The sequence below is a fragment of the Malus domestica genome, chromosome 02 (genome assembly GCF_042453785.1).
Source record: "Malus domestica chromosome 02, GDT2T_hap1".
Lineage (NCBI taxonomy): Eukaryota > Viridiplantae > Streptophyta > Magnoliopsida > Rosales > Rosaceae > Malus > Malus domestica.
This window is the reverse complement of record NC_091662.1, coordinates 16461393-16532387: the sequence shown is the minus strand read 5'-3', so window position 1 is coordinate 16532387 and position 70995 is coordinate 16461393. Positions and strand designations below refer to the sequence as shown.

General features: G+C 39.0%; 5 protein-coding genes, 2 long non-coding RNA genes and 1 other non-coding gene across 8 annotated transcripts; 2 read left to right on the top strand and 6 right to left on the bottom strand.

Annotated features, from left to right (window-relative positions):
- The first annotated feature begins 16776 nt into the window (after positions 1–16776).
- On the top strand, positions 16777–17470 carry LOC103418368 (large ribosomal subunit protein uL24z). The gene has a single exon (XM_008356495.4). The coding sequence runs from the start codon at positions 16859–16861 to the stop codon at positions 17297–17299; it is 441 nt and encodes a 146-aa protein (XP_008354717.2). The 5' UTR covers positions 16777–16858; the 3' UTR covers positions 17300–17470.
- Positions 17471–18799: 1329 nt separating this feature from the next.
- Positions 18800–22638, bottom strand: LOC103418369 (mitochondrial outer membrane protein porin 2-like). The gene is made up of 6 exons (XM_008356496.4): positions 22347–22638; positions 22157–22224; positions 20186–20296; positions 20014–20100; positions 19653–19861; positions 18800–19495 (listed from the first exon to the last, which is right to left on the bottom strand). Exons 1-6 carry the CDS (start codon positions 22393–22395, stop codon positions 19189–19191), a joined length of 831 nt encoding a protein of 276 aa, XP_008354718.1. The 5' UTR covers positions 22396–22638; the 3' UTR covers positions 18800–19188.
- Positions 22639–28341: 5703 nt separating this feature from the next.
- On the bottom strand, positions 28342–29234 carry LOC139190429 (uncharacterized). Its single transcript, XR_011574670.1, has 2 exons — positions 28884–29234; positions 28342–28797 (listed from the first exon to the last, which is right to left on the bottom strand). It is a non-coding gene; the product is annotated as an uncharacterized lncRNA (long non-coding RNA).
- Positions 29235–30029: 795 nt separating this feature from the next.
- LOC103418370 (calcium-transporting ATPase 2, plasma membrane-type-like) lies at positions 30030–36132 on the top strand. The gene is made up of 7 exons (XM_008356497.4): positions 30030–30707; positions 32357–32411; positions 32507–34455; positions 34565–34723; positions 34863–35034; positions 35157–35455; positions 35545–36132. Exons 1-7 carry the CDS (start codon positions 30534–30536, stop codon positions 35782–35784), a joined length of 3048 nt encoding a protein of 1015 aa, XP_008354719.2. The 5' UTR covers positions 30030–30533; the 3' UTR covers positions 35785–36132.
- A 547-nt stretch (positions 36133–36679) lies between these two features.
- LOC103407177 (uncharacterized) lies at positions 36680–44034 on the bottom strand. Its single transcript, XM_029092314.2, has 2 exons — positions 43213–44034; positions 36680–37532 (listed from the first exon to the last, which is right to left on the bottom strand). The coding sequence occupies exons 1-2, from the start codon at positions 43959–43961 to the stop codon at positions 36890–36892; spliced, it is 1392 nt and encodes a 463-aa protein (XP_028948147.1). The 5' UTR covers positions 43962–44034; the 3' UTR covers positions 36680–36889.
- Positions 42524–42603, bottom strand: LOC114823821 (small nucleolar RNA snoR109). The gene has a single exon (XR_003771768.1). It is a non-coding gene; the product is annotated as a small nucleolar RNA snoR109 (small nucleolar RNA).
- Positions 44035–61678: 17644 nt separating the features above from the next.
- On the bottom strand, positions 61679–62630 carry LOC139190428 (uncharacterized). The gene is made up of 3 exons (XR_011574669.1): positions 62373–62630; positions 62203–62277; positions 61679–61907 (listed from the first exon to the last, which is right to left on the bottom strand). It is a non-coding gene; the product is annotated as an uncharacterized lncRNA (long non-coding RNA).
- A 7232-nt stretch (positions 62631–69862) lies between these two features.
- LOC114823034 (putative F-box/LRR-repeat protein At5g02930) lies at positions 69863–70871 on the bottom strand. The gene is made up of 2 exons (XM_029098334.1): positions 70599–70871; positions 69863–70540 (listed from the first exon to the last, which is right to left on the bottom strand). The coding sequence occupies exons 1-2, from the start codon at positions 70869–70871 to the stop codon at positions 69863–69865; spliced, it is 951 nt and encodes a 316-aa protein (XP_028954167.1).
- Positions 70872–70995: the final 124 nt, after the last annotated feature.

Genomic DNA, 70995 nt, shown 5'->3' with positions numbered 1-70995 from the left:
CATAAATGCATGCCCAGGAAGAGCAAGCAATTCACTTCTTTGCCTTCAATGCTGTTTTTACTTTTTATTCAATGGTAACAAAACTTACGGTGCTTTGGATTATAAAATATTTTGATTTTTTTTTTTGTATTTTTGAACAAGATCTAAATTCTAACAATTGTCATTTGTCATTTAGTACTACAATCTAATTTCCTATTCACTTGTACGTGAGAAGGTCTTAAATTCGATTATCGTCAAAAACGAATTTAGACCATATTATTGCTAGCCCGTTGTGAGGCTAAGTCCACCCCTCTCTTAGTGTAGATAATATCGTTTATTCAAAAAAAAAAAACAATTGCCATTTAGTACAAATGTCTAGTGATATTGCTCTTCACTTGTAAGTGAAAGTAAGTTTGACTTTCGCCAAATGAGAATTTGAATCATATTATTGCCAGTTCATTATAAAGCTTAGCTTACTCTACCATTCGATTATTATAAATAATATCGTTTGTTCAAAAAAAAAATCGAAATGTCCCATATTCCGAAATACAATAGAAAGGACACTAGTTGGCTCCTACTTTCATCAATTATAGATAAACAGTGTCTAAATAATTGAAATTATACCCACAAAAGGACACGTATATATATGATTTTCGGACAGAAGTTCTGTTTTATCGTTGGCTTTAAGAAATTTCTGATTTGGAAACCCTATTAAATTCTGTTTTGGTATTTCCTATCTCTGAAAACAGGCATATTGGGCCATGCCAAGTGGTGAAAGCTTCAATTATGTCAGCCTGAAAATTGAGGTGGTCTTGTTTGCCTCGTGATTTTGAAAGTATTCAAAATTTCAAACTAATTTGTTAAAAATATATATATATATATATATATATATTTCAAACTAATAATTTCACCAAATTGGTTAATGCAATAGATTTTTTTAAGGGAAAATGATTTTCACGTTTTTCTTCTATCATTCTGTAAAATTATTTACTTTTTTTTGTCTTCTAATTTATTGTTGATTTTTCTATCACGTATTTAGAAATAAGAAATAATACAAAGAAATGGGAAGTTAAAGATTAGATTTCTTCCAAAGAAAATGAGCAAATGCATAGTGATTTTTCGTGCGAATCAATTATACTGTACTATACAAAATACTAAATAAGAAGATATTTTATTTGGTCACGTATTTAGAAACAATGACAATACAAAGAAATAGTCTTGAAGATTGGATTAGAAAAATGAGCAAATGCAGAATGATGTTTCGTGCGATCAACTGAGCTAAATAAAATACTAAATAAGAAGATGTTTTACTTTTTATCTACGTATTCGAAATTTAACTTGGAAAAATATAGGCACCATAGCAACAAAAGAATGTTAGCCCTTGGGTATTTTGGTATAAGGAAAAAAAAATTAATAGTGAAACCAATGGTGAAGTAAAATTTCATGTGAGGAAGTGTCTTTCACAAATGTGAACAAATGGTGGATAATAATTACAAAGCTACTAACCAAAACATCAGAATAACATAACCATTGATAATATTATCTCTTCACAACAACCATAATTATCTTTGACGAGTTTTCATATTTTCAAACCTTTGCATGATAACCTTGTCATCATACTACTAAATTTAATAGGGAGAAATCAATAAAAAATTCCAAGCACAAACACTTAAGTCATAGGTAAGATAGAGGATAAAGAATACAAGTTGTAGAGAATTAAGATAAAGGTTATAAATCCTATTGTTGTTGAAATGATTTGAATTTTGGTGAAATTTCTAAAAATAGGAAGAAGAATAGCTTTGTAGATATGGAGTCTATGATGCCATTAAAATCTCCACTACCGAAATTACCATGGATTGAGAGCTTTTGTTAGTGGCCCTGAACTTTTGGTGCTCAACCACCAACATGATGATTCTCTCGCTCAGCCCCATGAACCCCATCGTCCTCGACATTTCAACATTTCTGCATTACTCAACACGTCCCTAGTCAGCCTCCCATGGATGTTTCTCTCTCGACCTATACCAATATGTCTAGACCTAAAAGCCGTCTTTGACAAGAGGGCTTTGAAGGGCTTAAAGCACATGGATGAAAATAAGGATTGGTCGAAGGACGCAATCACCAAATAGGCCAAGAGATTCCTCAACAACAATACTTTGATTACCAACTTCGACGACAAAGAAGACGAGCCTATAAAAAAAAGGTGAACACGAGGCTTTTCTCAGTTACTGGTATAACAAATTCATTTTTTGCTTTAAGTTCAACATTCCTGAAAGAACATGCTCGTGGTTAAAGCGTTGGCAAGCAGTCAAAACTTGGCCTTCAGTTCATCAATCCTCGCCCATCTCTATCGTTGATATAACCGCCAAATAGATGGAGCCACACCAGCATGGACTGCTCTTGATTTTTCAGATGTGGCTCCGAATTTACTCTACTCCACTTCTATCAAGCTGTCCTAATTTTCAAGACAATGAAGCCATGGGCTTCCAGTTGGCGGCGCTCTCCCCCACCCCCGCCCCCTACAAAGACATTCGACATACGTAATATTTTACCATTTCTTTAGCCTCGAAATGAAATCATAATCTGCCATAAAAGACCTTACAAATCTACAATGATCTTTTGTGCCCGTAATGAGACCAAAAGGAAGACGCCAAACTTCGGCCCGTTTCTCCTCATGCATGACATTTCTTTCGGCTGTGAGCTTAGGCGGTCAATGAGGTCTATATGTTGAATTTCCTCGCACGTCAACATGGATATCGCCAAGCCCGTCCAGTTTCATTAATCTCACAACCCACAATCGCCTTGGACGAACGCGATACAACCCAAAGGCGAGGCAGCCACCAAATTTGACGCCGTCAGTGAAAATTTCAACTAGAGATGCACTTGGTTCAAACTTTAGCCACGTTTCTCCAACGCAGATTCCGTTTACAATTTCACAGAATGGTAGTAGAAATACACTGATGAATTGTTCGGCGCAGATGCTGAGGAAATTTCAGTCAACATTTTTAAAGATTGGCTGATCAGAGACATATTCGCCCCGAAACCCAAAGAAAGTACGTCCAAATATCAATATATATATATATATACACACACACACAAAAATATATCTTCTTTTATAAGCCCTACATACAGTGTATGTTGGATTGTCCATCCAGCCCAGCTGTTTTTCTTCTTATTACCCTCGCTGCTACCACCACCACCAACTTTAGCCGAATCTTACCAATTGCCCTTTTGGAGTCCGCATTGTATCCTTGGATGGTTATCTTTGTGTGACTTTCAATCCTCTTTTTTTTCTCTGTCTGTGCGCTTAGCATCACTTTAGCCGCATTGCTATTACTATATGGAAATCGCGAATCATTCCTTAGTGCAAGCACTAAGTGTTTGGGTTAAAAGTTAAACTTTGGGCTCAAAAAGGAGTTGGCCCAAAAGGAGGAGAGAAGCCTGAAGTTTAGCCCAAGCCCAGAAGGCAGAAAAGGGCTTTCCCGACTAGGTGCAGATCATTTGCACCACTTGCTCACCTGCCTAGGGACCAAGTGGTACAGACCAGCCAGCTAATCAGCCCAAAAGTACTTTACAGTGGCAGTACAAGTAAATAGCTGATGAGTCACTATCCTTCAAGCTGCATTCGGGCAAAATTATTGCTACAGGAAGCCAAACCGAAGTGTCTATAAAAGAAGAAAGAGAAATCGGAAATGAGGACACTCAATCAAACAAACAAATACAAGCAAAAACTCTACTTAAAGCCAGATTTGCCTTCAAACGAAGCTGTAGTCAACCCAAGCCTTCATCCCTTTCGGGATATACCCTCACCAAAACCTTTGTAATAGCTCTGCTACCTTGTCCTAAGCTTGTTGTAATATCAATTTCTTTCTGTAAACTTATCTCCTTACCCCTCGTTGTAAAAACTCTCAAACCCATTGATAAACCACAAAGATAGGAAGTTGCAAGATGATCAGCCTTGCCCGACAAGGTTAAACCTTGCCCGACCCTCTTTGTTTTTGTCTTTTCATTCATTAACCTAGCAATATATTGTATACTTCAAGTTGTATTCAAGTTATTTCTAGTAAGACTATTAAAAGACTCTCTCAGCTCTTGAATCCGATTTGAATATGTCCTCATAGTTCAAACCATATCTAAGTTCTAAGCTCTCGGGCATGTAAGATTGATCATTTAAAAGTCATTGGCCTCAAGGCATAAAAAAGAACCTTATGTGGATTTAACCCATCCACGACAAGCTTTGATAACAAGAAGTCCGAAGTTACTTGGGGGGCAAGTAATCGATCTATTTCTTAGTTTTATTTCTATTATATTATGATTATAGTATAACGTTTGAGTATAGAAGGAATTCTGATAGGAAGCCTCAAGGCCTATATCTAAGGCCTTACAAAGGCACCTATTTGGGTTCATTCTGCTTTGCGGGCTCAGATAATCAGAAGTATAATGGTTATAACACTTCTGCAGACAATAAAACAGACATCGTATATTCGAGTACTTGGTTAGTTTGTGATCGGAAGCCTCAAAGCCTACACCTAAGGCCCCACAAAGGCACCTGTCATAACTAACATGGTCTCTCGGGTATATGTGCAACTAAAATTCAACATCCATTTTACATCTGCCATGCTAAAGATGGCAGTGGCACGCTTGAGCGCTTAAAAGTTAATTTTGATTGTGAGCCTCAAGGCCTACACCTAAGGCCCCACAAAGGCACCTTTCAAAGTTAACTCTGTCATTCTCTTTCAGCTTTGCCCGACAAGCCTTGCCCGACAAGCTTTGCCTGACAAGCCCGCCAGTAAAGTAGAAGCCCGACAGAAAGCATTAACCGGCGCCAATCTCTCGGGGAGCTGTGCTCGTCGGCTAAGAGACATCCCCGACGGAAATTCTAGCCACGAACATAGTTTTGGCACGCCCGGTGGGATCTCATTTATGTTGATCTTGCATGTCCAAGAAGAAAAGCCATAAACTTTGCAGAAACAAAATACGAAGGACGGTTCTTCTCAACCTTTGCTACAAATGGCAGATTAACCAGGAAATCCTCCTTCCCCATCAGGACAGGTGGTCCTGGAAAGCCCATCTTCATCCGGAAAGTCAGAAGGGAGAGGAACTAATGAGGAATTACAGGCTACTATGATACAAGTATTAAGAAGTATGGAAAAAATCTCTTTGGAAACCAAGGGGGAAGTCAGTAGACTATGTACCTTAACAGGGAATCTACAAAGAAGGTTAGATCTGGAGTTTTCCACTCCAAAAGGTGCTCAGGGAAGTGGAATGAGCCAGGTTACCAGCAGAAGTGAACCAATTATTCCCCTTTTCCACTGTTAGAAGAAGAAAATGATAGGGGAAAGAAGAAAGTAGTTCTTGAATGAAGTCAACCCGTGATAGAACCAGTCCTGGAGAAAGAATTTCCTAGCTTCCCATTATTATCATTTAATAATAGGAAGCAAAGCGAGCAAGAAAGGACAAAGTATGGGAGAGTCCAGCCAAAAAGAAAGCTCCGCAGCTTCGGATAAACCTCTTCCTTATAGGCCATCCCCGTTGGCTCATAAGGGAGGAGGGGCCAACTGGAGAAAGCCTGAATCAAAGAAAGAAGCATTCACAGGCATTGACCGAAGCCCGAAGAACGAGTCTGCCCTTCTCTTCCAGAATAATAATACAGCTACTCAATAACTGAGGGATGAGTTGGCTGAATTAAGGAGGGCAGTGGCTCAAAATGCTCAACCACAGGCGCGCCCAGTGTTCAGGGTTATCTATCAAAAGCCTTATCATGAATACATTGATGAGCAAAATCCATTTCCTCTCAACTTCAAGATGCCCGCATTCCCAACGTTCACAGATGAAGATAGCAGTGTGTCCTCCAGAGACCACATTTTCAAATTCTCCAATCATTGTGTGGCATATGAAGACAACCCAAACTACAAGTTAAGGTTGTTTAGGAATTCATTGGCGGGGCTAGCATCTCAATGGTATTCTCTACTACCCCCTAACTCTTTTGCCAATTGGGGGCAGATGGAGATAGTCTTCCATGAACAATTTTACAGAATACAACCAGAAATGACTATTAATGATCTGGTTGAAGTCAAGCAATATGAACAAGAGTCCACATAGGACTTCATGATGAGGTTCAGGAAGACAAGGATGAGATGCCAATTCCCTGTTAATCAAGCTCAACTCATATCAATTGCTCAAAGGGCTCTGAGATTACCTTTGAGGAAAAGATTTTATGATACACAATTTAACGAGCTACAGGAATTGGTGATTGCTGCCACAAAGTATGAGAGGCTGTTGCTAGAAGAACAGCAGGTGAAGCATACTTCCAAAACTCATCCCTTCTACAAAAACAAAGCTGCAATTCATCGTGTGGAGGTAGGAGAAATCGGGCCAGAGCATGAAGATGGCCATGACATAATGAAGTTAAGGTGTGTGCTGCTGAGATGACTACGCCTTTCAAACCATTGATGGTGAAAGGATTAGTTCAACCCATCAAGGACCGGAAAATTGTGATGAATGATGGAGGCTTCGCTCCTATGAAACCTCCCAAGTACCAGAGATATTCGTTCGATCTGGCCAAAGCACCTAAGATTTATGAAGAGCTGGTGCGGGCAAGAGTAATTGTGCCCGATAGTACTAAAAAGATGCCCAAGCCAGAAGAGCTAAGGGGAAAGAAGTATTGTAAGTTACACTATACCTTCAACCATTCTATAACCAATTATGTCCAGTTCAGAGACTGGATACAAGACCTTATAGTGAAGGGAAAACTGTTACTTGACAAGCCCCAAGCTAGTATGATGGTTGATACTAATCCCTTCCCGGAAGCCCCTATCAACGCGATCAATCTAATTTGGGTGGAGAAGCCAGTGTCATCAGTTATTACGACAGAGGAGAAAGATGGATCCCAGGTTGTCATTACACCCTCGCTCAAATAAAAGGGCCATAAGGGGGACCAAGGGATCATGGTCATGTCCCAAAATTGGTATTGATGAGGAAAGCAGAAGAAAGAAGAAAATAAACAAGGCGGCAAAGAGTTGCCTGAAATAAGTTTAGACAAGAGCCAGAAGCAAAGCAAACAAAAGACAAAATACATGTTCATTCAAGAGGGGTTACAAGTAATCCTAGTCTAATAATTTTACATCTTCACTCAGGTGATTATTCGAGAGTGATATGTCTGCATGATTGCAAAAATCCTACTAGGTTCGACCAAAACAGTGTGGCTATTTGCAAGTTGAGACCTAGAATGCTCTAAATCCAAGTTTGACTTATTCACATCTTTGATTTGATTTTCAAGGGTGTCAAGAAGAGTTGCTTGCTCAGCTTTGAGAACAACCAGTTGTTCATCTAGCCTTTGGATTTCAGAAATCACCAATCCGATCCTTGGTTTTATCAGTGAACCGTCATTTATCAACCTTTCTACCTGAATAGAAGTACTTGATTCCTTCTCCTGGAAACATTTTACACGATTGGCTTGTCTTTCAACTCTCTTATGTTGATCCCGGAGAGCCCTCAAATTCTCAAAGAAAGAAAGAAATGAATCATGTTGGGTGTTTTATAGTTGACCGGCTTTGAAAAGCTCACTCGTAACCTTTTCCAGGTCACAAAGAGCCTTAAGGCTAAATGAAGCTGAGAAGTCTTTCCTTGCCCATTCTTGGAAAACTCGTTGCTGCTCTGGAAAGCTGGAAGATGAAGAATGTTTCGACGATTTCAGACCTGTCTCAAGCTGCCCGAATTCTTCAAAAAGTTTGGGCAACTTAGCAGTTTTGTGAAAATGAAGAAGCATGAGGAGGGTTTTGCATTCTAGTTTCCTCTAATGAAGTAGTACCTACTGATGAGGCAATTTCTGTCCCCTCGGCCTTCTCAATTTCAGGGTGGGAAATCCCGGCACTTCCAATAGTTAAATAAGGTAGGGGGAGCTTTGACTTACGAACCAAGCGAGGAGGAGAAGCTTCTTCCAGAACTTGCTGCAAATACCAAAGAATACCAGATTAAGAAAAAAATACAGTTCGAAGTAAAGGGAAGTTTTGGGAAGAAGAAATGTACCTGATTAAGCCCTGGGGCTTCACAAGGAAGAGTACCAATTCCTGGTTAAGGAGAAAAAGCTGCGCTTGAACCTTCGCTAATGCCCTAAAAGTATCCAGGGATAGCAGCAATTGTTAGTAAATAGATGGTAAGAGGAAAACAGAAAGAAAAAACCTCTATACCTGAGTTCGACCCTGAGAAGATGAAGGAGGATCATCGAGGGTAACGCTCAGGCAGGCAAACACCTGCAAGTAGTTGCCTCTGACGTTACAAGAATCTCACGGACTATGGGTTCGTCACATGTTGCAGCTGACGAATGTTGTATTTTATGTGGTGAAAAAGGCTGAAAAAGAGGTAAACAGAAGTTGAAATCGATCGAAACAATGCACAAGACATCAATGTAAGGATAGTTACTCACCAAATTACTGTCCTCATCCACAAAGTGCAACATGACTCCTGTGGATGGATCAAATTGAGAAGATGGAGCTGCCTCCAGGACAGAAGGAGAAATCAAATGAGAACCTTGACTAGGCAAGGGGGTAGATACCCCGACCTGGATAAAGTTAGAAGAAAAGAAAGGTTCAGGCATTAGCGCTGGAGATTATAAAGTTACCCAAGGTTCAAAAAGGAAGGGAATGTACCTCTGAAGGATTAACCCGGGGAGGAGAGATTCTTGTTTCTCGGGCAAGTGGTGAAGAGACCTCGGGCGGACGGAGCTTTTCCTCTCTTACAGCCTGACTCAAGTAATCATGCTCAGGGTTTTGGGAAAGTAGGAAAGATTATGCAGACATAAACATAAACTATACCTCAAGTTCTTTGAGGGTGATATTTCGCAATTCTTCAGCCTTTTTGTGCATTTCAGCTCCTAATGGTTCCTCCTTAGAAGTAATGGTTGGTTTCTTAGATGCTTGAGGTCCTGTTTTCAAGGGGAACAAGGGCAATTAGATAAAGAAGAAGGGTGGCAATCTGATAAAGAAGAACAAGACTACTTGAAGATTTTTGCTTCTTTCTGCCTGCTTCAGAAACTGGAGCAAATGAGGCTGAAGACTGGTGAGGTTGGACGGTTCTTGTTCTCTTACTCTTTCTAGTAGGAATTGGTCGTTTAGTCTTAGGTGGGGATGCTGGATCAGAATCTGAGGTCTCAATCACAACTGTTTTCCTTCGCTTAGACATTTGGGTGATGACTTTAGGCGCTTCTTCTTCAGCCCCTGAATTTTCAGAAACATCCCCACCTTCTCCAGCTTCTCGTCTCTCAGCCTCTGCCGCAACTCCATGAAGAACTGCTGCGTCAGCTGAGTCATCCTCGGACTCAATAGGTACCGATTCAACATCCACTTAGGCTGCATGATTAAGCAAGGTAAAAGTTAAAGAGCTCAGAAAAAGGGATACATAATCAAGATAAGAAGAAGAAATACTTATCAGAAGTAACCGATTCCTCTCCTGGATCATCTCCTTCCAATTTTCAAGTTCGCCCGAACTAGGGTATGATTTGAGAGAAAGTTGACTGAAAAGGCGATCATGAGTTTCTCTCAAGTCTCCTCCATATTTCTTGGTCCATTTTTCTTCCCACCAAGAAGAGAAGAGTGAAGTGCATTCAAAATTGAGAATGATGGACTTTCGGGCAGCCTGACTCATGACTTCAAGACTGCGTCGGGCAGCTCTAAAGATCGCCTCAGAAGGAGATGATAAACGAAAAGAAGTGCCACAATGAATAGAGTCAAAGAACGGGATGGGAATGGCCTGCCTAAAGCCTAACTGCCTGCTGCAAAAGTTAGGGTGATACACCTCCAACCCTCAATCATATCGATTACCCCGAACTCCCCAGGCCATGTCTCTCGATTGAATGCAACTAATAAATTTTTCCCTGCAAAAGGGGGTGGCATCTTCCCCAGGAGCATCTTGAAAGGCCTGATCAGAGAACCAATGATATCTCCTCAAGACTGACGCACCCCTTTCCAGGTCTGATCGAGTCCTACAAACCTTGAAGAAGTAAAAGCAGGCAAAGGTGGAGTGATCGGTAGAAGCGGCTTCAGCTAGGATTCAGGCAGGGGCCACACCTTCTGGAAACTCTAAGTTCGCAGCCCGAAACTCTGGAAAGTACCATTGAAGCCATGTTTGTATCATCCATATGGGTCGATTCAGGTTAGTCTCAAATGGTTCGCTTTGAGTCATTTCAAAAAGAAGATGGTAAAGATGAGAAAGAATGAATGAACCTGTTGCTACATCATCAAAGTTATGAAGAGCTTCCACCAAGGGGATCCATTCAACCTTCACTCTTTTAAACTTATTGGGGAAGACATGTTTATTGAGCCAGTATAGGAGGAAATACATGTGCTCTTGATCTTTATCATCATGAGAAGACCCTGCTCCAAAATTTTCCTTTACAAAAGGGATAAATGATCGGATCATATTTATATATATTTTTACTTCAAATTCACTCGTCTTTTCTTAGTTAGTTCCTTATATTTTTGAGCTATTTACGTTATTTTTGTGTTTATAGGATTTGTTATGCAAAGAAAATAAAAATAGAACAAGTGAAATTTTATGTAATAAATTTGTCAAAACTGTCTGTGTAGATCAGCTTTTAAATTAAATTAAAAAAAATATAATAATGATAAATCATGATGATGTTTGAAACATCATCATGATGGTTTTGTTTTGTAGAAGATGAGAGGAACGGCAAAGAAGAAATGAAAAAAAGAAGAAAGAAGGAATAAAGAAAAGAAAAGAATAAAAAATTAAGAAAAATGATGGGAATAAGAAGAGAAACAAAAGAATCCAAGGGAGGGAAGAGACGTGAGGAGAGGGGGGAGAAGCAGCTTAGCTGCCCTTGCAGCCTTGAAAAACAAAAAGGAGGAAATCAGAAGGCAGCATATAGAGGGGAAGGGAGAGAACCGAGAGGAAGGAAGAAAACAAGCAGGAAAGCTACCTTTGGCAGCGTGGAAGTCAGCGTGACAGGGAAAGGCAGTGAGCCTCGGGGAGGAAGACAGACAGAAGCAGCAAGCACCCTCCTCTCTCGGTTAAATCTTTCCAACTTATGTTTTAATTTTTGGTTTAATTTGAGAATAATGTGTAGCTAAATTTATTTTGGCTAGAGGTTAATTCAAAGCCATGACTATGTTTGTAATATGAATTGATTACCTTCAGTTGTGATTTCTGAGTTGTGATTTAATTTGCTTAACTGCTTGATTGATAACTTATTTTTGTATGTCGATTAAGGATGCATACTTAATTTACATGCATGAATTTGATGCTAGAATATAAGTGAATTTCACCTAATCGTTATGAACTTATATTCACAAGTAGTGAAGGTTGTTATCCACAATCGTGTTAAGTGAATTCTTGGCAAGAGTATCATGCTTTTCATAGTTACGAATGCCTCGTCAATGCTTATAGTTTTCACAAAGTTTAATGATCTTTGATTGTATCTCTATTGTGCTTTTCACGTAGGGGACTTTTGAAGAATGTTTTGAATTGTTGTATGCGTTTTCCCGTCCAATTCAATAACTTAAGGAAAACTTGAAGATTAAAAAAGTGCTGTTCACGGTTAATCTGAAGTGTTGAGATTCACAACTTATTGAAAGAACAACTGAAAATCAATTTAGGTTGCATATGTGTCATGTGTAGAGAAGAACCCTCTAGCTAATCCATCACCTATCCTTTCACCTTAATTTCATGTTTTTGTCAATTCTGTAATTTATTTAAGTTTAATATACTTCTCGTCAAAACCAAAACCCTCCATTATTAAATTATTTTATTTAGTTAGTTTTCTTTGTTGTTAGTCTTTTAATTCAATTTCCGTCCATTGCAGTTCCTAGTGTCTAATTTGATTGTTTTCATTATTTTGAGTTATCCTAAGTGTGTTTCGAGTTATTAGAGTTTTTAGCCTAGTTTTGTGTCCTTGAGTCTTATTTAATATTTTTAAATTAATTTAGAATAGATTAGCAATCCCTCTTAATCCCCGGCCTAGAACGATACCCTACTTACATCCATACTACAATTGTCAAAAAGAGGGTTTAATTTGTGTGCTTAGTTATTTTACGCATCAATAAAGCCCTTGAAGGAGGTCCCGTAACTCTTGAAGGTTGTAGAATTATATTCCAGGGAAAGGAAAGAGGTGGATGACCCTGAACTTTCAACAATTGAGGGAAGAGCCCAGTCTTGAGTAACATCCATTATCCTGCCCGATGGCCTTAACCCGAAGACCTGGGCCATATCAAGAATAGTCGGAGACATGGGACCCATACGGAAGTCAAAAGTGTTTGTGCCCGAATTCCAGAAAAGAAGAGAAAAAGCAAGTAGTTCGGGCTTGGGAATAATGGTAGTTTTTTAGAGCATTATCAATTCATAAATACCATTATTCATCCATTTCTTCTTAAAAGTTAGCTCTAGTTCATCGATCCACTAAGCCCAAGCCGGATCGTTCATCAAAGGAAAGCCTCGACGATATGACAACCACTTGGATGAAGAAATGCCCGACTTAGCCAAGAAGGGATTTGGGGAAAACCAGTTACCCCTGGGCATATTATTCTCTATCACGGAATGAACCTTAGAAATCCATGCGGGACCCAACGATTGTACCCCATGCACTTCAAAGAAAAGCTCAGAATGCAAACCTGCCCGAGGGCGATGTAGTCCATTGAGTAAACGGCGCAAAGTGGCGATTCCTTTACCGGATTCATAGGATAGTTGTGTTTGGCTGGATCCTGAAGCCATTTGATGAAGTTTGGAAGGAGAATGGCAAAGAAGACGACAAGGGTAAAAAATATCGGGCAAAGAGCAATAGAGAATCTGAAAGATTTAGAGGAGCAAAATGTTTGAGAGGTTAAGAAATTTTCAATTGCAGAGGGATTCCGTGCTGAAAAATACAGAAGATTCGTGGGTTAGTGAAGTGATCGCAGGAAAGTGATGATTATCTTTAGAAGGCGTGCAAATCCCGAGAGAGAAACGTCGGTTTTAATGGAAAGCTATTCAATCAATATTGGCGCCTGGAATTCCAGTCTGAATATCAATTGAAGGGGGCACTGTTTGGGTTAAAACTTAAACTTTGGGCTCAAAAGGGAGTTAGCCCAAAATGAGGAGAAAAGCCTGAAGTCTAGCCCAAGCCCAGAAGGCAGAAAAGGGTTTTCCCGACTAGGTGCATATCATTTGCATCACTTGTTCACCTGCCTAGGGACCAAGTGGTATAGACCAGCCAGCTAATCAGCCCAAAAGTACTTTATAGTGGCAGTACAAGTAAATAGCTGATGAGTCATTATCCTTCAAACTGCATTCGGGCAAAATTATTGCTACAGGAAGCCAAACCGAAGTGTCTATAAAAGAAGAAAGAGAAATCGGAAATGAGGACACTCAATCAAACAAACAAATACAAGCACAAACTCTGCTCAAAGCCAAATTTGCCTTCAAACGAAGCTATAGTCAGCCCAAGCCTTCATCCCTTTCGGGATAAACCCTCACCAAAACCTTTGTAATAGCTCTACTACATTGTCCTAAGCTTGTTGTAGTATCGATTTCTTTTTGTAAACTCATCTCCTTACCCCCATTTCTAAAAAATCTCAAACCCCTTGATAAACCACAAAGATAGGAAGTTGCAAGACGATCAGCCTTGCCCAACAAGGTTAAACCTTGTTCGACCCTCTTTGTTTTTGTCTTTTCATTCATTAGCCTAGCAATATGTTGTATACTTCAAGTTGTATTCAAGTTATTTCTAGTAAGACTATTAAAAGACTCTCTCAGCTCTTGAATCCGATTTAAATAGGTCCTCATAATTCAAACTAGATCTAAGTTCTAAGCTCTCGGGCATGTAAGATTGATCATTTAAAAGTCCTTGGCCTCAAGGCATAAAAAAGAACCTTATGTGGACTTAACCCATCCACGACAAGCTTTGATAACAAGAAGTCCAAAGTTACTAAGGGCGTAAGTAATCGATCTATTTCTTAATTTTATTTCTATTATATTATGATTATAGTAGAACGTTTGAGTATAGAAGGAATTCTGATGAGAAGCCTCAAGGCATATATCTAAGGCCCTACAAAATCACCTATTTGGGTTCGTTCTGCTTTGCGGGCTCGGATAATCAGAAGTATAATGGTTATAACACTTCTGCAGACAATAAAACAGACATCGTATATTCGAGTACTGGGTTAGTTTGTGATCAGAAGCCTCAAGGCCTACACCTAAGGCCTCACAAAGGCACCTGTCATAACTAACATGGTTTATTGGGTATATGTGCAACTAAAATTCAACATCCATTTTGCATCTGCCATGCTAAAGATGGCAGTGGCATGCTTGAGCACTTAAAAGTTAATTTTGATTGTGAGTCTCAAGGCCTACACCTAAGGCCCCACAAAGGCACCTTTCAAAGTTAACTTTGTCCTTCTCTTTCAGCTTTGCCCGACAAGCCCGCCAGTAAAGTAGAAGCCCGACAAAAAGCATCAACCGGCGCCAATCTCTCCGGGAGTTGTGTGCTCGTCGGCTAGGAGACATCCCCGATGGAAATTCTAGCCACGAACACTAAGTAAGCAATTTTACTACGTCTCCTTATGGTTAATCTAATTCTTCAACTCATGGCAAGTCTGTCATCAAAAAAAGAACACCAAGGTAAAAGCTTCGGTAGCTAAGAAGACCAATTGCAAAGAGAAAGAGGCCCATTACTCTTTCAGCAACTGGCAATACCTCAGTCAAACCTTTACCAACCACGGCTGCAAAGACGAGAAAATAAATCAATGAGGCTTAAGCAATAGTGGTAGTCTCCAAGCCTATTACCACAAAAAAAAATGCCTCGCGACACATCGCTAAAGCGACCAAAAACCCTAGCATCGAATTAACCAAACAAATGCCAAAATGGCTAAAGATGCTGGCAAACATGGGTTGTAACGTGGTTACTAACATTTCAAAAAGTCAGGATACTCAATCGACCTCGCCTGCAAAAGAAGTTGGCCATGACCTTCGAGAAAACAAATCATCCATTGCCGAGAAAAAGGAATGCTGCTAAAAACCCGATCACCAAAGGAACCCCTGTCGAGCGAGTTGTTGCCGAACGGAACATCGCTGAGTGGGAAGATGTAGCTGAAACTAATCTGATCCTTGAACAATCCTACTTCATCTAGGACTCGATCATGCCACCAACAATACATTATTGGGCCCAGACTCAACCTCCTTTCTAGACTGTTAACCAACTCGGCCCAAACCCAGGATTTCAGGCCCAAACACCAATATAGATTTATTGAGGTTATTAACATAACTTAAGACTAACTTTCACTAAAAAGTATTTGGGGCCAAAACCACTTTCGGCCTAAACATGTCTCTATGATTGGCCAAATGGGTTGTGGTGTGAATAGGTATGTTATTCAAGAAATTTTCACATGGCAATTATTTATTGGACGGGTAGTACATTTTTTAAACACGTGACAAATATTTATTAGACAATGATGATTGATGACACTAAAACTAAATCTTAGTTGCATGGGAAAATCTTCTCCAAAACCCATCTCTTAGAGCTCAGTTGCATGGGCAAGCAGAGAAGTTAAAGTCCCTTTAAAACCAACTAAACTAATATAACCAAGTACCAAGTCAAACCATTTAGCCATCCATAACCAAGGTCAATTGAAATCCATATAAATTTAATTTAAGCATAGATGGAATCTAACCCTTCTGAGCTCATGGAGGAAAAAGAAGCGGAAAGGAAGCTCTTTACGAAAAAGCTAGGGCGCCCATGCGAATGAGAGATTTTTTTAGTATGACTGAAACACGGGATGGTGCACCACGTGTCATTATATCAGTGGTGGAATATGTGTGCTAAAAAGTTAATAACTTCAAAAATACAATTTCCTACTATTTATATAAAAACTCGTGAGGTACCACTCATGTTCCTGTCATAGTAAAAAATCTCTCTATGCAAAAAAAGAAGACTGGTATTGAAATGTCTTTTGGCAAGCGCTTGAGAGCCAACTCATATCACCAAGAAGGGCTTCATATGGGAAGAAGAGAGGTGAAAAGCAAAGAAAACACTTTTCTACGTCGAAAGAATCCAAGGTGAATGAGAATTGGATGTCCACCGGTCGCAGAACCAACCGGGGAGAAGTCATACAACAAAAAAAGAAGGTATGTCATGATGAAACCCCAAAACCTTAGCGAATGTGACTATGGTTGAGTTTGCAACTAGATTTTGAGTTTTCATGGTTGAATAAGGGATGGTGAGTTTTTTGTTTTGGTCATCAAAGGTAAACTTTATTACCAACATGACACTTTACACAACAAGACCCAAGAGGACCTAGCATACAAAACACATATAGCCAAACAAAAGTTAAGGCCCAAAACTAGAAACAAACAAATAGAAAAACCGAGAAAACTGCAGCCAACGCCACCGCAATAATACCCTACCCCAAGATCAACACGAACCACCACCACCAGCAAGCAATGGAAACCCAACAAAACAGCGCCAGAAACATGCAAAGAAAGAAGACCCCCAGCAGAGAATATCTCGCCGATCGCAACCATCAAGCTGCACTGCCAATAAAGGTAGATAGAGAAAAGATGGTGGTGTGACTACCCGAGCCATATTCAACTAAACAATACGGGACAGTGAGTTTTACCAAACTTTTAATTACAGGGTTTTTCTTGCTCATTTACCTACTCAAACCCAAAAGGTCGACTCATTTTATCCTTCACGAGGACGCGCTCTCATTCCAACAACGTGGGCTTTTGGTATTCTTTGAGCCCAAATAAAGAAGCCGCCGCAGCCCAAGTAAATCGTGTGACCATTTACCGATGGATAAAACGCTAGCACGACGCCGTTTACAGGCGCAGCTTCTCCTTATAAAAGTTGAGGCAGCCAGAAAACCCTAGCCGAAACCCTAGGAGAGCGAGAGCAAAGATGAAGTACAATCCCCGCGTCACCAGCTCCCGGCGGAAGAACCGCAAGGCTCACTTCACCGCGCCGTCCAGCGTGCGCCGCGTGCTGATGAGCGCCCCTCTCTCCCCCGACCTCCGTTCCAAGTACAACGTCCGATCCATGCCGGTGCGCAAGGACGACGAGGTCCAGGTGGTCCGCGGGACCTTCAAGGGCCGCGAGGGCAAGGTCGTCCAGGTCTACCGCCGCAAATGGGTCATCCACATCGAACGAATCACCCGCGAGAAGGTCAATGGCTCCACCGTGAACGTCGGAATCAACCCATCCAAGGTGGTCGTCACCAAGCTCAGGCTGGACAAGGACCGCAAGTCTCTGCTCGACCGCAAGGCCAAGGGCCGCGCCGCCGCAGACAAGGACAAGGGTACCAAGTTCACCGCCGAGGATATCATGCAGAACGTCGACTGATTTCAGTTGGGTATCTGATTTTGGTAGAGAAAGTAGCAACTTTCATATGAGCTTTTATTGTAAGCGCTTTTATTTTGATTATGCATTGATGGATTTGGGACATGGGTTTTGTGCTGCATTTTTCAACGCCATTATATTTTGTTATCTGTGGTAATGATTTTCGTTTTATTATATCTTGTGCTGATAATTTGTTATGATTGTTTGATATGAACGTTAGGATTCCTGTTATGTTGAATAGGGTCTGCGACTATGTTCCATTTGGCGATGATCGAGATTGTTTAGTTCGATTAGGACTGGTTTTGGGAAAATTGGTTTATTACTCTAAATATACAGTTGCCTTAGCTCCAAATTATGAAGTTGATCTTCTCATTTGTATGTCATTGCTATCATTTTAGTATGATGTTGAGGTCTCATTATCCCGATTTAAACTCTTTGTGCCGGCAGGCACGGGATATGTGTAGGTATTGATGCTTGATGTAGATACCGAATAATTTGTATAAGGGATGTGGTTCAGTTTTTGAGCGTATGCTCTTCGTGCTTCGTAAATTTTTGTTTGATGGAGAATGGTGTTAAAGTCCTTGTCTGTATGACCATGTCGAGCCATACCCATTCCAGTTTTGTTGGGTTATTTGTATTTTGCAAATTGGACAAGGTGAAAAGTCGATAGCATATGATGGTTATGGTACCTCTCTACACTGTAATGGATTTTAACGACTCGAACGATCTATTTTTTAAAACATCATTCATAAATCATTCTTTTAAAAAACTAAAAAAATCCAAAACCACTAAGACGTTCATTTGTAGTAAAGAAAATAGACGAATACAATTCTACAAAGAAATCTAACCCTTAATCCAACGGTTATACGGTTTCAAATGTGAGTGATTTTTAAACATGATTTTTTAAGAAATACCTAAAAGTTAGTGGTTTAGATGGTTGAAATACATTACGTAATGGACCCTACAAAAACGTATGTCAAATATTGTGTAAAAAAAAAAATGACAACTCGGATCTGTCCCCATATATATATGGATATAGATATGTACCAAAACTGATTGTTTCGGTTAGGCTAAAATAGATGTGTGAAATTCTGGATCTCTTCTAAGTTTCAAGGATTCATAATCCCCCAGCTAAAATAGATGTACCATAACTTTTTGCTTTTGAGTTTGGTAGGGAAATCGAACAAGTCCTTCAACGTACCAAATATGGTGTTGTGAAGCTGCAAAGAAACTTTGTCAGGCATCATTGCTACGAAACAACCGTGCTCTTCGAGTGCATTTTAGAGTCCACCATTGTGGAGGCTATAACTCTAAAAATGTGATGATTGATAGAAGACAAGCTAACGGATTAAGATTAGGACAGGTCCTAGTTCAATCACTAATACAAAATTAACTACGTCGGCCGAAACACCATGCTAATGCCACTACAATTGAAGACTATAAAATCATGTTAGATAAGATATGCTCAAAAAAAAAAAAAAAAAAAAATACTGATCATAACTGTGGCAACATAATAGTCAGCAACATCAACGTTGCATCGCATTTATAAACTCAATCGAAGCTACTCTAAGAAGGTGCACTCATTCAAACAAACAATCGCATATCACTTGGCACAACAATATACGCAAGCAGATCTTCTATCAATCAAAATTCTATGGTTCTCCATACAAGGAGACTAGATTGTGCAACGCCTTAGCGACCTATGGTTATAAACCAAAAGAATATAGAGGAAAAGAAGAAACGAAGACCATGCTAGAGGCCCAAGCCTCAAACGATCAATCCACAATCATCGCAAGATAGAAAATTGTTTCTGTGGAACTAATTATTAAGCGCTCCTATCAAGAGCCAGCCAAAAAATTGAACCAGGTATTGAATTCATTAACACCAAAGAATCAAGGCTTCAGGGCAATAGCCACTCCAAACCTGGGATTTTTGTCCAAGGCCTTGGTGTCAACCTCGCCAGATATTGTCAGCACCGACTTTGGTATGACTTCATGCTGCAGGAGGGCTCCTAGCTTTCCGTGATTGTTGAGCTTAGCTTTCACTATTGTGTAAATATCAACAGCATATTGTCCTCCCACCGTGAATGTGTTCTCGTTCGTGGAGAACTTTCTTGTGATCTCTCCCACAGCAGCACTCCTCTTCAACAAATCCATATAATGCACATAAGATGCTCTTATACTATCTCCCTTGTCGCCCCTGAGAGGTTAGAGAGAGAAAGCTGATATTAGAAATGGTTAATACTTACAACAACGGAGTTTAAACTATTGTACATAATACAGGTTACGGTACAAATGCTTACAACAACGGAGTTTAAACTATTGTACATAATACAGGTTACAGTACAAATGCTTACAAAATTATTGAAGCAGACTGATCGGGCTTTGTGATACTAATTCCAGCAGTGTACTTTGTAAAGTTTCCCGAGGTAGTGTCATAACCCCCTTCTGCACCAAATGCAATGGTTGGGGTTCCAATGGTGGCTGAAAAATCAATGGCTGGGGATTGACTCAAGGCAACAGCTGTAGTGAAGGTTGCATGGTCATGGAAGTATTGAACCTCCAACTGCACAATAAAATTGAAAAATGTCCATCAGATAGTAATACAACAACAACAACAACAAAGCCTTTTCCCACTAAGTGGGGTCGGCTATATCAGATAGTAATGCACAATTCAAATGTAAACATCGCCTATCCTAAAGATCCCAGATTTTATACCTTGCCAGAGTTGAAATCAGGGGCTTTGAATGAAGCTATAGTTTTTGTGGATGGGACAATCTCATTGATCGTGAAGGTCGTTGAGATCTGCCAAAACAAAGAGAAAACTGCACATGCTTAAAAGAACAAGAGAATTGTTTGTAATATATTCACAGCTAACGACGCAACCCACATTTGATTCTGTATCAACTTTGACATCAACCACCGTGTTCTTGTACTTGTATTGTGTCAAGATGTCCCCAGTGGAAAGTCCTCCTTTCTTCACTGCTGTTGAGGTGAGGGCCTAAAGGATCCCAAAAAGATAAAAAAAGATATTGGAACAAAAACAACAATTTATATTATCGCTTAAACAGTTAAAGGAATAAACTCACACAACAACTTCCAGGAAGAGGCACAAATAAACCAACACTACCACAATCTCAAGGTTGATCTCAATAAAGGGGAAATTTTGAATTAGTCAACTTGAGAATACTCAGAAGCCAGCCATCGATTTCTAAATCCATTCTAACACAGGCTTTTAAAGCTTCAAAAGGTTATTACTAAAGCACTTAAATTTTTAACCGCTTGAATCTTAAAGCATAGCAGAAAATGGAAATTCTGAGCAATAAACATCTACTCAAATAATAAATGCCAAACTGGTAATTAAAAATGATAGATAATACATGACATTTCAGGTGTCCCCTTCTTTTTTTTTTCAGGGAAAAAAATATTAGGACATCGTTCATGTGCAGAAAAGTATACAAAATCTCAAGGTTTACTCTTAAAATTGTTGTACTTTCATCCATTAATCAACCGGGCCAACTGTTTTAATTCTATACCCAAATTCTAAGCTCAAGTTTTGAAGCTTCAGTATGATATTACGTGAGATTAAATCATGATGAAACTAAGTAAACATAAACACCATTTCAAATATGTTAATGTAACCATAATGATTGGAATTTCAGAAATAAGATATTCACTCCAGCTTACTAAAGAAGGAAAGAGATGGAATTTCAGAAATCATATCGTTTGATAAGTCAAGATTTTCCCTTCATGTATTTCAGAGCTCACTTTTTCTATTAATTAAAAAGGTATTGAAGGTTTTACTAAGCGATTTTTCCTATGTCATTATAAGATGCATGCACTTAAAAGTCTGAGTCTATAATAACAGGAGACAAAGAAAAAAACTGCACAGGGAGAAATAAAATACAGAGTAACAACTTCAAATTGAACAAAATGCAAAGTAACACAATACACATGTACACACGAATAGGAGGAAGATTGAGAAATGGGGTAAACAACAAATGAAACTGTCATGTGAGTAAATGATATTTTTTTTCACAAAAATCCCAATAGATAAGTACTTAAAATATCAGAAACAATGAAAATTAGATAACCCAGTCTCTCATTTTTCAAGAAAAACAAAGATAAGGAAACATTTAACGCTCAACAGCAGAAAAAACAAAAAAAACATCTTCTAACAAAAATTTAGTATTCGAACCTCAAAAACTACTAAGGGCCCGTTTGATAACCATTTCGTCTTTGATTTTTACTTTTGATTTTTTCTGCTATAGATAGAAGAAAATTGTGTGGGAAAAAGGGGGAATGAAGAATGTGAAGAAAGAAAGGTGAAAGAAATGTGAAAAGAAGGCGACACAAAACAAAAACAAAGAACCAAAAACCGAAAACAATTTTTAAGTTGTTTAACTTTCTAGTTCTTGTTTTCACATTATCTCCCCCCTCCTCCCTCCCACCACCTCTCACTTTCCTCTTTCCCTTGTCATTCGCCCATACGCTTTCCCTCCATCTCTAGCTCAAAACCGAAAAATAAAAACGAAATGGCTATCAAAACGAGCCCTAAGTGAACGATTACATCACACCGAAAAACGCAAAATATAAAATCTAGTTTATAAAACAAAACGTATAAACCGATTTCCTTGGACAGAGAAAAACTATAATCTACAAAAATGACTCAATTCTCAAATACTTCAGTCTGAATTTCGAATACTAGACGAAAAAAGCTTGCGATTGGCACTATAATCTAGCTAAAACAATCAACACTAGCAAAACAACACCGATTTGAACCCTAATTCACGATCCGAAACTATATTTCTCGATTGCTCAATTAGCTGTACATATTTTAATTAAATTAGAGCATGCGTACCACTCCCGCATCGCTGTAGGTGGAGACGGTGAATTTCTGATCGGAGCTGTAGTCCTTGGTCAGAAGATCTGCAACAGAAGCCAAAACGCATCGTTTTAGATGCAAATTACGCGCAATCGAGAGAGCGACAAACAGTAGAAAGATCGCAGACAGAGAGAGTGAGAGAGAGTGAGTGAGAACGATTGCTTACCTTTGGCTTTTTTGCCGATGTCGGTGAAAAGTCCAGGTCCCTTGCTCATCTTTACAGAGGAGAGAGAGAGTGAGAAATTTTGGGAGAGAGAGAGAGGTGGGAAGCGAAATGGAAGAGGAAGAGGGTTTGTTTATTTCGTGGTGGCAAGTTTGTGGCGTGTGATTGACGGTTGTCGTGGTATTCTGCTGACACGTCGCTTGCCAACAGTTGATATCAGTACTCAAAAACCCTGGTGTAGTATTTCGGGAAGAAGAATCAATGATTTGATTTGGTGATTATAATAAACTTATATGATTTGATGATACGCTTTAAATTAATTACTTGAGAACCCGTTTGGAAACGTTTTCAAAGTAAAAATTTTTGGATTTATGTTTCGATAAAGGAAATAAATTTGAAATTTGAACGAAAATCAGAATTATAAATTGACATGCAGCATTCTTTTTGTTTGCATTTATAAACATAAAAATTTAGAATTACTCATAATTTTTGTTTGAAATTTAAGATCTTCAATGAATCAATTGTCAAGTTTAAGGACTCGTTTTAAAATGATTGAAAACTCTTTTGGTGAAAGTGTTAATGTTCTAAAAGTATCAGTTATGTGCTTATTGCAGTAAGCACTTTACGTGCTTTTTCATTCTTCGCTTGCATTTTTACTAATGATTGGTTCTAAAAGCGCTTTTAACGATTTTAAAAACACTTCCAAACGAATACTAAGTTTCATGTTTTGACACACCCCGTCCCGAAGGAGGGCATGCTGGCCGTCACGTGAGAGTGACGTAACCATTTACATAGTTCGGAAGCTTTAAAAAAATACAATTACTAAGATGAAACACCCGAGGGTGAGTCCTATTTTTGTGAATTCTGTCAAAACACCGCTGAATTTCTCGTGGCCACCAAAGCTCTGCTATCTAGAACCTGGAGGGGCGCAAAACAAAATTGAGTGGGTCAATAAAACAAAGTTTTTCGAAAACATTTCTAACCCCTCGCTGTAAAACCTGTATACTTTCCCAAAAAATAACATAATAGTATATACCTTCAAATATCTCAAATCATCAATCTTTATCAAAACCAGAAAGTATGTCATGCTATAATGTCAAAAACAGAATATGGATGCATCAATATAACAGGTGAAATAAGGAATCAACCGGAGACCCTGCAGTTGGTCCTGTACAGTTAATTCTATAGCTCAATATCCAATCCAACCGGAGTCACCACGGTGACCTGTACGGCGCTACTCTGCACATAAGTCGAAACTACCTGAAGTAGTCTGTACGACAAGAATGGTGTAATAATACGCTATAATGCTTCTCTCATCAATCATCTATGCACATAATCTAAGGTAACTTACTAGTCGGAACCACCTCTAGTGGTCTGTACGACTAGCATGTCGGAACCCTCTATCGGTCTGTACGACATGCACCTACTTGGATCCAAGGTGAGTGTGCGGTGCAGGTGAATAATATAAGCACTAACACCAGGGGTGCAGGTTATTAGCTCTCAACACAATTCACATCATCAATGATTCACATGAATAACATAAAACTCACCTGATACTCACCTGTGCGTCCACAGCACCAATTCACATATATATACGCATCAATTATCAATTCATATATCTCATAATATGCATGCATGACATTTTAAAACGTACTTTCATTTAAACTCAATTTCTGGGAAAAAATATCAATAGTATATAGGTATAAACAGAAATACTGCCCACTCACCTGGAGTTCGCCCAACAACTCCCTAGCACAACACATCAAGGTGTCATGACGATTGGCGCCTGAGGCCAAGGCCAATTTGGCCTGGAAACACTTCAATTTCACCAAAATCCGTGCGGACCCTAGAATTGGGTGAGTTCCAATTCGTCCTCAAATCAACTCCGATGCTCCAACTAATGCTTGGGCTTTGTTCTAGGCCTCAAGAGGAAGCTATGAGTGGTGGCAATTGGAAGAAATTGCTTCGGGATTGGGTGATTCGAAGCCAAAGCTGCCGCACCCTTCCTTGCGGTTTTCTCCATTTTCAAAGCCAAATCTCTCCATAGCCGGAAAAACGGATGAAAATCGTCGGAAAAATAGAGATGGGTGCGCGGGTAAACGGGTTGGGGAAAAACCCGTTTCTGATCTTCTCTCCTCCGCTTCTTGCCCTCTCTCCTTTCCTCCTTTCCTCTGTTCTGATTGGCCATCCTCTCCTTCTCTCTTCTCCTGATTCGTCCCCTCCTTCTTCTTTTAGATTAGGCAGTTTTGCCCAATCCCATTTTTTTTCCTTTCTTCTTTCTTCCCGACTGCCCAATCCTCATTCTTCTTCTTCTTCTTACACACACACCCACAAACCTTCTTCTCTCATCCCAGCCATCCATTTAATTCTTCATTAAATCTGGGCCGTCCATTATCATAAAAAAAATCCAGATTTTACTAAATTATAATTCCTAAAATGCCCAAATTTCAAACGTTAATAAATTCTTCGATATAACTCCAAATCACGCACCGTCTACGCCCACGCGTCCGTAGCGACGAGTACTATGAGGATATGTCAAGAAAAAAAATCTTAGATGGCACGACACAACGATTAACCTCGAATAATGCGCGTGCCTCAAAGGGCATTTTTGTAAAATCCTTTATTAAAACTTTAAAACTCTTAAAATCAAAGATGGGCTGTCACATGTTTCCTTTCCTATATTCCATGGGCATGAGTTTAAAAACAAAAAAAAATATAAAAACACTCAACCATGAGTGGCCACCACCACCACGTCACCACACCTACCATGACCACCACCACCCATCATCACAATCATAGCTGCCACCACCACCACTATATATTGTTGCCTCCTCCTCCACAGCCACTGCCAACACCCACCATCACCATTGTGGCCATCACGACCACTATCATTGTTCCCATCGCCTCCACCATTACACACTTTAAATTATGTATTTCAATTTCATTCTTTATGCTAACCAAACAAGAAATTCACAAATTCTAAAAAATAAATTCCATTATTTCAATTTTTTGGCGTTTTGGAATTTTTTTAACAATCTTAAATTTCCTCGCCTAAAAACAGTGTTAGTGATTTTCACTCTTGTTTCCTTTTGTCTCGTTGTTGTCTCTTAGTTTCATCTTTAATTATGAGCAAATTAGAATATTAGCGCAGGGACCATAATTTGACTCAATTGATTTGATCCTTGAAATACTGTGATTAGTGGAGCAATTATCCTTTTAAGTAACATCGTCAAAACTTCTGAGCAAAATATAGGGTTTAAAGAGGAAAGTAATGAACGTAAGTTATTAATGCCCAAAATCCGTCGTTCCACATTATGATAAGTTCAATTACTAATGCTTATAAATATTTAATTTAGAAACCAAAGCTCCGAGTTAACTAGAATCAATACACCATAAAAAAATAAAAAAATAAAATCAATGTAAATGTCAGAGCCTTTATCCAAAGGGCTCCTCATTTTTTCCATTTTCTAAAAAAATGGGGACTAGCTGCAGGGCTCACTACACATCGAATTTCAACAATGCAAACTGTTCATATTTTAACTCTTCATTCATAAATTATTCTTGCGAAAAATCAATTTAATTTGAAACAATTTACTCATTTGATTGTCATGATGAAAATTTTAATGTTTCTTAGAATATAGTGTTTATAAATTTTTTTAAACTCAATTAGATTCCTTAAAGATTTCCGATTTAACTAATATTTTGTCAAAATAATCTTAAAGTACAAATTAAAAAATAAACAGTTATGATCGATGAAGTTTAATATAAATCACTCACAAGTTTCATTGGGCTAAAAACCACATGAGTAAAAAGCTGATCCAATAAAGAAACACTTGAGACCCAAAAGGAATTAATGTGTTGACTACTAGAATCCAAGATTTCCTACAAGATCATAGAGAGCCTTGAAAAACAAGGCAGAAAAACCCAATGACAAAGATAATAAACATTTCATGCTAGAATTCAAGCAAGGCTAAGGAGCAAAAAATAAAATAAAATAAAATCCTACTGCAATCTGGGTTGGAGAAGCCCCTAGCGGTGCGAGAATACATTCTTGGGATGTGATATCCACACACCCTTTTTTATTTTTCTCACATCTTTTTAATTTTCGGCGTCGGATCGGATGAATTAAAGAAGATCAAATGACAGAAATTAACAAGGGGTGTGAGAGAAGTAAAAAGGGGTGTGTGGATAGCACACCCCTACATTCTTTTAGCAACTGAAAGGAAATTTTCAAAATTATCTCTAGAAAGCGATTCACTCCAGATTATTACTACATTTCCCGCCCCCTCTATTAACATGTCTAGTGTTGGAAGAATTGTGGAGGATTCAAAATGTTACTAAGTGGGCCCACTAGAGCTACTTCTACTTATGTTCGCCGCCAAGCCAATGGTGTAGTTCATTTTCTTTACCATTGTGTCCTTTACATCAGTTTAATTTTATCTTGGTTTGAGGAACCCCGAGATTGTGTTGTTGATTTCTTGTTTGAGTATTGTTTGGAATTTGAGGAGGATTCTTTTCCTGGCCTCTGTTGTTGTACTGATTCATATATCAATTTTGGATTTTGTAATTTGACCCCTATTTTTGCATGAAATTTTATATTTCTCAAAGTAAAAAAAATGTGCTTAAGGGTCCATCAACACGGCTTTGGCTTTTACATAGGATGTTAGTGGGTCCATGCATTGTGTGACTTAGGTTAAATCTTCCACCCCTTATATTTTTGTATCAACCAAAAATAAAAGGACCAATCCAACCTTCAAGTTTTTTTATAAAACCATATATTTACACTCAGGGGGTGGAAGAATAAATTAGTTTTGAATGAGATTCGAATATAAGATCACTCACTATTCAAAATCGTATCCCAAACCTAAATAGCATTCCAAACAAGTTTATAAAAAGTTAAAAGTATTTATAGATTGATTAGGCGCGAAATCACTTAGAATTTTAACTATAATTTCAATGTGCTCTCAATAAAAATGTTTTTTTTAATGAAAACAATTACGAACAGGTTCAACATAAATGTTTGGGTAAATATCAGTTTACTACCCTCAAGTTTCATAGTTTTCAACATTTGGTACATGAAGTTTTTTTCATCCTAGAGTCATACTTAAAGTGTTAATTTTGGGACAGTCTCATACATCCGTTAGTTTGACTGTTAAGTCTTCCGTTAATTGATGACATGGGGCCTATGTGGACAATGACTGGGCGCCACATGTTATTAAGGATCCACACGTAGAAATTAAAAATTTAAGTTGGCCCCACTTGGACATTAAAAATAATAAAAATAATAATAAATTAAAACTTAAAAAAAAGAAAAAAAAAATTAAAAGCCTGTTTGGTATGTACTTAAATCTAACTTTTTAAACTAAAAAACAATTTTCAAGTTTTAGACCTTAAAACTTGTTTGGTATGACTATTTTCAAAAACTAAACTCAAGACTAACTCAAAAATATTGTCTATTCTCTAAAAACACAAAAAGTAAGTTTTTAGAGTTTTTAAATTTAAACTCACTCATTTCTTTTCTCTCCCTCATCCTCTCTCGCTCCAAATCTCTTTCTTTTTTCTTCTTTATCTCTCCCCCTTCTCTTTTTTTCGGGGGTGTGATATCCACACACCCTATTTTACTTCTCACACACCTTTTTAATTTTCGACCGTCGGATCAGATATATTGAAGAAGATTAACGGACAGAAATCATCAAGGGATGTGTGAGAAGTAAAATAAGGTGTGTGGATAGCACATCCCTTTTTTATTACCTTTTTCATCTCTCCTCTAATCCGCTCTCTTCATTCTCTCCATTCTTTCTCTCACTCATCTTCCTCTCTATCTCCTTGGATCCTCTCACTTTCTCTTTCCTCCAATCATTTCTTACTTTCTTCCCTCATCTCTCCTCACCTCCTTTTTTTGGATCTCTTTGTCCAGTTTAAGTTGTAAGATTTAAAATTTTTAAATTGCATACCAAACAAGTTTTTGAGTCTTAAAGAAAATTGTTTTCAAGAAAAATTCTTAAAAAATGTTTTGAGAAATTATAAAAAATTTCAAATACAATACCAAACGAGCCTAAGGGTTTTTCCATCCCCATTTCAAACCTTCACCATTACAAATCCCCAACAACCTCCTGCTCCAAACCCTCATCCTCCTCATCCCAAAACCTAACCCCATCCTCCACACCCTAAAACCTAACCTCAGCCAAGAGACGCTGCCGCATAAGTTATTAACGGAGCCCAATCCTCCAACACGCCAAGCCCAACGCCGCATATCTCTACCCTTCTCCTCCAGATCCGGTCAAGGCCTCCAAGCCTTCGTTTGAAATCCGATACCGACATGGATCTTCCTGAATCCGACCCGGAATTCGTACTGTTGGATGCTCTCGAATCAGACCCCTACCCACACCCAGCTTGGAGACCCTAACGTCATGCAAATCCACTTGTTCTTGGCAGAGATTTGATTCTGAACTTCCTTCAAATTCACAAAAAATGGAAGAAAAAAAAATTAAAAATCATAGAGGTAGAGAGAGATAGATCGAGGAGGAGGAGAGAGAGTACCTGCAAGATTTGGGTGTCTTCGTGTAGAGAAGAAGAATTGAAAGTGAGAATTAATTAAAGTGGGAACTAGTGGTAAAGGAGGGGAACGGTGGCCATCGAAGTGGGAGTTGGAGAATCAATTGAATTTAGGGTTGGGTGGGTGGAGAGGAGAGAAGGGAGGGAGGGAAGGAGGAAGTGTTTGGACTCGGGGGGAAGAGTAGGAGACAACCCAGAAAAAAAAAAATTTAATTTTAATTTTAATTTTTTTTTAAGTTTTAATTTTTATTATTTTTTAATGTCTAAGTGGTGCCAGCTTGAATTTTTTATTTCCACATAGACCCTTAATGACACGTGGCGCCCAATCATTGTCCATATAGGCACTACGTCATCAATTAACGGAATACTTAACAGTCAGACTAACGGATGTATAAGACTGTTCTAAAATTAACACTTTAGGTATAACTCTAGGAGAAAAAAACTTCATATACTAAATGTTGCAAAACCACAAAATTTAAGAGTAGTAAACTCATATTTACCCTAAATGTTTTTTTCCATGCACTATCAAACATGCCCTTAATTAAACTAAATAGACTTGAAAGAAGAGGAAGAGGTTGCCAATGCCATGATTACGTTAGTAGACTTTTGGACAAGCTTTTGGTCTTTTTTTATATTCTTGTTCTCGCAAAAGTCGCGGTCCTCTTCTGCCATACGCGTGCGGCGTACCGAACGCGGTGTGGTTGGTAGCTTTTTAAATTTCAATTTTATTCTTCACATTCTTTTATCATGTCACGTAACAACATAGAAATCGATTGTACTCTTGAGTGCTAGAAGACATAAAAATTATCTTAATTAACTGACCTAACTGATATTTACTCATTTAAATTTTCTTTAATTAACAATCAAAGAAGATTCAAATATGTAATCTCTTCCAACGTTATTCCACTAGACTAAGAACTCAATTAAAATTGATTAGAATTATTTAAGAGGTGTGCTATCTACACACTTTTTTTTTTATTTCTCATACACCCTTGTTAATTTTTCGCCGTTGATCTTCTTCAATTTATCCGATCCAACGGCCGAAAATTTAAAAGAGTACGTGAGAAGTAAACATGGATGTGTAGATATCACACCCCTTATTTAATATGGTCTTTATTTTTATAATTTTTTGGATGAATTGCTTCAAACTAAACTCTATTTAAAATCCATCACTTGGGGCTTGGAAAGGAAAACAAAATCATCCAAAACTTTGCAGTTTTTAGTGTTTGACCGCGCTGATTGGTCCAAAATAAGCAAACAATTGAGCGGAAGACGATGAAGAACCGCTATTAGCTCTCAAGCCATGCAATTTCCCACCAAAACTTCGGATCCTCAGTCCTTCCTCCTCCACTCAGTTTTTCGTATTTTCCGTACACAAATGCGCAGAGAAGAAGAAAACAAACCCTATTTTCTCAGGCCCTCAACTTCACAATGCGTTTCCTTTTTCCCAGAAATGTTACTGAAACTTCCTTTCCTCCATAGTGCTTTTTCTACGCGTTTTGCTTATATATATATGCATGTGTGTTAGTCTGTAGGAGGAGGTCGAAATAAATCAAAATAATTAATTACTTGGTTAAGAAGGTGAAAGAAAGGTGGTTAAGAAGGTGAAAGAAAGGTGGTTAAGTTAGTTGGGCGATGGAGAGCTATTTGCAAGAGTTCGGGGAAGTCAAGGCGAAGGGCTCGTCGGAAGAAACGTTGCAGAAATGGAGGAACCTTTGCAGCGTTGTCAAGAACCCGAAACGGCGGTTTCGCTTCACTGCCAATCTTTCCAAGCGTTTCGAGGCCGCTGCTATGCGCCGTACCAATCAGGTCTTTATTTCATCTCACCTCTGTCATGCTTCTTCTTTTTCTTGTTAGAAATACCTCATCTGTCAGTCGATGCATATTGATATAACGTTCAAGTGCTAATTAGTTAATAAATTAACATGACACTAACAGCCCATTCTATGTTACGATTCCCATGATTTTTCATGCCCCTGATCATTTCTACAAAAACTCATCTAAATTGGAAATCAATTGGCTGTTTGATGATGATCATGTTATATTATTGGGACTTTTCATGAAAAGGATGTTACGATTCCCATGATTTTTCATGCCCTTGATCAAACATCGAAAACTCATCTAAATTGGAAATCAGTTGGCCATTTGATGATGATCATGTTATATTATTGGGAGTTTTCATGAAAAGAACGTTACGATTCCCATGATTTTTCAAGCCCTCGATCGGACATCGATCATTTATGCAAGAACTCATGTAAATTGGAAATCAGTTGGCCGTTTGATGATGGTCATGTTATATTATTGGGAGTTTTCATGAAAAGGGCTTGGGTTAAGTTTAATTTAATAAAAAAACCGTGCTATAATTTTATTTAATGAAAAAAACTTAAATTTTAATGAAAAATCCTTAACTTTTAATAAAGAGGATAAAAGAACTTAAATTTTAATAAAAAAGACACAATTTTAATATTAAAAAAAAAATAACCTAAAGCGCGCTTCCATCACATACACTGTTTATAAAACTTAACGGTACTATACTATTTATGAAACTAAACAGTATTACACTATTTATTGTCCAAATTCATAAATAGTGCCTAGTTCTTGGTTCACTTTTGTAAAAAGTGCTTAGTTATTGGGTCCTGTTTCATAAATAGTGTATAGTAATTGGTACAATTTCCTAAATAGTGTCTCATTCTTGATTCAGTTTCATAAATAGTGCCTAGTTCTTGGTTCATTTTCATATATAATGCTTAGTTCTTGATCATGTTTCATAAACAGTGTCTAGTTCTTGGTCTAGTTTCATAAATAGTGTATAGTAATTGATACAATTTCATAAATAATGTCTCTTTTTTATGTAGTTTCATAAACAGTGTCTCATTCTTGGTCCAATGTTTTATATCAAACTCTTTCAATTTTTATATTTTCTAATCAAACAAAGAACCAATTAGAACTGGAGGTAATTGAAAATTCATATGGTTCACAACTCAAAGTTTTTTTTGGAGTTCCATATGTTATGTTAATGAACTCCACAAGTTCTCTCTAAGAATACTTTTTTATTTTCTTCCAAAAAAACCCCCTTCTCCTGCAAGTTTATTTTATTTTTTATTTTTTTTATGAATTCCCTTTCTCCTGCCATCAATCACTCCACATTAATATATATTTTTTTTAAAGTTGCCGCATACATTTTAAATGGATAAAAAAGACTCCATAGAAGCAAATACATAAGCTGGGAAAAAGCACCAGCACACCAAACCAAACAAAATCTGGGAAAAAACGCTGTGCAATTGCATGCGCGTAGTTAGGTTTTTTTGTTTTTTTTCTTCTTGTCTTTATTATTAAATAAAGTTATAGGATGTGTTTTGATTAAAATTCAAAGTTTTAAAGTGCTTTTCGTTAGTTTTCCATATATTGTTTTTACCGGAAAAGCTATGTTCATCTATTTTTTACTCACCATTTTGCAGGAGAAATTGAGGATTGCTGTTTTGGTTTCAAAAGCTGCATTTCAATTTATTCAAGGCGAGTCTCTTTGGCTTTAAAGATAAACACCATCAATTCATCACATAACGAGGCATGGTGATTTTATGCCTGTACTAAATTTCTAATGTCTGCAGGTGTGCAACCAAGTGACTACGTCGTACCCAAGGAAGTTACAGACGCAGGTTTTCATATTTGTGCAGATGAATTGGGATCCATTGTTGAAGGCCATGATGTAAAGAAGCTCAAATTTCATGGCGGGATAAGCGGCATCGCAGAAAAGATCTCCACATCTGTAAAAGATGGGCTCAACACCGAATCTGACATGCACACTCGAAGACAGGAGATTTATGGAATCAATAAATTTACGGAGAGTGAGCAACGGGGTTTCTTTATATTTGTTTGGGAAGCCCTTCAGGATATGACTCTTATGATCCTCGGAGTGTGCGCTTTCGTGTCTTTGATAGTTGGGATAGCAATGGAAGGGTGGCCGGTTGGAGCACATGATGGACTTGGAATCGTTGCGAGTATCCTGTTGGTTGTTCTTGTCACAGCAACAAGTGATTACCGCCAATCGCTGCAGTTCAAGGATTTGGACAAGGAGAAAAAGAAGATTGCTATGCAAGTAACAAGAAATGGATATAGGCAGAAAATGTCAATCTATGATTTACTGCCTGGTGATATTGTGCATCTTTCTATTGGAGACCAAGTGCCAGCAGATGGGCTATTCGTATCAGGATTCTCCGTGTTGATTGACGAATCAAGCTTAACTGGTGAGAGTGAGCCAATAATGGTAACTGCTGAAAACCCTTTTCTTCTTTCCGGCACTAAGGTCCAAGACGGATCATGCAAGATGATGGTTACAACAGTTGGGATGAGAACCCAATGGGGTAAATTGATGGCGACTCTGAGCGAAGGTGGAGATGATGAAACCCCATTGCAGGTGAAGTTGAATGGAGTGGCAACCATTATTGGAAAGATAGGACTTTTCTTCGCCGTCGTGACTTTTGCAGTTATGATGCAAGGATTGTTTAGTCGAAAACTGGCTGAGGGGACACACTGGAGCTGGAATGGAGATGATGCAAAGCAAATGTTGGAATTCTTTGCTATTGCAGTAACAATTGTTGTTGTTGCTGTCCCAGAGGGGCTGCCGCTGTCTGTGACATTGAGCCTTGCCTTTGCCATGAAGAAGATGATGAACGATAAAGCACTCGTTCGTCATCTCGCAGCTTGTGAGACTATGGGATCAGCCACAAACATTTGCAGTGACAAAACCGGGACACTAACAACCAACCGCATGACCGTTGTGAAATCATGCATTTGCATGAATGTCAAGGAGGTGAGTAAACCCAATGAGGCCTCTAGCTTGTTCTCTGATCTTCCGGAGTCTGCTAAGAAACTTTTGGTACAATCGATCTTTAACAACACTGGTGGAGAAATTGTGGTTAACAAAGCCGGAAAGCATGAGCTATTGGGAACACCTACAGATACTGCTTTGTTGGAATTTGGATTGTCAATTGGTGGAAATTTCCAAGCAGAGAGACAAGCTTCTAAACTTGTTAAAGTTGAGCCATTCAACTCAACGAAGAAACGGATGGGGGTAATCTTGGAGCTTCCTGAAGGAGGTTTGATAGCGCACACCAAAGGTGCCTCCGAAGTAGTTCTGGCCAGCTGTGAAAAGGTGATCAACTCAAATGGTGATATTGTTCCCCTTGATGAAGCATCCCTCAACCATCTCAAAGTTACTATTGAGCAGTTTGCTTGCGAGGCTCTTCGAACTCTATGTCTTGCGTATACAGAACTAGAAACTGGTTTCTCTCCTGAGAATTCCATTCCTGTTTCTGGTTATACCTGTATAGGAATTGTGGGAATTAAGGATCCTGTTCGTCCCGGTGTCAAGGAGTCTGTTGCAATCTGCCGTTCAGCGGGCATCACAGTAAGAATGGTCACCGGAGACAATATAAATACTGCAAAGGCTATCGCAAGGGAATGTGGGATTCTCACCGATGATGGCATAGCCATTGAAGGTCCGGAGTTCAGGGAGAAGAATCAGGAAGAATTGCTTTCTCTGATTCCTAAAATTCAGGTACTATCTCCATTTCTTTCAAGGAACATAACCGCTCGGATTTTGCTTCTTACCGACTACTTACTATAGTTTATGAATCTGTGACACTGAAATTTGATCCCTTGTGTAGGTGATGGCTCGATCTTCACCTCTGGACAAGCATACACTGGTGAAGCACTTGCGGACCACATTTGATGAAGTTGTTGCTGTAACCGGTGATGGAACAAACGATGCCCCAGCGCTTCACGAGGCAGATATTGGACTAGCTATGGGGATTGCTGGAACTGAGGTGAGTACTTACGCTTTGCAAGTGCAAAATGATACGACTCTTCGCATTGGTTGATACCACCATATCCCTTTTGTCTCTTGATCAAGAAGAAAACGATACAGTTTAGGCCCTTAACAAATCATATTTCACCTGCTTTCAGGTGGCTAAAGAGAGTGCTGATGTTATAATTCTGGACGATAATTTCTCCACAATCGTGACAGTGGCAAAATGGGGACGCTCGGTTTACATCAACATTCAAAAATTTGTGCAGTTCCAGCTGACAGTCAATATAGTTGCATTGATTGTGAACTTCTCCTCGGCTTGCTTGACAGGTTAGCAGGCTCACATTTTTTATTTGTTTGTCCGCTTCTGTAACGAAATTCGCCATATTTTACTATCCATCGTAGAATCATTTCTCACTTCTTGTGCATCTGCATAAATCATCGTTCTTCAGGGAGTGCTCCTCTCACAGCTGTGCAGCTATTGTGGGTCAACATGATCATGGACACGTTAGGCGCCCTTGCACTTGCAACTGAGCCTCCAAATAATGACCTAATGAAGCATCCGCCGGTTGGAAAGAGACAGAATTTTATCAACAATGTAATGTGGAGGAACATTTTAGGGCAGTCTTTGTATCAGTTTACGGTGATTTGGTTCCTTCAGGCAAAAGGAGAAGCAATGTTTGGTCTATACGGACCAGATTCTCATGTGATCCTCAACACTCTGATTTTCAACACATTTGTGTTCTGTCAGGTAATCTTTTCTAAAAGTTCTCGTACGAGGAGGACTACTGCTGACGATTTTTTACTCCTACAGATGGTGACCTGATTCTGGTTTTACAGGTTTTCAACGAGATAAGCTCGCGCGATATGGAGGAAATAGATGTCTTCAAGGGCATATTGGATAACTATGTCTTCGTCGGAGTCCTCAGTTCCACAGTTGTGTTCCAAATCGTTATTATCGAGTTCCTGGGAAAATTTGCAAGCACAGCACCGCTCACCTTGGCACAATGGTTTGCCACTGTATTCATCGGATTTTTAGGGATGCCGATTGCTGCTGGTTTAAAGATGTTTCCTGTTTGAACTACAAAACATTTAGAGATTAGTAATAAAAAAAACAAAGTTAGGGACCTTAGAAGCCTATATTTGGAAATATTTCTCCGAAAATTTCCGCGTCCTGCAAAGATGCATGAGATGATGAACAGAAGTAGCAGATATTAGCTATTCGACCTAACCAAGCCAATGTCTCCTGTGTTAACTGAAAATTTGAGGACATCTCAACCCTTTAGGTTTTCCTTCAAGTTTGACATGGTGATACACAAGGTTGGTCTCCTGTATCTTTGCCGGCCTTGTAATTCGTCGACTGTATTTTCTTATCGTTATGTAACTAGTTTTTCGTTCTGGCAACGATTTGTTCTACTTTCCGTGCCATTCTCTTTTCTGTGCATTTGCCTGTTTGCGAATCATATTATCGTAAGTCATAACTTCAAAGTGAAATAATTTCTAAGATTTTGAAGAAGGCCTGGATCATACAAACAAGTTCACTTGAAAATCTAACTGTTCCAAGAGTTGTAAAAGGAAAACTCGATAAAATCTTCGACTGACTAAAAACAAGAAGCTCAGAGAGAGAGGGAGAGAGAGGGAGAGAGAGAGGGTTGTTAAATGGAAAAGCTGGGCAGAGGATCCAACTTCTTGAATCTGGGGAGCAGAACTTCGTGGATAATACCTGCATTGGTTCAACTTTGGCTTATCGGAACTCCCTTGCACGCTGCTGCTGCTGCTTTCTACAAGGGCTCGATGGATGAATGCACGTCCTAAATTCGCCCTGGTCGTCATTGTGCTTTTGCAGCTCAAGCTTACAGGAGCATGATATTAAGTCCGCCAGTCTGATGGCGTGGATGAAGTAACAAAGCCTCTATACTATTGACTAGAGCGGATGCGCTCCCTTGGTATTCCCATCTATGTTGGTTTAGATTACTTTGAAGTTAAGCATCTCTTGTATTAATAAAAGTAAAAATACGAAAGTCACCGTACTAATCCTCTGCAAAGTTGCTGTTTGCCAAGAAGATTACAGATTCATACCGAAAATCTAACAAGATAAACATTACATACCAAGGTAAGGTAGTAATCCCACTACACGAACGCAAGATACTAAGATAAACGGTCGTTTCCAGTCTGACGAATTCTCTCAAGATTGCATGGCATTGGTATCATCGTCGTCGCCTTCCTCACTGAACATGTACTGACTCTGATACTCCATCAAGTATTGTGTTGATCTCTTCACATCCAGAAACAGATGGTAAACTCGGTTAATATCCTCCATCTCCACAATATTTCCCTTCCGCTTTTGGCATGCCAACGAAGATGCTGTTATGAGATGGATAGCATATCTCAAGGATGCATCAACACCAATCTTCGTCAACAGATGCTTTGCTTCTTCGGACATCTCGACTTCTTCTTCTTGGCATCTGATGTTCAGAATCTTACTAATTTCATCCTCTGTGTAAGGCTGGGTGGTAATAATCAGCAGTCGATCAAGGAGATCAATAGGAATTCCGTGGGGGGATTTATAATTTGTGCCTCTGATTGTAGTGATTCCTCTGTTGGTAGCAACGACTAATATGGGAGCCATCTCATTCTCCAACGCACGATTCAAAAATGAAAAGCACTCAATGTCAAGCATGTGCACCTCATCGATAAAGAGTACGCCTGGCACAATCTCTGCCTTCCCTTCCTCCCTCCATTCTGCTACCTTTGTGTCGATTTGTTCTCTCACTTCTGAACGGATTTCACCAGTATCACCAGTAAAGAGAGCCAGAAATCCCTGTGTTCTGGAAGAGAGACATAATTTAATCGGATAACAAAATATCACGTTAATCCATGGCCAATACTGAGTCTAAAGTAGAGAACTACCCCCGATCCCCATCCCCATCACCATAGAAAAAAAAAACCTTCTCAACTTACAACCAGGATTTATTTATTAAATTTGAACAGACTTTTTATATGGGTGCAAGTTGCAATGTATGCTTTTATACAGAAACCAAACAGAAATCACTCGAAACATAAAGCAACAAAGCAGGCACAGCTCTCACGATCACAATTAAATCACCAAACACAAGCTTATACAACAACAACAACAACAAAGCCTTTTCCCACTAAGTGGGGTCGGCTATATGAATCCTAGAACGCCATTACACTCGGTTTTGTGTCATGTCCTCCGTTAGATCCAAGTTTTTATTCTTCTGTTGAGATCTCCATCTAATTCTCCGTTCTCTTGCAAGATAGATCCTAGGTAGCGAAAACGGTCACTTTTTGTGATCTTCGCTAGATTGCTCCGGTCATTAGTGTGGATAAGTATATAAATGGATAGAGATAGGAAAGCAAACACAAGATGTACGTGGTTCACCCAGATTGGCTACGTCCACGGAATAGAGGAGTTCTCATTAATTGTGAAGGGTTTACACAAGTACATAGGTTCAAGCTCTCCTTTAGTGAGTACAAGTGAATGATTTAGTACAAATGACATTAGGAAATATTGTGGGAGAATGATCTCGTAACCACGAAACTTAAGTACCGGAGTGTGGTATCGTCTTGACTTGCCTTATCTGTCTCATAGGTAGATGTGGCATCTTCTCTGGAAGTACTCTTCCTCCATCCAGGGGTGGTATCTGTAACTGGTGGAGATGCACAAGGTAATGTATCAATTTCACTTGAAGCTTACTTGTAGTTTCAGGCTTGGTCAAGCGCGATACAAACCATGTAGTAGGAGTCCCCCAAGTCGCCGAGCTAGGGTATCTGCTGAAAGAGGTGACAGACAAGGTAAGCAATCAGAGCTCCGGCTGATTGTTCACATTCTCCCTATCTTGCAAGCAGCATGAAGGATAAAGAGAAGAAAAATGAGAAGAGATGATATGGGATACTTTTACTTTTGAAGAAGTAACTTTCCACAGGCTTATTCTTGAACTGGGCTGGAGGGTTTTCTGGTTTCCTCCAGAGTATAAGGCCGACTGAAGAATTTGAGGGTCAAAACAAGTCCATCAAATCTAGAGTACGTTCGACCCTGCTGATATGGGATACTTTTGCTTTTGACAGAGTAGTGGATGTATCGGCATGTGTGCTGTTACGCTTGTCTCCACATGCTTCCTTGTATCCTTCTCACTTGCCCTAGTTGTTCCTCAGGCAGATGTGGTATCTTCCCTGGAAGCCTAAGATGTTGAAGATGAGTACTCGAGAGCAATGCCAGGTAAGTAATTCCAGGCAATCAGTTCCTGGCTGGAAGCTTGATTCCAAGTGCTGACTGATTGCTCTCTTTCTCCTTGTCTTGCAGGTAAGAACAAGGCCAAAGGAAAAGACAGGGAAAAAGCATGATATGGGATACTCTTGCTTTTAACCCTGATGATATGAGATATTCTTGCTCTAGTATAGCTTGTTTACAGAGGTATTATCGGGGGGAAAGAAAGCTGAAAATTTCGAAAGGCTTCGTTGGGAGTGCCCTCTCAGATAAGAGGAAGGGTTGAGCATTTTTGCAGGTCTGCCTGTCCGTTGGGGATGGAGGTCGACATATATAGGAGTCTCCCTAACATCAAGTAATAATGCTATTCCTTTACCCTGCTTGGTCATAGCACGGTAGTGGGAGCTGTCAGCTTCACATGTTTTAACTCTGTCAGAGCACTTTGAAAAAGTGGTCTGTGGTATCTGGAAAGCTGATGTTGCGTGTGAAGATTACAGACAAGCTTTATCCAAGGAGATCTAGCTCTTGAAGTTGGGAAAGTGGTGCCTCTTCGGTTTTTGAACAAGCAATCCTGTCGGGGATCTGGCTCTCTAGATTCGGAGAACGATGCCTCTTCGATTTTTGAGAAAGCAATCATGCTGGGGGTCTGGCTCTCGAGATTCGGAGAGCGGTGTCTCTTCGATTTTTGAGAAAGTAATCATGTTGAGAGTCTGGCTCTCGAGATTCGGAGGACGGTGCCTCTTCGATTTTGGGGCAAGCAATCTTGTTGGGAGTGTTTTCTCGAATGTGAGTAAAGGTTGGGCATGTTTGCTAGTCTACCTTGCCACGAAGCACAGAGGTTGACACACAGGGACTTTCCAATTATCCAGCAGTGGTACTGTTCCTTTACCCTCTCTTCGATTTTTGAGAAAGTAATCATGTTGAGAGTCTGGCTCTCGAGATTCGGAGGGCGGTGCCTCTTCGATTTTGGAGCAAGCAATCTTGTTAGGAGTGTTTTCTCGAATGTGAGTAAAGGTTGGGCATGTTTGCTAGTCTACCTTGCCACGAAGCACAGAGGTTGACACACCGGGACTTTCCAATTATCCAGCAGTGGTACTGTTCCTTTACCCTCTCTTCGATTTTTGAGAAAATAATCATGTTGAGAGTCTGGCTCTCGAGATTCGGAGGGCGGTGCCTCTTCGATTTTGGAGCAAGCAATCTTGTTGGGAGTGTTTTCTCGAATGTGAGTAAAGGTTGGGCATGTTTGCTAGTCTACCTTGCCACGAAGCACAGAGGTTGACACACCGGGACTTTCCAATTATCCAGCAGTGGTACTGTTCCTTTACCCTTGTGGGTAATAATATGGTAGCTAAACCTTCAAAATTTATGTGTCTAAACTTTGGTAGTGTTGTTTCTTTGCTATTCTTTTACCTTTCTTGGTCAGAGCGATGTAGTGGGAGCTGCAAGCTTCACGTGTCTCAACTTTGTCAGAGAACTTTGACAAAGTTATCTGTGGTACCCATGAGCTACTGTTGCGTGTGGGAAGTGGGTGATTGAACAGTACGATTCATGTGCTTTCTACTTCGCCAGAAATCTTCGACAGAATGCCCATAATTTCCGCAAAGCTGAGTGTGCGTGTGACAGGTGCTGACGAGGCTGGAAAAGTAGGTGCCTCTTCGATTTCTGAGATCGGCCCTCGTGGTCTCTGAGCAGCCCAGCTTTTGAGAAAGCAAGCCTCTTCGATTTCTGAGATCGGCCTTCGTGGTCTTTGAGCAGCCCAGCTTTTGAGAAAGCCAACGCCTCTTCGATTTCTGAGATCGACCCTCGTGGTCTCTGAGCAGCCCAGCTTTTGAGAAAGCAAACGCCTCTTCGATTTCTGAGCAGGCGCCTCTTCGATTTCTGAAGCTTCGTCGAGTGCAGATTTTTATAGGGGCTGACATTAAGTTCCAAAGCACACTTGAATATCCACCAGTAGAAGCTCCATTCTTGCACTTCTAAGATCTTGATTTGTCCGACCTCTTCTCTCTTCAACACCTTTGAAAATGTCTGGCCCCTCCGACCGTCGTTTTGGCTTGAACCTTGTTGAAGAGGTAGCCCTGCCTTCTCCAGACAACATATGGCGCCCATCCTTCGTCTCCCCTACTGGTCCTCTTACCGTTGGGGATTCCGTGATGAAGAATGATATGACCGCTGCGGTAGTGGCCAGGAACCTTCTCACTCCCAAAGATAACAGACTACTTTCCAAACGGTCTGATGAGTTGGCTGTTAAGGATTCTCTGGCTCTGAGTGTTCAGTGTGCAGGTTCTGTGTCTAATATGGCCCAACGCCTATTTGCTCGAACCCGCCAAGTTGAATCATTGGCGGCTGAAGTGATGAGTCTCAAACAGGAGATTAAAGGGCTCAAGCATGAGAATAAACAGTTGCACCGGCTCGCACATGACTATGCTACAAACATGAAGAGGAAGCTTGACCAGATGAAGGAATCTGATGGTCAGGTTTTACTTGATCATCAGAGATTTGTGGGTTTGTTCCAAAGGCATTTATTGCCTTCGTCTTCTGGGGCTGAACCGCGTAATGAAGCTCCAAATGATCAACCTCTGATGCCTCCTCCTTCTAGGGTTCTGTCCAGTACTGAGGCTCCGAATGATCCCCCTCCGGTGCCTTCTCTTTCTGGGGCTCTACCGACTGCTGAGACTTCTTCTAAGCAACCTTTGTGAAGGCTCCCTCTTGTTTGTTTATTTTGACTCAAGTATATGTACATATTTGTAACTGATCGGGGATATCAATAAATCAGCTTTCCTTCATTTCAACGTATTGTGTTAAATACACCAAAGCCTTCTTCGCTAAGTTCTTTGAATTTTCTTTTGTTGAAGCTTGTATGTTGAAGCTTTGTGAGTGGAGCATGTAGGTTGAGGTAGTGTTCCCTTAATTTCCCGAGTGAGGAAAACTTCTCGGTTGGAGACTTGGAAAATCCAAGTCACTGAGTGGGATCGGCTATATGAATCTTAGAACGCCATTGTGTCTATGAGAGAAGCCATTCTACTCCACACATATTACATCAAACCTTAGAAACCAGAAAAACTACTAGTTAGATAGCATTCTATAACACCTAAGCATGTAACATTTAAACATTTCTCTCATGCAAATTCTAGGGTGCAAGATGGATATGGAGTTCTGTTATATTCAGATCTAACCTGTAATAATAGGTGACAAAAAAAATGTACTGAGAGTAATGATATAAAAACTGGAACCCCTTTATAGTAACAGAAAAAGTTCACTAATTCACCCAAACCTGGCAGCTAGTTTGGGTTCAAGCTTCAAAAAATACAGATTTTGATGGAGCTTCCTTTAAGTTTCTTAAGGTTAAAACTTTCCGAGTTGGGTCAGAAGGTGACTGAATAAAGGTTTTCCTGGGGGTGTTGTAACAAATAAACCCATCCAAGAAATGTAGGCACCAATGGACACAAGCAGCTGGGTATTCAAAGCAAGTTTGCCTGGAAAGTGGCCCAATGAAAATGTTGATGTTAGAGAAGGGCCTCTTGAAAGGCTAAATCCTATGCCAATTCCCCTCTTATCCCCTCCTCACATGGTTCATTAAAAAAAAAATTAAAGAAATGTGCGAAGCTCCTCAAAGAGAAAAATCACAACAGGCGGCCAGTAAGCTTCTCAACTATTTGATTTGGCTATAGTCACTTTGGCAATTCAAGATTAAGGGTACTAAGTTGTTTTCAAACCCTTCTCTTGGTACATGTAGCTTTATACAACTTGCATATACTTTTTCAAAAACAGGAAACTATTTTCTGTACTTGATGCACATAAATAGTTGAAAATTGGAGAGGAGAGGAGCTCCTGCTTTCTAACTTCCAAATGAGTCAAACCTACTACTCAATTAAAGTCCAAATAAACCACAGCTGAGCTACGAAACATCCAACTCGGACACAAACTGATTCTTAGTGCTTTACAACACTGATAACTACATCATATAATGCATCCATAGATCACCATCCTCAACTGCAGACTGACAGGGAGTAAAAGGTAGCATTAGCTAGTTCTTGGGGTAATGAAGGACCCAAAAAAAGGGGTCGAGCTTCTTTGTAAAAAAGTAACTTCTAAGAAAGGAACGCATTTATCATTCACTAATGTGTAACAACTTAGCAAGCTAATTGCAAATTTCCATTAACCCCCCAAAACTGCAACTTTCCCAAGATTATATGAATGCAGAAACTCATGAACTTATAATTCACAGCAACATGCTCTCGAAATTAAGACAACGAAAAACACAAGCCGACATTTGTAAGTACCTGCTGTTGATGACATCAATCTCATGAAGTGTGACGCAGTGCACGACCTCCTTGCGCTTCTGCAACTCCCCGTCCGGGCACTGCATAAACTTGACCTGCGGTCCCATGGCATCGTAGTCCCTTGACCTTGAAAACGACCTACCAAGCTTGGTAATTTTCCCAGAAGCTTTATCAATGGCAATCACATCGCCACTCTGCACCTTCTCCTTCCCCAAAGCCTCAATCATCTTCGCCCCCAAGTCATACACGGTCTCCATCTCCGTCGTCTTCAACGTCAATTTCCCGGTCTTCGAAGCCGCTCCGGCCACCGCAGGCCGGTCAATTTGAACCTCCACGACCTCGCCTTCGATAATCTCAGTCTCTTCCTTGATTCTAACCCCAATAGCTTTCCTAAAAGCTTGCATTAGGGCTTCGGTCTTCGACATCTCCAGAGAAAAGAGCTCGCTTCCGGCCATCATCGCGAACGGGGATTCGAGGCCGAGCGACTTCGCCATGCCCATGGCGATGGCGGTCTTGCCGGTTCCGGGCTGACCCGCCAGAAGAACGGCCCGACCCGCGATTTTTCCTTCCTTGATCATCTGGAGAATGACGCCAGCGGCCTTTCGGGCGGAAGTCTGGCCCACCATGCCCTCGGAGACGTCGCGTGCTTCTAGAGCAGAGTCAAGGCCGAGACCACGGATGTGGGAGTGTGCGCCTATGCGCTCTATTCGGGTCAGGTCTCGACTCTCTGAGAGCTTGAGCTCCGCCATGGCTGAAAAGTGATGGTGGTGTGAAGTGAAGCGGAGCGGCTTCAAGGGCTTAAGGGTTTTGTTCAAGGGAAACGAAAAGTAACTAATACTGTTCACTTTAACGAAAAATCACATTTTTACATTAAAAAGTAAATCCTGGTACTATTCACTTTACCTTTTATTTTTTCCTTATCATTAAAACTCAAAGTTTTCAAGCCATTTTCATTAGTTTTCCTTTTGTTTTCAAGCGGGGATACAAAAAAAGGAAATTTTATTTAAAGCTAGCTCTTTTTACACTAGCTTACTCCTTACATCAATATTATTTTTAGCTAAACTATCAATATCTTTTTAAACTCAAATTTACTATCTAAATTACCTCACAAACTCAATTCAATATATATGTAAATTTATCTTTACACCCATTTTTAAAAGATAAAAATCAAAGTCAAAGAATACATTTTCTTCTTTGACGTTCTCTCCTTCCATCAAGTTTGTCGTATTTCCTTTCAAATTCTTCATGATTTAATAGAAATATAAATCAAAATCAAAAGAACTGGTGAGAATTTGAGAAACTTCTTGTTCATTTGTACTAGGTGTTGTCAATTTGTGTAAGAGACCAAACATCTCTTCTCTGTTAGCTACTGAGAGTGCAGTACCATTTGAAGGGGGCGTGTACTCATTCAATACCATTTGAAGGGGGCGTGTACTCATTAGTTTAAGTAGGTGTCGTCAATTTGTGTAAGAGACCAAACATCTTTTATCTGTTAGGTACTGAGAGTGCAGTACCATTTGAAGGGGGCGTGTACTCGTTAGTTTAAGTTCTCTCATTCTCTTTCATATTTGGCATGTTTACTTATATTATATGGATGCAGAGCTACATGGCCTTAAATGATTTTAAAGGAGTAAAAAGATTTTTGGAGGAAATGGAAACATAAGACGTAGAAAATGCTGTTGGACAACATATAGTAACCCGGTTTCCATCTATGTAAACGCGAAGCTTTTTGACAAGACAGAGCAAAGCCCTCAAAAAGTCGGAAGAAATGATGAAACCCAAAAGCAACGCGAACCGTACCATTTTTTTTATTAGCATTCATGCCTGCACTTCTAATCTAGGTGAGGTCAAAGGGTGTGGAAAATGTTCAAGTAATCTTTCCCTACTACATACAATATAAGCTATCTTGTAATGCTTCAGGCCCTTTGTAAGCTACCATATTTAAGGGATTGAAAGAATTGTTTGAGGAATGTGAGTCCATGTGCTTAAGACTTACATAGTGTTTGGACCCAAAATTACATCACCAGTCCGTGCAATGAAGGCCGTTGAATGGGCATAGTTCCCAACCATCGAATGGAAAAGTGAAGATAATTTTATTAACATTAAAAGATAACATCATGGTTTCTATCATAATTATCTTTTAATAATGATTTATCTTGACATTTTCTTACGAAAAAATATATCTCCAAGCTGAAAACAGGCAGCACAATTCAAACTGATGTGGATGTGTGGTTGGATCAGTTTTGGATGACAAATATGCATGCATATGATAAGGGTGAAGTAAAAATGGTGATATGCTTGGGAAATAATTTTACACATGGTGGTGATAAGATGGCAACAATTATGTATGCCAGTTATCCTTTAGGTGATTAATGGGACGTGATAAGGCTTGTAAGAGTTAGCATTGCAATTAAATTGCAAGTGCTTACGACACACATGATTTACATACACGTGAAGGATTTGGCCACCAAGCAATATGGAGGATTTGAAATTAACGAGAGTTCTGTTGCACGTGGTTTACATATGCTACTTGACTAGCACCAATTTAGGTTGTTATAATTATTAGCAGGGGTTGGCTTATCAAGAGTTAAAGTGTGGCGGTGATATCACGTATTAGCACGGGAAAGAGGTGGCAGAGTTGCAATTGGAGTCCACAAAATTATTAATCGTGTACTTGTCCCTATAAATGCAGGACACCTGCAACATTTCAGCCCCCTTCAACCCAACACACAAACTTCTGCGCAAACTCTCGCTCTATGCGAAACCTCTCAACAACCTTGAGATTTTTATTTTCTTTTTCGCCGACACATCTTCAGTTTGGATAAACAACACTGTGAAGGCAACCGGCGAACACCTTCAGTTTGGATAAACAACACTGTTGTCGTAGAATTAGCCGACCGCGGAGCACCTTCAGTTTGGATAAACAGCACTGCGTCGAGGCCGACTGATTATTTATCCAAGTCTCGGCCAAGAAAGATTTTCGAATCATTATTGGCAGATGTCATCTCATTAGCCTTCTTCGTGAAGTGAGATGTTACAGATTACTGGGCTCGGCGCATTGAACACCGAATTGTTTTATGATTGGATATTCACAAGTAAGTTTTAGAGTTCGGCATTCTGACGGCCGAACCACATTCACCATCAAGACATATATCTCTTTTGAGTACTTGTGTCCGTATAGTTTGGAGCCAGTTCGGCGTGCTTATACTTTTACGAATATAACCACCGTGACTGAACCCGACGTCGACGATCCGTGAACTTCGCAAGACTAGCAGCCTTATATTCAGGCTCTAGAACCCGAAGGCTGAGACGTGTTCCTTCCTCGGCCGCGGTCACAAGATCAAGAAGTCAGCAGCACGCTCAACGCAACGCTAACAAATTTTACTCCCCGATCGAGCTTGGCCCTCGAGTTGGCACGCCCCGCACATAACCGAATGACGTAGTTAGCTTATTAATTACTCGGCATGCGTGCCACGTAGACTTGGTAGTTTTTAGGGTCAACACATAGCTGCAGGAACATCATATCCTGAGATGCGCCAACGATGACACCTCGAATATTTTCTTTGAGTTCATAAAATAAAAACTCATAAATCATTCATATCTTAGTTGGAGGATCGAAAATTTCAAAATCAATATCCATTTGTCAAAAAGAGCTTATTCTCTATGAGAGCATCTTAGGATTTCAGCAAGAATATAACGCAAAAGAAAGATTGCGTGATAGTAATGGTTTGATTATTTGGAGTGGGTTTATTGTTACATTATAGTTTTATTGTTAATTTTATCTTGTACTTTATGGTAATTATGCAATAGGATAAAAAAGTCACTTCACATTTAAAATTTAAGTTGGGTGTAGAAAGAGGTTATATGTGTTCAAATAAAATTTCCCTACAAAACATTTGGGGGCAAAATGTGAAGACTCGTCCCAAATTATTATATATATTTTCTCCCCTAGTGTGTAAAGTGACAATATTGCCCTTGTTGGCTTAGGGACATGGATGTACATATGCAGTTCTAAATTAATTTCCTTGCTATTGTAATTAGATTGTACTCGACGTCATGAGCGTGTTGACGCGAGTTAGGGCCGAATCGGAGTTGTAACAAGGAAGTTACGAACATATAGAGTGTAAACAAACCAAAATAAGAAACCAATCACCATAATTCCTATTTCCTTGGACCCAATTAGGTATTTGGGTTATTATCTCATCTGGACCAATCAAAATTAGTCCTCTCTCTCCCTCTCTTACGGTAGCCCAATTAGGGCTTAACATTTTCTTTTTTCTGCCCAATCAGGAGGACACACACACACACACGTACACACTCTCTCCTCTCTTCTCGAGCCTTCTCTTTCCTTCTTCTTTTTGCGCCGTGACACCTACATACACACACACACACATACACACACACGTAATTAGATTGTACTCGACGTCATGAGCCCGTTGACGCGAGTTAGGGCCGAATCGGAGTTGTAACAAGGAAGTTACGAACATATAGAGTGTAAACAAACCAAAATAAGAAACCAATCACCATAATTCCTATTTCCTTGGACCCAATTAGGTATTTGGGTTATTATCTCATCTGGACCAATCAAAATTAGTCCTCTCTCTCCCTCTCTTACGGCAGCCCAATTAGGGCTTAACATTTTCTTCTTCTGCCCAATCAGGAGGACACACACACACACACGTACACACTCTCTCCTCTCTTCTCGAGCCTTCTCTTTCCTTCTTCTTTTTGCGTCGTGACACCTACATACACCATTATCATCAAACTTCCATGGATCGAGTCTTTGGAAATCACCATTATTTTCCTCTCAACCTCATAAACTTAGCCATACCTTTAGCTCATCGAACGGACGACAGGAATGTGAGAAACTAGAAGCTCAAGCGAGGAGTCAAGTTTGCTCCGACGCGATCCCAGCATGGTTTCGAGAATTGAAGGCCTGGAAAGGTATTCACCCAAATTTCCTAACTCTTTGAAGTAGTTTTGGAGTGAAGTGGACGTTGGTATAGACGAGTTTGGAAGGTTGCAGAGTTGACCGGAAGTATCGTGGGAATTTCCTATCGTTTTCCGTTGGATTTTGAACTTCTATTAGGTACGAATGTGTTCTACTCTTCAAGACCTTCAAAACCATATAAATTTCATGGATTTTGGTTGGGAAATGACAAAGTTATAAGCTTTAGAAAATTTTCCAGAAATCGGCGAGTGCAACCGGTGGCGGATGGCGAAGACCGGCAGAGTGACCGGAGAAGAAGGGGAATATTTTGTTAACTTTAACGGAATATTCTAATGGCGTCAGGTATCGTCAGTTACATTTAACGAAATATTCCATCAAATTGACGGAATATTCCTAACGGCGTCAGTCACACGGACGGCATGTGCTTGCACTTGGCCGGAGCGTGAAGGCGCGTTCGGTGTCCAAATTTTTTTTCTAAAAATATATGTGTGTTCGTACTGTCGAGTAGATCACGTTGGTATATTCAAACACCTCATTTGAGCAACGTATGAGGAATTAATCATGGGCTTTGTTTATGTGTTATCAAATTAACGTTAAAATAGTTGTATAGCATATAGGTGAGACGTACCCCGAAGACGAGCGTGGACAAGTAAGGCTAGAGAGCTACGATCCTGCCACTTATTAGTGAGTGGGCATTTGTTTTCTCTATATATATATGCTTTACGATTTCCAAAAACATTTTTAAATGAATTTATGTCTTGTATGCCATGTCTATACTGCTTATTACTATATTGTTGCATTAGTATGAATTGTGAATTATACTATTTGATGTTGCAGAGGCTCAGGTAAGCTTCAGGTGAGTTAGCATATAATTGGTCTTGTTGCATTGCATATTGCTATGCATTTAGAGCTTATTATGCTGCACCCCGATGTTAGTGCTCCAGCTCGAGACCTGGGCACAACTTTCACGTGATTGTTAACCTCCTTTATCGCATGCTCACCTTGGATCCAAGTGTTGGTGCTAGCTTGTCGTACATACCACAATAGGTGGTTCCAACTCGTAGGTCACCTGCGATCTATCGCACAGCTTTCACGTGATCGTAGCACTTAAGCGTACTTAATTACATCTAGCTTGTCGTACATGTCACATTAGGTGACTTCAACTTGTGTGCAGACATATGTTGATGAGCTATAGGTCCAGTCGTACATGTCGAATTACGCTAAGTTATATTGACTTTTCACCTGGCTTACATATTTTAGTGTTGAACGTTATGACATGGCATAATTCTATTTTCACTACTCTTGAACATTGTTTTTATATATGTGCATATTACTATTTCCTGGAAATTATACGGGGTTTATGGAGAGGGGTGATTATGTTTGTTGATGCACAAAACCGGAGGTCTTAGAACAACGTAAATCCGACCGTGAATTTGTATGAAATGTAAATAACACAAGAGTTATCGTGGTTCACCCCAAGGTTTGGGCTACGTCCACACTGATTGTATTTCTCTGACTGTATGTATGGATTACAAGGGTGAGGAGGAGTTCCCCAGAGAAAAAGAGTGTTGTTGTGTTTGTGAGGGTATTGCCCTATGTTGGGTTTTCTCAGTCTCCTTTGTGAAGTGAGGGTATTGCCCTATGTTGGGTTTTCTCAGTCTCCTTTGTGAGGGGGGATGAGTCCCCTTTTATAGAATAAGGGGCTCCTTCTTTTACATAATCATATGGGCTGGGTAATGAGGCCCAATGTATCAAAGTCTGAGGCCCATTATGTGTGGTACCAACAGTGGTCCCCCAAGTCTTCAGTCAAGAGAGTCTTTTGGCTGGAGACTTTAAATCCAATCCATGTACGGTCCGAAGTGGCTAGATGTCTTGAACCAGTACTTAACCAAAGGCAATGCTCAACATAAAGCAATACTCGGCTAGAGGTATCACACGTTACGAGACTACTTGGTTGGAGGCGATGCTCGTTGCAAGGCTGCTCGGCTAGAGGCTATGCTCGCGGCGAGGCGTTTGCTCGGCTAGAGGCGATGCTTGTTGCGAGGCGGCTCGGCTAGAGGCTATGCTCGCTGCGAGGCAGCTCGGCTCGTGGTATTCCTCATTGCAAGTATCTACTTTATGTCAACATGCATTCAGTATGAGTTGATTCTCGACATGACTCGGGTATGCTTGTCGGGTTCGCATATTGGGTCTATGTGTCAGATCCGCGGATCGGGTCCACAAGTCGGGTCTTTGAGTCGAGGCCATACGTAGGGTCATCGAGTTGGGACTATCTGTAGGGTCATTGAGTTGGGTCCAGGCACATAGGTGTCCCAAAAAGCGAATGTCCGAGCAAGTGGGTGTCCGGTCAGACAAGAGATCACCACGAGCACGTGGCTCATCAGTCTATAAGTTGGTAGACCTCGTTAATCAGCAACAATGTTGATCAGTGGACCTAGTTGCTCAATAATTCCTGACAATAAATGACAGTATAATCATGAGCGTATAATGAATAAATATAGTAAATGCGTAAAAGAAATATGGTAACAACAATGATTTAATATGTATATTTCTTATAAGTGTAAAACCTTGCCATGCGTATTATAGCATAGTTTTAGGTTATAAAAGTGGATTAGTTCTTTTGGATTTGAGTTGATAATTTCAAAATAATTTAAAATGCATGGGTGTGGCAACCCACATCCACTTTCAGCATCTGTTGTAAACCCACCATCAGTTAGTGGAAAACATTCAAAAAATAAAATAAAGATATCATCATTGTTCCACCATCACACAATAACCAGTACCATTTGATAAATATTAAATAATAAAAACAATTGAATTAGGTGAAGACTTATCTCTTTTTCATGTGTGGATCTGGTGGATCTGACCGACAAGGGCTCTTTCCTTATCTTTTCTTTTTCAAAATTATCATGAGTGTGGAAAAAAGACAGATAGGTATGGAAATGATGTTGTTGGAGACTTTCTTCCCCACTGAGTCAAAAGATAAACAGCATGCAAGGTCTAGCTCTTTCAGCCATTTTCTTCCCCGAGAGCTTGCTACCCCCACTCCGGTTGCATCCGCATTATTCCATCTGCCTGGAAAACCATGGTTAGAGTGTCAGAGGGCGAAACGGGAACATAAATGGGTTGCTCCGGCTGCTCGCTACTGAAGAGCTTTGATAGCAACTTTATACCATTGTCGGGCCTGGACACGGTTTTCCAATGCTTGCCTCGTAAAAAGCATATTGTAGAAGATATAATGTTACATTGATCTCATGATCTTCACCATCTTTATCCAAATACATGATATTGGAATCCTTTAAGTCATACAGATTCCTTTGATCTTCACCATCTTAATATGCATTGATCCCACTTCTTCAGCTCCTCAAGGCACTTGGCGGCGAGGTAACAAAATCAAGGGTCGTGTAGGACGATCTGGGAGGCATTGAGAAGGTGGTAGGCACGTCGGTAATGGCGGCCAAGAAAGAGAGCCTGAGCTTGCATGTAGATATCGCCAGGGTCATTGGTAAAGGCAGCGACTTTTGTCAGCGAAGAAGATGGCGGAGGAGTATAGGTGTTTCGTCACGCAGTCCCTTTCTACCTCATGAAGCTTTTCAATCTCTTCCTCTCTCATTGTCGCCGAAATGGGGTTTTGCTCTTATTACCTCAATTCGAGTTCGGTTAGAGAGATCTAGAGTATGTGTTTTTTCTGCTTACCCATTTCTGGGTTTCTAGAGAGAAAGAGATGGGACTGGGATTTTGGTTTGGTATTTTTGTGATTTTGCAGATTCACGATGGCGGTGAAAAAATGAAAAAAGAACCGACACAACTTTTCGTATCGTTTCCCACAGACGACGCCAAATGTTGATGCACAAAACCGGAAGTCTTGGAACAACGTAAATCTGACCGTGAATCTGCATGAAATGTAAATAACACAAGAGTTATCGTGGTTCACCCCAAGGTTTGGGCTACGTCCACACTGATTGTATTTCTCTGACTGTATGTATGGATTACAAGGGTGAGGGGGAGTCCCCAGAGAAAGAGAGTGTTGTTGTGTTTGTGAGGGTATTGCCTTCTATTGGGTTTTCTCAGTCTCCTTTGTGAGGGGGGAGGAGTCCCCTTTTATAGAATAAGGGGCTCCTCCTTTTACATAATCATATGGGCTGGGTAATGAGGCCCAATGTATCAAAGTCTGATGCCCATTATGTGTGGTACCAACAATGTTCATAAAGATAAATGTGTTTTTCTAAAGCTTTGTTTTGCCCACTCACCCTTCTATTTTGCACCCCTTTAGGTTCTAGGTAGTTGCTCATCTTTAGTGGCTCATGCGGACTACACAGCGGTTCTGACGTTTCCATAAATAAAAATAGAGATCTTTTCCCTGTTTGTATAATTAGTACTTAGGTAGTTCGACTGCACTTTCGTTTTACCTATGCTCTGATATGCGTGTATCTTATATTTGATCACTCTCACACACTTACATAGTATCTCTAGTTAAATAAGTTTAGTTTTGGTTTTTAATTATTCACATTTCTTTTATTAGTATCACTTCTGTTGCACACTTGGCTACGTCACTCTCACATGACAGCCATCACGTCTCGACTCCAGTCGGGGTGTGTCACAAAAGATTTAAGATTCGTGGCTCATCAAATTACAATTCTCTACCTTAAAATGTTGTTTAGAGTTGCACACTATTTTTTTATTTTCCACGCATTCTCGTTAAATTTTTATTCATTGATCTTTTTTAGTTTATTTTATTCGACGGTTAGAAATTAGTAATAATCTAATCATCAACTATAAATAAGCTGAAGATCACCTATTTATAATAATATGAAGTTTAATTAAAAATAATATGAATATAATTTATAAACTAAAAGCTAAGATGACATTTATCACGTAACATAACTACAGAATCTTAGGAATCCAAATAGAAGAGTAATTAAATAAAGAACATTACTTAGCTATTAAAAAATAATTTGGAATTCCTACTCAAAACTTTTAGTATTTGAATCACATAGCTTTGTGCATATAATCAAAACCGTTCATATTATCAATCACACTGTAAAGAGCATCTCTGCAAAAAATGAATTAAAGCTAAGATTGTTTAGTCAATGTATTCTAACAAATACATACGTAATGCTTCTACCAATTTCGTTTATTTGTTTTTATACAATTCGATGACTAAACAACCTTAGTTTTAATTGATTTTTTGCAGAGAGAATTTTTATAGGGGGATTTATAATATGAATAGTGCTGATTATAAATACGAAGTTCTATAAATTGGTAACGAATAATTTTGAGTAGGAGTTCCTATTTATCATTTGAGTATCCAAGTATTGTTCTATGAAAAATGTGGTAGGAGTGGTATTTTTGTATTTTGAAAAAGAAAAAGCTTTAATCCCTGAAAATGGAAAGTAGTAAACTCATTTTTTTTTTTCTTATAAACCCTACACATTTGATTTCGGGTTTCTATCAAATTTTCTTTTTAATCTAATAAAGGAGCGCGTCTCTTGCTAACTGACATCGCATCATCACTTAATGATTAGCTGAACAGATTTTTTTAACAGTTCTATGAAAAATTCAAATGAAATAACAACTAAATGTATTGTATTAAAATGTTTTTTTTAATACATTGATATTTTTATATTAAAGGTAGGGAGAGTTCGGCTAAGCCACACAATAAGCAACCTAATTTGGTATCGAATTTGTCATCCACGAGATTCGAATCTAAGACCCTTCACTTCCAAGTGAAGAAGAATATCACTAAACCGTATTATTGAATGACTTGTATTAAAATGTTTTAAAAATGTTGTATGAGATTGCAATTGCACCCAAAATTGAAGAAGTGAAATATAATTTACCCTTAATTTATTCATGAGCAAGTTATGCTCTGTCAGAAATAAAAGTTGAATTGAAGAAATTATGCGTATTCTGAGTCTAAGGTCGTGCTCATTTAGTGCCTAAGAAGTCACTGTAGATTAAAGCATGTTGAGTAGTTTGATTGTTTGGTTTTTGTTGTTTTAGTAACTTTTATATGCTACTCTAGGATTTTCAAATTACAAACTTTTTTTTTAGTACATCAATATTTTTACACTAGGGGGAGATGGAGTTCGGCTAAGCCACATAAGGGGCAACCTAATTTGGTATCGAATTCACCATTCACGATATTTAAACCTAAAACCTCTCATTTCCAAGTGAAGAGAAATATCACCAGACCACATGACACACCCCAATCCGGAATGTCCATTAGGACTCCGAACCAAGCTATGTTAGCCGACACCTGGAAGGTGACGAAGCCATAAAGTATAGTGATGTGGAAAAATGTGAATAAATTTAAACCTAAAAATGCCTAAAGACAAGAGTGCATTGTGAGCGGGAATGAACCCATTTCACACGCGACGTCAGAGCATAAGTAAAGTGCAGTAGTGTGGGTAAGAATCATACCCTCAGAGGTAGCCACCTCCAAGAATCTTCGTCGATACAAATTTCTAGCAGCTAAAACCTGGAGGGGTGAAAAACAAAAAAATGTAAGTGGGCAAAAACAAAACTTTTTGAAATCATTTCTCTTTCCAAAATAAATATCCCATCACCGTAAAACCCATATACTTTTCCAGAAAATTATAATACATACATATATAGAAATCGGGCTTGAGAACAATGAAAACCAAAGTATGTGCCATCTCAAGTATCTCAACAAACAATATGTAAGCCAGGTGTTTTGAATCAATATAAAATGATATGTCAGCCGGAGTCACCTAACGTTACATGTACGACTGAACCTATAGCTCATAAACCAATTCCTGCACACAAGTCGGAACCACCTATTGTGGTCTGTACGACAGGGTTAGGTGTAAATAAGTACGCTCAAGTGCTACAATCACGTGAAGATTGTGCAATAAATCGCGGGTCGCCTATGAATCAGAACCACCTATTGTGGTCTATACGACAGGGCTGTGCACCAAACTTGGATCCAAGGTGAGCATGCGGTGTGGAAGGTGAACATCACGTGAATGATTGTGCCCTGGCCACGAGCAGGAACACTAACACTGGGGTGCAGGATAATGAGCTCTAATGCATCTACGTATAATCATACATAATGCAACCACCATTATCATAATGTACTCACCTGAAGCTTACCTGGGCCTCTGCAAAATAATTCAATAATATGCAAAACTATTCTAATGCAAATACTAAAATATAATGCATCCTTGATGTTGATGCACAAAACCGAAGGGGTATTAGAACAACGTAAATCTAACCGTGAATCTGCAAGAAAGTAAAGAACACAAGATGTATCGTGGTTCACTCCAATGTTTGGGCTACGTCCACACTGATATTGTATTTCTCTGTTTGTGAGAGGATTGTGCAGGAGAAAGAGCTTCTGTATGTGAGGATCAGAGCTTCTTTGAGGGTAAGAGAGCTTTGCTCTGAATCTCAGAGCCTCTCGATTGTGAGGGTGATGAGGCCCTTTTATAGACTAAGGGCTCATCCTTTTTTTACATATTTGCCCCTTCATTTATTACATAATTACATTTGAGTCCCTCAAGTATTTATACGAGATCTAAATACGGAGGCCCTAAGTATGGTACAAACAGTAGTCCCCCAAGTCTTTAGTCAAGAGAGTCTTTTGGCTGGAGACTTGAAATTCAGTCCATGTGCGGGCCGAAGTAACTAGATGTCATCTTAAACTGATACTCGATATAAGGCGGTGCCCAATCTGAAATGATGCTTAACTAGAAGTAACACACGTTGCGAGGCTGCTCTGCTTGTGGCTTATGTTGCCTTGGGTTGCTCGGCTTGTGGCGTTGAAGGTGAGGGAGTCCCTTTTATAGAATAAGGGTTCGCTCCTCAATACATAAATGATAGGCTAGAGTTGATGCTCACGGCGAGGCGATTGCTCAGTAGGCGGCGATACTCTCTAATGATGGTGAGGGAGTCCCTTTTCTAGAATAAGGGCTCGCTCCTCAATACATAAGTAATGAGTTAAGAGTGATGCTCGCAGAGAGGCGGTTGCTCAGTTGGCAGTGATACTCTTTAGTAAAGGTTGAGGGAGTCCCTTTTATAAAATAAGGGCTCGCTCCTCAGTTCATGAATAATGGGTGCTCTCTAATGAAAGTGAGGGAGTCCCTTTTATATAATAAGGGCTCGCTCCTCAATACATAAATAATGGGTTAAGTCCCCCAAATATTTTTCATGAGGCCCAGTTACGGAAGCCCAATATATTGGTACATAGTGCAGTGGCCCAAGTCTTCAGTCAATAGAGGCTGTTGGCTGGAGACTTCAATTTCAATCCATGTATGGGCCGAAGTGGCGGTTGTTCGGAGACGGTCTTTGTATACCATGCACTGAAGCTTTGTAGGTGTAGCTTTGAAAGTGAAGCTTTAAAGTTGGAGCTTTTGTAAATGAAGCTTTCGAAGCTGGAGCTTTCGAAGATGGAGCTTTGTAAATGAAGCTTTCGAAGTTGATTGACATGAGTGATGCTCGTGAATGTTTATATGAGTGATGCTCATGAATGTTGACATGAGTGATGCTCATGAATGTTGACATGAATGATGGTCATGAATGTTTATGTATGATTGACATGAGTGATGCTCATGAATGTTTATGTATGATTGACATGAGTGATGCTCATGAATGTTTATGTATGATTGACATGAGTGATGCTCATGTATAATTTTGGAGTACTGACGTACTTTTGATCACCTAGTGGGTGATAATAGCGGCAGGCTACCGAATAATTTTGGAGTACTGGGCGTACTTTTGATCACTTGGTTGGTGATAAGAGCGGCAGGCTGCCGAATACTTTTGGTAGTACTAGACGTACTTTTGATCACCTGGTTGGTGATAAGAGTGGCAGGCTGCCGAATAATTTTGGTAGTACTAGACGTACTTTTGATCACCTGGTTGGTGATAATATAGGGCCTGACTCTTTTGGGCATATGGGCATTTGCCCTCCACATAACATTCCAGCCTATTATTTTGAGCTTTTTTTTTATTACCCTCTGATGGGGTTTATACAGATGTCTCCGAAAGATAAGAAAAATAAATCACATCATTCAAAAATAAATCTGACCTTCTGCTCAATGGGTCATGCCCATAATGTCTTCACTACCGCAATTATGTATGCTTTTTTTATCTTCTTTTTCTTTCTGCTTTTGCTTTTGTTTTTCTGCTTTGCTTTTACTTTTTATCTGCACTCTTTTTGTCTCTTCACCTGGCACACAAAAGAAATCATAATAATAGAAAGCTTATCTTTTGCTTTTCTTGATCTCTTTCCACTGCGCCTCTCTCTCTGTCTTTGTCTATGTCTCTGCGCTTTGGATGGCACAAAAGCAATGTTGAGGGATCGCTTTGATGACTGTACTACTTCCTCAAATATGTTTGTTGTACCAGCCCCCACGACCCCTACCGTAACATTTGGAGTTCCAGCAGCCTTCCAGGCCTCTAAGAAGACTGAACCCGCTTCAGGGGATGTTATGACAATCCAATCAAATGTAGTATCACTTAATACTGTAGAAAACTTATCCAGATCTGGCTCCCGTGTATGCTCAATGAGCGGAAGCTCCAAACAGCTGATTTCCTGCTTGGCCTTTACGAAATGTAGAACCCAGAAATCCAACGCAGCACAAACAGCATGGAGGTGATGAGCTTGTTGTTCTTGCTGCGCTCTCAGGTGACGATGACCTTCGGCTGCGCATGTGAAATAGAGAGAGTAGAGATCGAGCCGCCATGGCGACTCCAAGAGAGAAACCACTTTAGCTTGAAATTGAGATCAGACTGTTGCAGTTGATGTATCTGTGATTCTCGGGAAGTTTAAGAAGGCCACGAATAATTCGTTCATTTTTCTCGTCTTCCCTTCGACTTGTAATTCTCACACTCACTCAACTCGCTGCAGCTGAAGGAGAAGAAGTTGTTCTACTTCTGCAAGACTCAATCTAAACGACGTCGTCGTCGAGATCCACCCGTTACCGTGCTTGGTGTGTATCAATAGAAGGTAACAGATCTTTGGAGGGCGCGTGGCTATGGCTGTTGTACAACTCAGAGCTTAGCATAAAATGCGTCTTTTTCCGGTTCAATAACGAGTTCAGGTCTGGACTTTCTTCACGAACAAAACATCGTCGTCTTGCTGCTGCTGCTTCTAGAGGAGTAGAGCGGGACATGAAGTCTCGTTGATTCTAAGTTGATAGATTTAATCCCAATCGGACGGTTGAATGTTGTTCTCCAGGGAAGAGGTGTGCACAGAGAAGAACTCGCCATCGCAACGAAGCAAGACTTGGTTCTGAAAATGGCGGTTGTGCAGGACGAAACTTGCGACAAGCAGTTAATCACAGTTACCAAAGGACGATGGATTGTACAGGTTTCTGAAAACAGAGAGGCCACAGGGCTGGAGGCAGAGTAGAGAAAGAATGATATGGGTTTTTCTGGGAAAGTTTTGGGTTGTTGGGTTTTTGCAGATTTTGCAGATTCACGGTGGAGGTGAAAAAATGAAAGATAACCGACATAGTTTTTCGTGTCGATTCCCACAGACGGCGCCAAATGTTGAAGCACAAAATCGAAGGGGTCTTGGAACAACGTAAATCCGACCGTGAATCTGCAAGAAAGTAAAGAACACAAGATGTATCGTGGTTCACCCCAATGCTTGGGCTACGTCTACACTGATATTGTATTTCTCTGTTTGTGAGAGGATTGTGAGGGAGAGATAGCTTCTGTATGTGAGGATCCGAGATTTTTTTAGGGTGAGAGTGCTTTAATCTGAATCTCAAAGCCTCTCGATTGTGAGGGTGAGGAGGCCCTTTTATAGACTAAGGGCTCCTCCCCTTTTTACATATTTGCCCCTTCATTTATTACATAATTACATTTGAGTTCCCTAAGTATTTATACGAGATCTAAAGTTCCTATGATCGTCAAATATTACGTACTATAACATATTAAGTTTGGTGACAATCCAACAGTCGGATCGTTGATTCATATTTTTGCCAAGTAACATATCGTAATGAATTTAGGTTCAAACGATCAACCTACATCATATGAATATCAAAACTGAATTCAATACATCTAATTTAGCCTAAAAATAGCTTTGACGGTCCTCTGGCCACGTATCGCCGCACGCGCCGCCGTGGGTAGGGTCAGCCGGCCCGACTCGCTGGAAAAATCAACTATTTCTAACAATTCTCAAACTTCACATAAATGAAGATCTCAATGAGTGAAGCAACTTTCATACATGGGACTAAGTCCAATTTGGCTGGGAAAAGCCTCGATTTCACGAAAACCCTTCGGCACCTTAGATATGGGTGGTTCTTAATTCGACTCCAAACGAGCTCCGACGCCTCAAACATTGTTTGGGCTTTGTTCCTGGGGTTGAGGAAAGTCTATTTGTGGTGGTGGTTGACGGGGTTGGCTTCAGAAAAGGGCGGATCGCCACCATAGAACCCGTTGCACTAACCGGTGTTATTCTTCATGAAATTGGGTCCAATTTCTTCCATTTTGGGGTGAAATTGGTAGAGGGAGGGTCTATAAAGGGTGTGGTAGTGATGGATTGCTGCGATTTGCCAGAAAAATCCATGAAAATCGTCGAAAACCTTCGAAATATACCTGATCGGGTCGCGGGTTGATACGGGTCAAAGGGATCTGGCGCATCCCTTCTCTCTCATTTCCCCTCATTTCTCTCATATCCCATTGGTTCTCTCCTTTCCTCCCTCTCCTAATTGGTCCAGTTCCTCCCTTTTTCCTCCTTTCTTTTTCATCTCAGCCACACACGTGGCATAACAATTCTTTGCTCCAAAAATCTTGAGCATTCTAGATAATTAATTAAATCACTATTTTACCCCTAACTTCGTTCGTTAATAACTCCTTCATTATAACTCCAAATTGCGTTCCATTTACACCCACGTGTCCGTAGCAAAGAGTACTGCGAGAATACGCCAAGAAAACGAACCTTGCATGACACGACACAGCAGTCAACAAAAGTCAACACTTTGCCTCGAAGGGCATTTTTGTAAATTCACTTATTGAAATAATACAAACCATAAGTTTTTAGGGACGGGTCGTTACACCACATACTCTCCACATACTCTCCAAGTGAATAAAAACATACATAATTGATACATCTCTTTTTAATATAAAGTTCAAATCTCTATTCCCGTACATTTAAAATAAATATAAAAAAACACATATATTTACTTATTTTTCATATCAAACTTAAAACATACATTTTGAAAAGAAATAGACCAAGGCAAATATATATATATATATATATATATATATATATATATACACGCGCATGCGGGATGCCTTTTTTTAAAGGAAAACTAATGAAAATGATTTGAAAACTTTGAGTTTTAACGAAAATGACAAAATAAAGGGTAAAGTGAATAGTACCATGATGACTTTTTAGTGTAAAAATATGGTTTTTTGTTAAAGTGAACAGTATCGGAAGCTTTTTTGTTAAAGTTTCATTTTTTTAATCGTGGGCGCTACGCGCTCCTAAAGATGTGTTGTGTTATTTATTTACCATTATTATCCATTTGGTACAGACATTAATAGTGACACTATAGTTTTAGGTTACATACAAACTCACTAAATTTGGTTGGTCACTCCACGTTTAATGAAATTTGCATTTTTATTGAGAAAAACACGTTTTCTTCTTCTTTTAACCTATCCAATATGAAATAAAATTGTCTCACTCTCTCTAGTGTTTTCTAACAACCCACACAAACAATTAGCATGGAGATCACAATTAGCTACCAAGCTAAACAGCCAAATTCTAGTAGATAGACTATTATTATCAAGACGTACATAGTTCCACCATGATCATGGAAAAGACTTAGACTCGTTCATATGTTGTTTTGAGTATAAAATTAACAAATAACTAAGATGAAATGACCTACTATCCAATCTCTATTCTTTTCTTGATCCTCCCAAATTTGTATGCCAAACCACCAAAAAGTACCTTTCAATGGGTCAATAATCTATGCTATGGATGATCGTGTTTGTTAATCATATGAACTCAATCCCCTTCTTGGCTTCTGAACGTGGATGTTGAATTCATGCACTTTTTTTATTTTATATGCAAACAAAATTTAACATTTTCTTGATCCTTCTAAATTTGTATTTTCATGGGATAATTGGGGAAGCCAAAATAACTTGTCTTTAAACTAAGATATTTTAAGCCTACCAACTTGAAAAGAGAAAAGCACATGAACATAGTGAAGCTAAACATGATGTTTCTAATCAATCACTTGCATAACAAATGCCACTAAAAAGTAGAACTTTATGTCTAAATGATAGCAAACAAAACAACCCTTTAAATTGCCATCAAATTAAATTTAAGAAAAAAGAATAAAACTTCAGTATTTGCTTTTCGAAAAACTTTCCTACTATTATTGAGTAGCCTTTTCTGGAAGAGTACATTTCCCCAACACTCATTAGAAAAAAACATTCCACAAGTCATCAGTAGGTCCAAATTTGAAATTTAAATGACAAAACCCTTCTACTGCTGATATATATGGATAAGTAGGATCGAACACACATATTTATTCCTTCATTATTCAGTACAATTGCCAATTGCGTAGGGCAATTTGATTAAATTTTAATTACATTTTGGTATGTATAGAAACTTACAATGCCTAGGTTCTCGACATACATCTTTGATCTTCATCCCAACCCTCTCCGTCTTGGAGTCTCAGTAATTTGCATAGCCTGGTCGCCTTAGACCTCATTCTACGACCGCGTCAAAGAAGAAGTCGTCGTATCCCATCAAGATGGGCTAGGAGTAAACAGATTTTTGGTTAGAGAGAAATTAAACTTTTTGCCATCTGCATATTAAAACCCTATATGATATGCAGTGTAAATTAACACAATAATATGAACCCTTGATTATGATAACCTTTGTTTTTTGATTCGTGTTAGTAAATACAAACTAAAATTTACTTAGAGATACTGAATACAAACTCATACAAACTCGAACTTATACTGAATCCGTCTGCATAACAAATGGTAAAAAAAAAAAAAAAATAGAGAAAACAAATCCTAAAAACTGAATAGGTAAAGTTGAGATTTACCAAAAATCAGTCAAAGTTTTGAACTCTGCTTCTTGTCCAATGGTTGCAATTAGCATGCATAGAATCGTCTGGAGTCTATAACAAAAAAAGAGGAGAGAGAATGAAAAAAACTAAAAAAAAAAAACACGAAGCTTTCACCAAAAAATAGAATTTGAGATATGAGATTTTACTCAAGATGAATATGAATGATTGTCAAAAGCCTTTTGCGTCAAGAATCTCCCCAAATTAATCTAAATAGTATAGCACGGTCTCGCGCTTCCAAAGGGCCTGAAACTGGAACTCTGATACTAATTGGAGTGAAATTCATGTGAGTGTCATGTGAGTACGTGGGAGACGAAAATAGCAGTTTAAAACTAAACGGTGTTATCGCTTCTCCATGTAACTGCAAAGAATGTGCTGTTAATGCTGAAAACGTGAAGGAGATTATGTCGTTCTTTTCCTTTTGAAATTCCAATGGAGAAAGGCGCTTTGGTAGAAAGAAAGGATGTTGTTCATTATTTATGTGATGGGTAATCCAAGGGTTGTGGGTTTGCTGTCCCGAAAACAGTGTTTCCTTCGTATTTTTTTTTGACACGTGTTATACCAATTAACACCAATTTAACTATGCTAATTTTTTTAACTTATAACAAATTTAAAAAAATGGTTAATCTCAGTTTACTACTTTAAAGTTTCGTGGTTTTCAACATTTAGTACATGAAGTTTTTTTCATCCCAGAGTCATACCTCAAGTCTTAATTTTGGGACAGTTTAATACATTCGTTAAGTTTTCCGTTAGAACTTCTGTTAACTGATGATGTGGCGCCCATGTAGACAATAATTGAGCACCATGTGTCAATATGGGCCCACTTTAATATTAAAAAATACAAAAAGAAAACAAACAAACAAACAAAAAAAAAAACCCCACCCGTCTTCTCCCCAAACCCCCTGCAACCCGCACCCAACCCTCTCCCTTCCATCTTTTACGCCTCCGACCCCCGCAACAAGAAGTAGAAGACCAAAACGTTGTGAAGCCCCCTCTCCCCCCTGCCCACCTTCCTTCACCACCCTCTCTCTCTGGGCAACCTGCAATCTGAAGTGCAGGAACCAATTCAGATCCAAGCTCACTCATGCGACATGCATCTATGCCTCCCCAGCTTTGATCTTTGATTCCTTCGCAACCCCGATTCTTCTCGTCCCTTCGCCAACGGAAATTAGGTTTTTCTTTTCTTTTCTAGAGCAGTTGAGAGAGAGAAATGGGTAGAAATTAGGGTTTTTACAAATTATAATTTGAGTGTGTTAGGGGAGATGGCAGATTGCATGTTGCAGAGAAGGATTTTAGAGAGAAAGAAGGGAATGGGGAAGAAATTGTGGTAGAAGGAGAAATATCCACATGGGTTAGGCTTGTAAGGATTTTAGAGAGAGAGAGAGAGAGGGGGATGGGGAAGAAATTACAGAAGGAAGAAGGAAGGTGGGGGAAGGTTGAGGGAGCCTGGTAGTGAAGGAAGGCTAGGGAAAGGGTGCGGGTTGCAGAGGGAAGAAGGAAGGGAGGGGGTTGGGAGAGAAGAGGAGAGAGAGAAAGAGAGAGGAAACTTCAAAGCTCACATAGACTAGAGAGAGAAAGAGAGGAAGTGGTGAGAGTATCAGCCATGGCTTCCCCCAAAGAGAGAGATAACTGCGTCTACACCGCGAAGCTCATCGAGCAAGCCGAGCGTTGTGATGGTAGCATCTTATCCCCTCACTCTCTCATTTATTTTATTTTTTAACGATTTTTTTGCTTCAAATTTCATGAAATCAAAGCCTTATACTTTGTTTGGCTACTCATAAAATCAAAGAAACCAGAAAGAAAAGAACTTTCAATTATCTTTCCCTTTTTTTTTTTGCAATTTTATTTAATTTTGAGAATCTGAACTGGAACACGGTTAGGAAGAACTTCTCGATGACTCGATTTTGTTTTAGTAAAAAGAATGAGATATGAGTGTTGATTTCTTAGTATCCATGGAATTAGGGTTTGACTTGCATTTACTGTACCTTTTGCACCTTTTATTTGCAGAAATGGTGGAGGCGATGTCGAAAGTAGTGATTTTAGAGGGAGGGAGAGAGAGAGAGAGAGAGAGAGAGAGAGAGAGAGAGAGAGAGAGAGAGAGAGGGGGGGATGGGGAAGAAATTACAGAGGGAAGATGGAAGGTGGGGGAAGGTTGGGGGAGACTGGTGGTGAAGGAAGGCTGGGGAAGAGGGTGCTGGTTTCAGAGGGAAGAAGGAATGGAAGGGGTTTAGGGAGAAGACGGGTGGGGTTTTTTTTTTATAATTTTTTAATATTAAAATGGGCCCATATTGACACGGCGCTCAATTATTGTTCACGTAAGCACCATGTCATCAGTTAACAGAAGTTTTAATGGAAAACTTAACGGATGTATGAAACTATCCCAAAATTAATACTTAGGTATGACTCTGGGATGAAAAAAACTTCATGTATCAAATGTTGAAAACCACGAAATTTCAGGGTAGTAAAATGAGAATAACCCTTTAAAAAAAATATAATCATAAGTGAAAAATTCCTAGGGAATATAGTCCTCAGTCCCTGCAAAACACAAAGTAATTGATCCCAAATCATCTTAACTAAAAACCCCAGGGCGTCTGCAGAGGATAGATTTATACCTCCAATCGAGCAATGGTAAAAGTGGTGTGAGAAGTGTTCTCATGAGTCAGAAGATTCAAGCGTCAACCGTAAAAAAAAATATCTCCTTCATGTCGATAAGATGCATCGCGCCGACGATGTCGAATCAAGCAGTGGCGGTTTCCCACAGCCGCTACGACGCCGACAACATTTGTATTTCCTGACAGATTTAGAAGATTTCAGAGCATTTGGTGTTTGAAAATTTCAGAGAGATTTGTACCAAAAAAAAAACAGAGATATGTAACAACGCTCTCGACTCTTCGGCCAATTTGATTAAAAACAAAACAATACGAATCTTAAGCCAAGTGAGTGAGGGGCTTTGGCTCAGGGCTGGCGATGGGTAAGGGAGGGGATGGGGGAAACTGAAGAGTTGTTTCGGTTAGGTTTTCTTACTTTTATTATTTTCTTTTATTTATTTATTAAAAGTTGAAAAGTTAACCAAATAAAATTGAAGTTAAGTATGATGACACGTGTTAAAAAAAAAAAGAATGAGACATGAAAGAGACATCATTTTCGGGACAGCAGACCTGCAGCCGTAACGGTCTCGATTTTTTTTTTTTTTTTTTTGAAATGAGGGTATTTTGTGGCATTTTGAATGTTTCACCCTTTTATACTTCTCACTTTATATATAATATCATCTCCGCACGCGCTCACATGCATGCGAGAGGTATTTTTTTCAATCATGGGCGCTACGCATCCCTAAATATGGTTGTTTACTATTCTTATCCATTTGGTTTGGACATTAACAGTGTTGCTATTGTTTTAAGCTATCAACAAACAAACTAAACATGGGAATTAGTAGTTCTTCAAGTTGAATGAAATGTGCATTCTGTTGAGAAAAAACACTTTATCTTCTTCTTTTAATCAATCCTAGATCGAATAAAATTGGGTCAACTCTCTGGGGTAATTTTTACCAAACCACACAAAACAATAAGCATGGAGATCACAATTGCATGAAAATATGTATTGGTATTTACAGACTTCATCATAGTATTTGGTAGAGAAAAATAAAATTATTTTTCTGTTTACAACACAAAACTGACACCATAAATATTAACAATATCCAAAAGCAGTCCCTTTCATTATGCAACCTTACTCTCGGAAAACAGAAAACCCAAATATGTCGGCTTGCTCCTTATTAGTAGATATTGCACTAATAATTTAGGAGGCTCTCCTCTCCATATTTTCTCTTTAACTTTCCTTTTTGTACAGCTAGTAGGATTACAACTCGAAGAATTGCTTTGAAGAGATGTATACAAACTAAAGCAAACTAAAAAGTAAGGTATTGAAAAAATATATACAAACAAAAGCAAACTGAAAGAGATTTTGAATACACAATCATCACTAAAACTCAAACTTAAACTCAACATAAACTAAATAGTAGACATTGAAAAAATATATGCTCTTCAATCAAGAACTTCATCAAATGAACATCAATAAAATCTAATATAATCCGTCAAAAACCAAAACAGAGAATTTGAAGGCCTTGTAATGTCGAGGTTGTGCACACTTATTTATATTAAATGGTTGATGCACCTGTTGCTCAACCAAATCTTTTGCTTGGCTAAAGAAATAAAAATACTACAAATATATTCATCCAATTTATGAGAAATCAAGCAAAAGCAAGTGTAAATGATAACTAATCATGAATATGAATAAGAAACACAAGCGTGCCAAATATAAAATATGTCGTAGCGTGTCAAGATACTCATAGCATATATTTTTATGGCATTACCATTTTGCAATTCATTAAACAATATATGGTTTGAAAAATATTTGCTATGATTCACATATTATAACATCAATTCATAATTCAACCACTAATTCAATGTCTATAGTGTATGAGAATGTGATGCCTTGGTTGATCACGATGATAATAAATCAGATTAAAAGACGGCCCAAAAAGCAATCAAATTTAGAAAGAATAAAAAAAGCTTCAATAGTGCCATAAGAAAACACACACTATATAAATGGTAAATCAAAATAAAAGCGAAAAACCAAGAAAACAACTACCGAAATTATTGGGTTTGGAAAAATAAATACCAAAACACAGTTACTAAAAAGAGAGTATAATAGCATGGTAATTGCAAAATACATTTCCAACTCCATTGTTGGAAAAGAAAGAAAGAAAAAAAAAAAAAAAAGAAGCAAAAATGGGAAAATACCAGGCTTCTACTCGGCATCCATAACTCCATTGTTGATTCTCGCTTCAACGTTTTTAATGGAAAAAAACCCAAAAGAAACCTTACACAAAATAAAAGTATCCAAGTAAAATTAAGGCATGGACAAAAAATGAAATGACGGTAGTTTATTCTAACTTAATTAATGACATACTGAATAAGCTCAGAGTGTGTTTCACGTACCTAAAAGAAAAATATAAATCAAGATCAAATCACAAACCCATATGAAAAATGAAAAATATAAAATAAGAACAATAATAAATTTACGAAATGGGAACCAACTATTATTGGCAGTCAAAAAGTGTAATTGTACACTCCAAATTTTCCATATCAGAAAGAAAATTACTCTCGTAAGAAGCGCTAATAGATTTTTGGAGTTCCGACTACAATTTCCAATGAAATTAGTTGATGTCTTGCTTGAGAGTCAGTTTGGAATATGAAAATATGAGATTGGGAAAATTTCAAAATTGCTTCTTGATAAATTTACTCTTTACTGTGTCTAAAGCGACTTCGTTCTGCAAGCATCACCAATAGTTTTAAGGATACTTACTATATGCATAAATAAAATAAAAGCTTTGAAAAAGTCAGCTACACCTACTCAGTTGCGGGCTGTTGCCTATGTGACTTTGGTTCCATTAAAAATGGCCATATGCTGCTCGGCCTATCCCTCCTCCGTCAGACAATGCAGTACCTCTATCTCTCCTTCTTGCAATGCACTTCGTATGGGAAAAAGCAGGAAAAGATTGGAAAAAACGGGGGAAATGGATGAATAAAAACAATCCTAGAATCTGAAATTAAAACACAAGATAAAAAGGAGATAGAAATCAAAAGCCAAAGAAACGAAAAGGAAACAGTACAAAATTCAGTCGAAACGGAATTCAAATTACAAAATTGATTGCTTCGCTTTTTCAAATTTATATCAATTTTCGGATTCGAATTCAAGAGTGATGAAGTTGGAGAGGGACCTCAGGGAAGAAATTGGAGACTTGGAAGCCCTGGGCGATGAGAGCGAGCAATCACTTGAGAGCCTTGCACTTGTCGGAGTCGAAAGGAGAGGAGCGACGCTGACGTAGTGGGGATCCTCGTAGAGATGGGCTTCAGTGTCGATCTGGAACACCATTGTCGAGGCCTTCCATAGTCTCCTCCGTTGCTCCGAACTTATTGAACATCTTCCGCCACGGGTTTCTCTTTCTCCTAAAATGGACGACTTAATTCAGCACGTCTCTTCTCTATCTGTTTTTTTTTTCTTTCTCTTTTTTCAATGAACAACTATAAATTAAACTAAGCATATAAAAAAAATATTGGAATTCGATCGAAATCAGCAAAAGATCAAAATTACACAAAAGAAATGAACTGTCTTGGCATGAAAATTCACGTACCCGTTGTGGCATAACTGGCTCAGCATTCACCATTTTCAAAATCCCCAAATCAAATCCGAACTGCAAAACCCAAATCGAAATTCAACAACAATTGAACAAAATGAATAGAATTAGAAAATTTCAATGTTGAAGAAGCACCAAATGAAAGAAGAAGCACCAAAACTGTATGATGGATGAAGAAGCACCACCAAAAAAGACGATATGAGAGCGTATGGGAGGTTGAATTGCTTTCTCCAGAACAGTACAATTTCAATCGTGCAACTTTGCAACCGCTATAACCGCTCGTGGAGAGTTCGCTGGGTATAGAGATGAGTAATCAATGGGTTAGAAGAATCAATCTACAAGTCTGGGCGCCTTTCATGATATTGTATTACAATTTTAATTTTGTGTATTACAATTATAGTCCTTCTATATATGCATGGTTTTGTGTTTTTTTTTTTTTTTTGAAATGAGGACATAATTGAAATATTGAAAGCTTCACCTATTTGGTGGGCTTCTCCCTTTACATATATAGATTATATTTTTTCAACCATAGATATTTCATTAAATACGAATATAAACGTTTACATCAGCCATCATGGTATTGAATAACTAAGTGGGCATCCTTATTGCAATCACGAGAAACATAACGAAACTCAACAGACCTCAATTATAAACAGTTCATCATAAAAAGGAAAATGTAATTCCCTTAAGGAGTAATTAGGTTTTCATCCTTATTTTTACTACTCTATTGATTAAAACCTTATTACTTTTCAATTTTTTATCAAGGTCCTTTGTATTAATAATATCATTAATTATTTCAATAATAAAATATTTTTTATTTCTAAATATATTCATTTAATATTAAAAATGTTACAATTAGTATATTTATACTTATGGCTAAATTTTTTATCATATATTTTTATTTTTAGTTTGTACCCATTTTTAATTTGCAACCCTTTTTTAATTTGTACCAATTTTTTTTTCAGTTTTAATTTGTACCCATATATTAAATTCTTTTTGTGCCCATATTTTTTAAAGTTTTATTTGTATTGTACCCATATTTTTTTATTTATTTGTACCCATTTTTATTTTTGCTAAATGTACCCATTTTGAAGAATGTACCCATGTTTTGATACAATAATTTTTTGGTTATTTTTATGAATGTACCCATGTTTACACACACACACACACAATAGTATATTTATATTTTAATATTTTTAATCCCACAAATTATGGTTTTTTATTTAAAATCTCATTACTATAAACAACTATAAATTTTAATTTTTAATTTAAAAAATATAGTAACGTACATAGAAATAAATTATCAATTAATTTCAGGGACTTGGATCAAAAATTGAAAACCAATAAGGTTTCAGTCAAAGATTGTTCATAACTAGGGACCGCATCCAAAGTCCCCCTTCCCTTAAACTCCTCACACTTAGCCATAAAAAGGAAAATGTAATAGCCCTAAACCGGTCGAGCGTAGTTGTGCATAGGTTTGCCAACTCCAAGGAAAGGGACATGAGGAACTTCTCTCTCCAACTTAAGAAAGCTTTCAATCACATCGATTCCGTCCAAAACAGCATACATTTCTTGCAAATTGGGAACCACATCCAAAGAGAGCTCTATATTTCCATCGCCGTGACATCGAAAAAAGGTGAGACTGGGGGCATTGGTTACCTCAATCCTCTTCAAGCCGTCACACATGGTCACCGTTAGGGTCTTCAAACGGTAAAGTGAGTCAAAGCGCAGTATACTTCCCAATCCCGAACAGTAGTCGAGTTTCAGAAACTCAAGGTTTTGCCCAGATGAAAAGGCAAGTGGCTCTACACCTCCGATGAATTTACAATCCGACAGCACAAGATTTGTTAGGGCGTTAAATCGTCTGGTAAAAATATCTGACCGGAGGGTGCACGTCAGCAAGGAAAGATGCCTGATAAATTTTGGTTCTTCACCACTCAAAAGCATATGAGTAGGGAAATCATAGTAGTCTATGGCTTCCGAAACATCATTAGTACGTTGAGAGAGCACCTCATCACAAGTAAAAGCTAGGTCAACATCCTTTGAAATAGCAGAGTCCACCCAGCCGTTGATTTTAAGCGCATGCCTACTTCCAAATCGACAGCGAACCTTGAACGACTCAATCTTCGTCCCCAAATAACATGATATGAATTTATCTATTTTTTTCTTGGAACTGCTTCACATTTGCCCTTAAAACTGTTCCTAAAGGATCTTCGTTGGCTGGGTTTGGAATTAAGTCATGCCAATTAAACTCGAGGCTTGACTTGTAAGCATAGGTTGTTCTCCATTTGTGGGATAATGTGCTAGTGCGTATGGCATCCTTTATACTCAGTAATGAGGTAATGGAATGACGAATATGATCCGGCAATGCGCTGATGCGATCGGTGTTGGTGCACTTACTTGGAGAAGAGTCTCCTTTGGATTCACTGGCGCCAGCTGATAATATCTCACACATTGTTTTCATGGCTGCAGTCTGGTTAAGAGAAGGGGTATGGAAATGAACAAGAACTTAGATTTTCTTAGGGCATAGAGTACAAAACTGTAAGAGTTAGAGAATTCAATTCAAAAGTAAAAACACT

Coding starts and splice junctions, on each gene's coding strand:
- LOC103418368 (XM_008356495.4), top strand. CDS start 16,859: ATGAAGTACAATCCCCGCGTCACCAGCTCCCGGCGGAAGAACCGCAAG.
- LOC103418369 (XM_008356496.4), bottom strand. CDS start 22,395: ATGAGCAAGGGACCTGGACTTTTCACCGACATCGGCAAAAAAGCCAAA. Junction 20,297..22,156: donor CCTACAGCGATGCGGGAGTG/GTACGCATGCTC, acceptor GGGATCCTTTAG/GCCCTCACCTCAACAGCAGT. Junction 19,496..19,652: donor CAGTCTGCTTCAATAATTTT/GTAAGCATTTGT, acceptor CTAACCTCTCAG/GGGCGACAAGGGAGATAGTA.
- LOC103407177 (XM_029092314.2), bottom strand. CDS start 43,961: ATGGCGGAGCTCAAGCTCTCAGAGAGTCGAGACCTGACCCGAATAGAG. Junction 37,533..43,212: donor ATTGATGTCATCAACAGCAG/GTACTTACAAAT, acceptor TCTCTCTTCCAG/AACACAGGGATTTCTGGCTC.
- LOC114823034 (XM_029098334.1), bottom strand. CDS start 70,871: ATGTGTGAGATATTATCAGCTGGCGCCAGTGAATCCAAAGGAGACTCT. Junction 70,541..70,598: donor GAACAGTTTTAAGGGCAAAT/GTGAAGCAGTTC, acceptor TTGGGGACGAAG/ATTGAGTCGTTCAAGGTTCG.
- LOC103418370 (XM_008356497.4), top strand. CDS start 30,534: ATGGAGAGCTATTTGCAAGAGTTCGGGGAAGTCAAGGCGAAGGGCTCG. Junction 30,708..32,356: donor CTATGCGCCGTACCAATCAG/GTCTTTATTTCA, acceptor ACCATTTTGCAG/GAGAAATTGAGGATTGCTGT. Junction 35,456..35,544: donor ACACATTTGTGTTCTGTCAG/GTAATCTTTTCT, acceptor CTGGTTTTACAG/GTTTTCAACGAGATAAGCTC.